Source organism: Hypanus sabinus, unplaced genomic scaffold (assembly GCF_030144855.1).
Source record: "Hypanus sabinus isolate sHypSab1 unplaced genomic scaffold, sHypSab1.hap1 scaffold_185, whole genome shotgun sequence".
In the NCBI taxonomy this organism is placed as follows: domain Eukaryota; kingdom Metazoa; phylum Chordata; class Chondrichthyes; order Myliobatiformes; family Dasyatidae; genus Hypanus; species Hypanus sabinus.
Genome location: NW_026779939.1, coordinates 40,601 through 112,689, shown reverse-complemented (window position 1 = coordinate 112,689; position 72,089 = coordinate 40,601). Strand labels below are relative to the sequence as shown.

Genomic DNA, 72,089 nt, shown 5'->3' with positions numbered 1-72,089 from the left:
CCAAAATGTAACACCTCACACTTATCAGCATTAAACTCCATCTGCCATCTTTCAACCCTCTCTTCTAACTGGCCTAAAACTCTCTACAAACTTTGAAAACCTACTTCATTATCCACAACGTCACATAACTTAGCATCACCTGGGTTCCTACTACTCCAATTTACCACCCCATCATCCAGATCATTAATGTATATAACATAAAACATTGGAGAGAATACAGATCCCTGAAGCACTCCACTAGACACCGGCCTCGACCTGACAAACAGTTATCCAGCACCTCTCTCTGGCATTTCCCATCCAGCCACTGGGGAGTCCATTTTACTCCTTCAATATTAATACCTGACGAACGAAACTTCCGAAATAACCTCCCGTGTGGAACTTGTCCATATAGACAACATCCACTGCTTTACTCTCGTCAAATTTCCTTGTAACCGCTACAAAACATTCAATAAGATTTGTCAAACGTGTCCTTCCATGCACAAATCCACGTTGGCTGTCCATATACAGACCCTGTCTATCCAGATAATTATATATACCATTTCTAAGAATACTTTCTATCTATTTACCCACTACTGACGTCAAACTTATAGCCCGGTAATTGCAAGCTTTACTCTAAGAACCCTTTTAAAACAATGGAACCACATGAGCAACACGCTGTTCCTCCGGTACTATCTCCGTTTCTATCGACATTTGAAATATTTCAGTCAGAACACCTTCTATTTCTACACTAACTTCTCTCAGAGTTCCAGGGATAATCCTGTCACGACTGGAGATTTATCCACTTTTATTTAATTTAAAATCGTCATAGTTTCCATTACTTCCCTACTTGTTTCCCTTACCTTACACAATTCAATTTCCTTCTACTTAGTTAATACCGAAGAAAATAAATTGTTCAAGATGCCCCCCTCCATCTCTTTTGGCTGCACACATAGCTGTCCACTCTGATTATCTTTATTTTCACCTTACATGCCAAATAATCCTCATATCTTCTTTTAGCTTTTCTAATTTATTTCGTAAGTTCCGTTTTACATTCTTTATATTCTCAAGCACCTCATTCACTCCATGCTGCCTATATTTATTATAGATCTCCCTGTTTGTCGGTTTGTCTCTTATTTATTTTTAAACCAGTTTCCAATATCCCGTGAGTACCAGGTGTCTCTCAAATCTGTAACTTTTTCTTTCAACCCGAGAGGAACATAAAGATTATGTACCCTCAAATGTTCACCTTCAAATGAACTCAATTTCTCTATTACATCATTCCGAGAAAGCAATTCGTCCCAATCTACTCCTTCAAATTCCATTCTCCTCGAAGTAAGTCCTTCACCAATCAAAACACTCAAACCTGGTCCAGTCTTATCCCTCTCCATTATTCTTTTGAATCTGACGGCATTGTGATCACTGGACCCGAAGGGCTCTCCAACATATGCCACCGGCACCTGACATAACCCTTTCCCGAACAAGAGATCCAATACTGCCCCTTCTCGAGTTGGTACCTCTATGTATTGCTGCCAAACACTATCCTGCACACGTTTTACAAACTCCAAACCGCGCAGCCCTTTAAGAATGGGCTTCCCAGTCTATGTGTGGGAACTTAAAATCTCCCACAATGGCAGCCTTGTGCTTACTGCAAATATCTGCTATCTCCTTACAAATCTGTTCCTCCAGTTCTCGCTCCCCATTTGGTGGTATATAATACATCCCTATAAGTGTTACTACACCATTCCTATTCCTCAATTCCACTCAGATAGTCTCCCTAGACGAGCTCTCTGATCTATCCTGCCAAAGCACCGCTGTAATATTTTCTCTGACAAGCAATACAACACCTCCCCCTCTTGCCACTACGATTCGATTAGACATGAAGCAACTAAATCCGGGAATATTTAGTTGCCTATCACATCCTCTTGAAACCATGTTTCACTAATAGCAAAAACATCATATTTCCGAGTATCAATCCATGCTCTAAGCCCGTGCACCTTTATAAAAATGCTCTTAGTATTAAAACAAATACATTTAAGAAATTCTCCACCTCTTACTCTCTGTTTATCCGTAATGATACAAACAACTTTAATATCTTATTTTTCTTCCCTCTCCCCCAAATCTTCGGACTGAGCGCTCCCCCTCTCTATCACCTGCCTATTCTCACTCACACGCTGTCTACAAGCTATTGTAAACTAGCCTCCTCTCTCCTAGTCTCTTCATTTTGATTCCAACCTCACAAGCCATTCTAGTTTACAGTCTCCACAGATGCCTTAGCAAATCTCTCCGCCAGGATATTGGTCGCCCTACGATTCAAGTGCATCCCATCCTTTTTGCACAAGTCACATCTACCCAATAAATGGTCCCGATGATCCAGAAAGTTGAATCCCAGCCTCATTTTCCAAACCCTCAGTCATGCATTTATCCTCCACCTCATTCCATTCCTACTCTCACTGCCCTGTGGCCCGGCAATACTCCGCAGATTACTACCTTTGCGGTCCTTCTTCTCAATTCCGATCCTTACAGCCTATATTCTCCTTTCAGGACCTCTTCGACTTTTCCCGCTGTGTCATTGGTACCAATATGTACCACGACCTCTGGCTGCTCACCCTCACACTTCTGGATATCTTGGACGCGATCAGGAAGATCCCGGACCCTGGCACCAGAGGGGCAAACTACCATCCGGGTCTCCTGATTGTGTCCACAGAATCGCCTGTCTGACCCCCTCACTGTCGACTCCCCTATCCAGTGGGGTCCTGTCTCGAACCTAAACCATCTCCTTCCCTCTCCTAAACGTGACCCACTTGTTTGCCTCCCGTAGCGCGGGTGTGACCACCTGCCTGTACCTCCTCTTTATCACCTCCTCACTCTCCCTGACCAGACGAAGGTCATCGAGCTGCAGCTCCAGTTTCCTAACACGGTCCCTGGCGCAGCTGTACACGTCCGGGAGACTAGGAGACTAAAGGACCGCACAGATCCGACAGCGAGAACAACAAGATGCCCTCTCACTCATAATTCGCTCTTTCCTCAAATAACAGGAAACATTGAAAACTAAACCTATCTTGCCCCGCCCGTTTCCGCCCAAGCAACTAGTCAGAATGCTCCCAGCGACCATTTGCTGGTCTTCAACGAAAAGCAAAATCTTCTCAAACTGCTGATGTTGTAATCCCGTCTGTAACGAGAGACCAAAGGATGACTGGGATGGTGATGAAGACAACTGCTCATCCTGAGACTCGTAACAAACAAGACGACACTAACGAAATCAAAGGTAAATTCAAAAGCGGGAAGACAAGAAATGGATCTCCTCCAATTGAGCAGAGAGTGCTCAGTACGAGGCCTTTAACTGTAGATATTCCATGAAGGTATATTAGAGGAAACACTTGTCAGTCTGAGGCCTGAAGGGAACGCGACAGCTAACCACACTCCGGGGAATGTCCGACTAGAAACTCGGATGCCTGCCGCTCTTCGGTCGGGAACGTGACACCTCCGTGTTTGCGTGAATGTGTTGGACTGAGGATAGATCCACTGAGACGCCGACATCATTGCTGTGAACCTCCTTTCAACCCTCTCCAGTGGAACCACATCGGACTGGATTATGAAAGAGGCGGAAAACTGCTGACGATACCGTAACTTAAAATTAAATCCTTGCTCTGGAAATGAATACTAACCTGGTATTTGCCTTCCGCACTACCGTCTTCTTAGAAAACCCAGACTGTTAATTGGCAAAGGTTTTCAGTGCCCTCCCAGGTAGACCATCAGGATCTGTTGCCCCGCGAGGGTTCACCCACCTGAAGGATGATACTTACATCGGCTTTCGAGACACAGAAGATAGGGGGGCGAGCAGAGCCGATCAATGTGCCAATCTCCAACGACTTGTTCAATTGCAACGTGACTTCCCAACGCGTGTACGTACTCAACCTGCACGTCTGCATCATGTACTCCCTCCTTTACACCCTCACCGTTTAACATCACCTTATCCCTCCACAAAAATTCTCCCTGTCTCCGTGACTCCCTCCATCCTCTGCACCACTCCCGGGTCTCGTAATTCTATCCATTCCCTTCACCCCTTCCCATCGTCATGATCCCCTTGCTCTTCTACACCCAGCCAGCCTCTGTCAAGACCAGCAGCCCCTGCACCCTTACTTGTCTTCCTTCCTCCCCTGCGAACCACGTCGTCGTCAACCCTCCCTCCGAGACGACCATCCTCGACACCGTCAGCCACGACTTCTCCTACATCCCGACCCGTTTCCGCCACGGCCATCTTCTTCTACAAACCCTGCCAACATCACCATTCCGACCCTACACTCTTTGCCGTCTCCGCTATCTCCCCATTCCCCGACTCCTCTAGCCGTCTCACTGACACGATTGATCCCTTGCAACCACCCATGGATTCGACAACCCTCTTCCTCCTCTACACGTCTCCCTCACTCTCTCTTTATCTGGAATTCTGGGGAGAAAGTGGGACAGGTGACGTCTAGTTACACCACCCAACCCGCTTCCATTCGATATCGATCTCTCTGTTCTGAGCCTATGTACTACTGTGTGTGCACAGGCCGATCGTTTGGTTCCACTACACTTCCTCCCAGTGACTGATATCTCACGACCACGGTTCGGAGTAATCTTCTCTTTACATCCGAAGCCGGGAATGATTGATAGGCCGTTGGGAACGATTCTCCTTTCTCTGTCTGACTACCGGCGGATGAAATGGACAGTGTGGAGAGAGATTCACTGTTCGTTGCTTCTATTTTCCAGAACAGACGATGGGGCCCAGCTTCATTGTTCTAACTGTGGTTCCAAGCATCTGGAAATATGTTCAAACGAAGAAGAGGAATAAGTGAGCCACAGAGAAGATACATAAACACCAGACCGAAGCTCCCTCTCCAAGATGCCATTTCATAATTCCGGGGACAGAGACACAGTGGAGATCCCTCCACATCGTCCCATCACACATTCACGGGGGTCAAACACAGATGGAATCTCCCTCACCACCGTCTCATCACACGCTCCCGGGATCAGACACAGAGTGAATCTCCCTCCACACCGTCCCATCACACTCCCGGGGTCAGACACAGAGTGAAGCTCCCTCCACACCGTCCCATCACTCACTTCCGGGATAAAACACAGAGTGAAGCTCCCTCCGCAGCGTCCAATCACACACTCCAAGGGTCAGACACAGAGTGAATCTCCCTCCACACCGTCCCATTACACACTCCCGGGGTCAGACACAGAGTGAATCTCCTTCCACACGGTCCCATCACTCACTCCCGGGATCAGACACAGAGTGAAACTCCGTCCGCAGCGTCCAATCGCACACTCCCGGGGTCAGAGTTAGAGAGGCACTCCTTAAATTAAGCTTGATTTTAATTCTTATTTATAACAATTTTACTTCACAGCATTTCGTTAACTGCACTGTCAGCGACCAGGGCAGTTCATACTGGATTGGAAAATGCAAAGACGGGTGAGATTTGGGATCATTCGTGTTTCTGCTGAGAGCCCAGGACAGGTGATTAGTTTGGGGACTGACACGGGTTCCGAAAATGGTCTGTGCAGTGGAATTAGTTTGGGGACTGACACGGGTTCCGAGAATGGACTGTGCAGTGGAATTAGTTTGGGGACTGACACGGGTTCCGAGAATGGACTGTGCAGTGGAGTTAGTTTGGGGACTGACACGAGTTCCGAGAATGGACTGTGCAGTGGAATTAGTTTGGGGACTGATAGCGGCTCGGAGAATGGACTGCGCAGTGGAATTAGTTTGGGGACTGAGACCGTGCTTGTGGGAAGTTTTTGGGAAACGGACACGGGGCTGCCGCGAGAGAGTTTACATTGAGATTAATGGGTGGAGACTCTGGTGCCTTTGTTGAGAGAGTGGAACAATGCGGTCAGTTTGACTGCAACATGTCTGTGGTGGGAGATCTGTAGATAGAGAATTTGGCATTGGGATTCGTTTAGGCATTGACAGAGGTCTGTGGGAAGGGAGTGGGAAGTAGGAGCAGTTTCGTCTCTGCCACAGGTCTGGAACTGGAAGGTTGGCAGTGGGATTATTTCCGGGACTGGCACGGGGTTGTTGGGGGTGAGTGGAAAGTGCGAGTATTTTGGTGACCGACACGGGGCCGTACGGAGAGAATGAGACAGTGTGTGTACTTTGGTCTGACACTGATCTGTGGAGTGATGGTGGGAAGTGAGAGTACTTTGAGGTAGAAAGCCGGCCTGTGGGGTGACTGAACTAGTGGGAGTATTTTGGAGACTGATATGGGTCCCTGGGAAGAGAGTGGCACTGTGGGTGCATTTCCGGTCCTGTGAGGATAAGCTGAGGTACTGGGATTAGTCGGTGGCGCAAAGGATGGGGCATGGTATTAACTTGGGGACTGACACACGGGTACAGGGAGACAGTGGGGCAGTGGAACTATTCTGGAGACTGACACCGGGCTGCCTGAGACAGTGGGGTAGTGGGAGATTTTGGGGTCTTCCACAGGTCAATGATGAGGGAGTGCGTCAGTGGTTTCGGGGACTGACACAGGGCTGTCAGCTGGAGTTGCGTTGCCCCTTTTGAACTTGTTTCCCCCTCCTTGGCAGGGACGTGGCCTCTAACGTCGTGTACAATATCAGCGCTGGAAAGTTCGAATGCGCTGAATGTAAATCCAGAGATGGCCATAGTTGCAATAATGATCAGCACCGTTTCATCTGTGAGAAGTCGGCACCCTTGTGCCCGGATTTTGCTGAAATGATCCTGTTTCTCTGTGAAGAGCCGCCGGGGTCGACTTATATCCAGGAACAACTCCCTCTTTCTCCCCCCATTTCTCTCTGCGACTCTCACTAACCCGTCCTCTCTTCCCTAACCCCTGCCGTATTCTCCTCTATTCTTCGATCTCTGTCTTACGAGCCATCTCGCCTTCTCTTTACCGTCGTCCCTCTAAACTCCCTCTCTCACCCGCCTCCCCTCCTATCTTCTCTATTGCAAGCTCGTTTTCCTTCCTCTCGCTTTCTTGCCCCCGCTCCCCGTTTCTTCACTTCACACTCTCTCCCGATTCTCTACTCTCTCTCGACCTCTATCTCCCTTACCTACTCGGTCATTTATCTAAATCTACTCCATCTCTCTTTTCTCTTCCCAGCTACTCTCCCCTCAATCATATAACCATATAACAATTACAGCATTGAAACAGGTAATCTCGGCCCATCTAGTCCGTGCTGAATTCTTGCTCTCACCTACTCCCACCTACCTGCACTCAGCTCACAACCCTGCATTCCTTTCCTGTCCATGTACCTAGTAATATTTTAAAAACAATATCGAAACTTACTCTTCCACTTCTACTGGAAGCACGTTTCACACAGCCACCACTCTTTGAGTAAAGTTCCCCTCGTGTCACCCCAAGATTTCTGCCCCCTAACACTCAACTCATTTCCTCTTTTTTGAATCTCCCCTACTCTCAATGGAAAAAGCCTACCACGTCAAATCTATCTATTCCCCTCATAATTTTAAATACGTCTATCAAGTACCCTCTCAACCTTCTACGCTCCAAAGAATACAGACCTAACCTGTTCAACGTTTCCATGCAACTTAGGTGTTGAAACCCAGGTAACATTTCCAGTAAAACTCCTCCGCACTCTCTATTTTCTTGACCGCTTTCCAATAATTCGGATACCTGAACAGTACCCAATACTCCAAATTTGGCCTCACCAATGCCTTGTACAATGTTAACATTACAGCTGTTACTTACCGTGGGTATCTTGTGCCTGTCACATGAGCATGATGTAATTGTTCTGATGGGATGATCTAACAGAATTGTGATGGTGGAGTCATGTAATTTTTTCGCCAGTGAGAGGTCTCGTGATAGTATTTTTGTCTACAGGGTAAAGTAGAACCTCTCCCTGTGACGCAGGTCAGTTCATGCTTGAATTTGTCAGTGAATCCGTCCTGCTGCGGATTCGATGTTATGACTCAGTTTTGTTTTAAAGTGAAGTTTTACTTTCTGCCTTAAGTCTCAAAGAGAATTGCCGGCAGTTTTGCTACAATACTGCCAGTTCAGTCCAGTCGGAGAGTAAAGATCTATCGAAGTTCCGGAAGCTGAACGATCGAGGAAAGTGGATGTCGGCGGTGAAACAGGTTCGACCTGATTTCACCTTCGTATAAGGAGTTAGTAACCTGTGTCCGAGATAGCTCCTGCTGAATCAGCAGAAAGAGTTGGATGCAGAGTTTTGCCAAGGAAAGGGCAGGGCATTAAAGCCGTTTTATTCCCTTCGCCGTGAATCCTTCGGGAAGGACATATTTCTACGAGGATCATCAGTAACATTGTGACGTCGGTGGGGAATTCGTTACTTCTTGGATAAACTCTCCGATCCCACCGTGTGAATCATTTGGACGTTTGCATTATTACTTCTAAGAATTGTTTTTGCATTAATGCTTTAAGATCTGTTCGAGCTGCCGAATAGTTGTTGACTTCTGATTAAGTTAGTCCTTGGTTTGCTTATGTTTGTTTTTGAGCAGTGTTTAATAAATGTTTTATTTGTTATAGAAAACCTGTCTCAATTCTGTATTCATTGTTGACGTGCCATAACACATTCCAAACCCTTTGCTCAGTGCTCCGATTTATGAAGGCCAGCATACCAAAATCTTTCTTCACCACCCTATCCACATGAGATTCCCCCTTCAGGGAACTATGCACCATTAACCCGAGATCACTCTGTTGTACTGCATACTTCAATGCTCTACCATTTTCCATGTACGTCCTGATTTAATTACCTGACTCTTCTCCTTCCCTCTGCAAACCGTGACCCACCTGTCTGCCTCCCGTGGCCCTGGTGTCACCACCGGCCGTTAACTCCTCTCTATCACCTCCTCACTCTCCCTGACCAGACGGAGGTCATCGAGCTGCAGCTCGAGTTCCCTAACACGGTCCCTTAGGAAATGCAGCCCGGCCCACCGGGCGCAGATATGGACGTCCGGGAGGCTAAGAGACTCCGGGACCTCCCACATCCGACAGCGAGAACCGCAAGCTGCCCTCAAACTCATAATTCCCCCTTTGCTCAAATAATAGGGAACAGTGAAAACTAAGCCGACCTTGGCTCGCCCGTTTCCGCCTAATCCCGTTCAGCCAAATCCCTTCAGCATTTAACTTTGCTCCCAGGTAACTCCTCTGTCCACAAGACGGCACTGCCCGCTATGTAAGGCTGTGTTCCATTTAAATCTTCCCCGCTTCACTGCCCAACGTCACACGCCTGCGCAGTACATCCTCTCTTAACTCCGAAGAGAAGAAAAACAAAACGGCTCCCGCAGTTCTCCCGCTCTGATTCTCAAATTTCCTTCTCCAAATTAAACCCGAATCAGTATTTCTGTCATTTGAAATATTCCCCGCTTCACCGCCCAACGTCACGCGCCTGCGCAATCCAGCCTCTCTGAAATTCGATGAGAAGAAAAACTCAAAATGCCTCCCGCAGGGCTCCCATTCTGATTCTCAGAACTCATTCTCCAAATTCGCCGTTTTTTATAATCATCTGGGACTTGTACAACCTGAAATTTGTTCGTCTGAAGGTCGGAAATGAGGAAAATGCAAAATATAATAAATGCCGCAAAAATGTGGACGTGGTACTCATGCATTCAAAAATATGTTGACGGAGGTGAAGAATGCGATCCTGAATCGTTGATATTTCAGATTCCGGTGCCTGTACTTCGATGGCAGTAATGAACAGGGAGCTTATCCCGGGGTAATGAACTCAGCGATGGATGGCCGCCTTCTCGAGCTATCGCATATTGAAGATGTCCTCGATGCTAGGAAAGGTTGTGCCCGTGATGGAGCTGGTTGAGTCCACATCCCTCTGCCACATCTGGCGACCTCGTGCGTTGCCGCCTCCACATCAGGCTCCCATGTAACAAGTCAGAATGCTCCCAGCGATCATTTGCGGGTCTTCAACGAAAGGCCAAATCTTCTCAAGCTCCTGTCGTTGTAATCCCGTCTGTAACGAGAGAGCTTAGGATGGCTGGGATGGTGATGAAGACAATTGCTCATCCTCAGACTCGTAACAAACAAGACGACACTAACGAAATCAATGGTAAATACACAAGCGGGAAGACAAGAAATGGATCTCGTGCGGTTGAGCAGAGAGTGCTCAGTACGAGGCCTTTAACTGTAGATAATCCATGAAGGTATATTAGAGGAAACACTTGTCAGTCTGAGGCCTGAAGGGAACGCGACAGCTAACCACACTCCGGGGAATGTCCGTGCCGAACCTTGGATGCCTGCCGCTCTTCGGTCGGAAACGTGACATCTTCGTGTATGCGTGAATGTGTTGGACCGAGGATCGATCCACTGAGACGCTGATATCATTGCCGTGAAACTCCTTTTAACCCTCTCCAGTGGAATCACATCTGGCTGGATTATGTAAGAGGCGGAAAACTGTTGACGATACAGTAACTTAAAATTCAATCCTTCCTCTGGAAATGAATACTAACCTAGTATTTGCCTTCCGCACTACCGTCTTCTTAGAAAACAGAGCCTGTTACTTGGCAAAGGTTTTCAGTGCCCTCCCAGGTACACCATCAAACCTGTTGCCCCGCGAGGGTTCACCCAACTAAAGGATGATTCTTATATCGGCTTTCGGGTCAGAGGTCACAGAAGAGAAGGGGGGCGAACAGAGCCGATCAATGTGCCCCTCTCCAACGTCTTGTTCTACTGCAACGTGACTTCCCAACTCGTGTACGTACTCAAACTGCACGTCTGCATCACGTACTCCCTCCTTTACACCCTCACCTTTTAACATCACCCTATCCCTCCACAAAAATACTCCCTGTCTCCGTGATTTCCTCCATTCTCTGCACCACTCCCCGGTCTAGTAATTCTATCCATTCCCTTCAGCCCTGCCCGTCTCCATGATCCCCTAGCTCTTCCACACCCAGCCAGTCTCTGTCAACAACAGCAGTCCTTGCACCCTTTCTTGTCTTCCTTCCTCCCCTGCTATCCACCTCGTCGTCATCCCTCCTTCCCAGACGACCATCCTCGTCACCGTCAGCCACTACTTCCCCTACAGCCCGAGCAGTTTCCGCCACCGCCATCTTCTTCTACACACCCTCCCTCCTCTACACGTCTCCCTCACTCTGTTTATATGGAATTCTGAGAAGGAAGTGGGAGAGGTGACGTCTGGTGTTACACCACGCAACCCCCTTCCACAGGATATACTACTATATGTGCACAGGCCGATCGTTTGGTTCGACAACACTTCCTCGCAGTGACTGATATCTCACGACCACGGTACAGAGTGATCTTCGCTTTGCATCCGAAGCCGTGAATGTGTGATAGGCTGTAGGGAACGATTCCCAACTGTCTGACTACCGGCGGATGTAATGGACAGTGTGGAGAGAGATTCACTGTATATTGCTTCTATTTTCCGGAACAGACGATGGGGCGAAGCGACATTCTAACTCTGTTTCCAAGCGTCTGGAAATAAGTTCAAAAGAGGAAAAGAAATATGTGAGCCACACAGAAGATACGTAAACTCCACACGATGACATTTCATAATTTCGGGGACAGATACACAGTGAAGCTTCCTCCACATCGTGACTCCTCACGGGGGTCAGACACAGAGAGAATCTCCCTCCGCACCGTCCCATCACGCACCCCCGGTGTCAGACACAGAGTGAATCTCCGGTCACAAAGTCCCATCACACAATCCTGGGGTCAGACACAGAGTGAATCTCCCGGACACCGTCCCATCACGCACTCCCGGGGTCAGATACAGAGTGAATCTCCCTCCACACCATCCCATCACACACTCACGGGGACCAATACAGAGTGAATCTCCAGCCACACCGTCCCATCACATACTCCCGGGGTCAGCCACAGAGTGAATCTCCCTCCACACCGTCCCATCACACAGTCCCAAGGTTAGACAGAGAGTGAATCTCCCGGACACCGTCCATCACGCACTCCCGGGGTCACATACAGAGTGTATCTCCCTCCACACCTTCCCATCACACACTCTCCCGGGGTCAGACACAGAGTGAATCTCCCTCCACACCGTCCCATCACACACTGCCGGGTTAAGACGCAGAGTGAATTTCCCTCAACACCGTCCCATCACACACTCCCGTGTTCAGACACAGAGCGAATCTCACTCCCCACCGTCCCATCACACAATCCCGGGGTCAGACACAGAGTAAATTTCCATCCACACCGTCCCATCACACACTCCCGGGGTCAGACACAGAGTGAATCTCCCTCCACACCGTCCCATCACAGACTCCCGGGGTCAGACACAGAGTAAATTTCCATCCACACCGTCCCATCACACACTCCCGGGGTCAGATACAGAGTGAATCTCCCTCCACACCGTCCCATCACACAATCGCGGGCTCCAATACACAGTGAATCTCCCTCCACACCGTCCCATCACACACTCCCGGGTTCAGATGCAGAGTGAATATCCCTCAACACCGTCCCATCACACAATCCCGGGATCAGACAAAGAATGAATCTACCTCCACACTGACCGATCACACACTCGCGGGGTCGAATACACAGTTAATCTCACTCCACACCGTCCCATCACACACTCCCGGGGGTTGGACACAGAGTGAATCTCCCTCCACACCGTCCCATCACACACTCACGGGGTCAGACGCATACCAGCTCCTTGCAAACCTTTGTTGCTTCGTTTGCTCAATTCCACCGGATATCGATGTACCGGTTCTCAGCTTCTGTACGTCTCTGTGAGGACAGGCCGGTTGTGTAGGTTAACAGCACTTGTTCCCAGTGATGGCAAACTCACCCCTCACCCACAGCCTTCCCTCCCCATCCCCTCCTTCGCTAGTTCAACCTCTGGTCTCACACACACTTATTATCTCCGAGAAAGACACACTGTTGGAGACGACAGGAACAGTGAAGTTCTGATGAATGATGAGAACAGAGAGGGGGTGAAGAGCAGTTTCGATCTGTTTCTGAAGCCTATACTGTGTTATCGGAATGTGAGTGGGCAGTTTAATTCCGTGTCTGTCAACGTGGCCGTCTGCTGGAACGGAGTGTACGGAGCTTCACTCTGTCTCTGACTTCGGGAGTATGTGATGCGATGGTGTGGAAGAAGACTCGCACTGTGTCTGACCCCGCGAGTGTGTGATGGGACCGTGTGTAGGGAGATTCACTCTGTGTCTGTCTCCGGAAGTGTGTTATTGGACGGTGTGGAGGGAGATTCACTCTGTGACTGACCCCGGGTGTGCATGATGAAACGGTTTGGACAGATTTTTACTCAGTGTTTGTATCTGTATATGTGTGTGTGTGTGTGCGTGTGTGTGTGTGTGTGTGTGTGTGTGTGTGTGTGTGTGTGTGTGTGTGTGTGTGTGTGTGTGTGTGTGTGTGTATGTGTGTGTGAGTGTGTGTGTGTGTGTGTGTGTGTGTGATGAGACGGAGTAGAGGGAAAGTGTGGCGGGAAATCGGATTTGAGTGGAATTTAGAGGGATTATATTTCTGAGTCTTCAAGGAGGAGAGTTTCAGGTGAGAGAGGCACAGAACTGTTTTTGATTTGTTTTCCGTTTATTTATTGGAGTCAATTGTCCAGTTCTGATTGTCTCACTGTAGGAAGGATGTGGAAGCACTGGAAATGGTACATAGTAGATTTACCTGGGTGCTACCTCGTTTAGAGTGTATTCATTATGATCAGAGATGAAGGGATTTGTGGCTTTATTCTTTGATTGGATGGAAGATGTCATGGTCCGGTCCGTTAACTCCGTGTTCCTGTTCACGGTCTGCTCCCTGGAAACCGGACTCCGTGTCTTATGGCAGTCCATTGTTTCAGTTGGGCTTAATTACAGGCACCGGATCCTCATGTTGGGGCTACAATAATAGTGGCCCGAGGTTCGAGTGTGGTTGCTGGTTCGACTCGTCGGTATGCTATCCTCGCCTTCTCTGGGGTATATCAAGCCTTTCTTGCAGTTACTCTACAGTGGGATCTTTCCCTTCATGTCCTTGCTCTTGTTGGGTAAGGCTGGCCGACCTTGCTGTTACTCTGAGGCTGGACTGTTCCCTTCCTTCTCTCTGAAGCCTGGCCTGAATCCCTGCCTGCAACCCATGCCTGCGTCCTCGTCTGAATAGCCGTCGTTCAGCCGCCGGAGTGAGACCGGATCCTTGTCATGCCGGGAGAAGGAACTATCTATCTTTAAGCTTGGAACTGTCCCTTTGTGTCCCTGTGTTTAGTGTCCGTGTGTGAGTCCCGGCCCTATGTCCTGTCCCGAAGGGGTGGTCCCAACTCTGTGTAAAGCTCCGGCCCTACATCCTGTTGCCAAGGAGTGGTTCTGGCGCAGTGTTTCGTGTGTGTGTCCCGGCCCTATGTCCTTTCCCCCAGGATGTGTTCCGGCTCTCTGCTCAGTGTTCCTGTGCTCAAGTGCATGGCTCCGAGGAGGTTCCAGTCCGTATCCCAGTCCTAGTCGTAGCCTAGGCCCTGAGTCCTGGTCTCGTCCAAGGCCAGTGACCGTGTCCAGTTACGCCTCTCCCTGCTTCTGCTTTGCTCTCCCTCGACCTAGGCTCTGCGTTCCTGCTCTCCCTCCCTCAAGACCAAGTCTGACTTTCCTGTCCTCGTCCTGCCTCCAGTCCACCTTTGACTTGCCACGTCCAGTTCTCGCCTGGATCCGGAGTCCAAGTCCGAATCAAGACCCAGATTTCGCGTGCCTGTCCAGTCTCTGTCTCGGAGACCCGGTTCATAGTTCGCAGCTCCCAGTTCCTCCTCCAGGTCCCACTTTCCTACTCCCGTCCTAGTCCATGTCCTGTCTCCTAGTCTTTTCCAGGGTGGTTTTTTCCCCACTTGGTACAGGCAGCAACCCGGAGGTGACTACCCTGGAGGTGCATCTTCGCAGCTTTCTGCCTCACTCCTTATATTCAGGACCTCCTCCCTTTATCGACCTGCGCCAGGGATGCCAACCTCCGGTGCTTGTGCCAGAAGGGGCTCATTGGATGATTAGAAGTGGCACATTGCACCCCAGTGACAATAATAAAAAAGTAAGCCTACTCTTGCCAGAAGTATTAACCAAAAACCGATTTGTAGAAACGAAACAGGAATTCAAGACGCTTAGAACTAGAAATATGTTTTACTGGGAATAAATCTAAAACTTAGCAATTAATTTTAGCGATTTTATTATTTTGTGCACATCTTTTGGTGACTGTGATGTTATTTACATTTCGGAGTGCTGGAATATGTAAACAAGGATGTAACTTTAAGTCTCTGCAAGGCACTGGTGAGGCCTAACTCGAGGTGTTGTGGAGTTTCGGAACCCTGATCGAGGGAAGGATGAGCTTGCATCAGAGAGGTTTAATAGGAGTTTGAGAAGAATTATTCGAAGATTGAAAGTCCTGTCATGCGGAGAAACGTTCACGGCTCTGGACCTGTACTCACTGGAATTCAGAGAATAACGGGTGCATAAATGGCACCCTCTCTATTCTGAGATGTATCTTCTGGTCGTTCACTCTCCAACCGGCAGGAAAATCCTTCCCATCTCCTCTTGAGCAAAGCCTTTTCACCACTCGAGACGTTTCGATGAAGTCACCTTTTTTTTATTAAACTCCTGTGCTTCTACCACAGGGGCATCAAACGCTCTTGAAGGAATCATTTCTGTGAAGCAGCTTTGAAAGCTCTTCAGCTTCAACACACCCTCTGCAAGATTAGGGGCCCGCAATTGTTCACAATGCTCCACCGGAGGCCTCACCATTGTTTTGTAAATGCACAATGTTACATCCTTGTGTTATACTCTCATCCCCTTGAAATACTTGCCACCTTTGCATTTACCTTCCACAGCGTGTAAATTGACCTTTAAGTTATCCCATTCAGCCCTAGTTGTTTTATGTTCACGTCATTTAGAATATAGCCTACATCCTGACTACTTCCCCAAATTCGCCTGTCTTCATTTCGTCTGCAATCTTCGCAAAAAGCGCTGTGAGTTCCAACTTCCATATGATTGACAGACAAGGTAAGAAGTGCTGGTCCCAACATAGACTACATGTGCAAAGTGATCAGTCATATATAACAATTGCAGCACGGAAACAGGCCATAACGGCTGTTCTCGTCCGTGCCGAACGCTTACTCCCATCCAGTCCCACCGACCTGCACTCAACCCATAACCCTCCATTCCTTTCCTGTCCTTAAACCTATCAAATTTTATTTTTTTAATGACAATATGGAAACTGTCTCTACCACTTCTTCTGGAAGCTCGTTCCACACAGCTACCACTCTCTGAGTAAAGAAATTTCCCTTCGTGTTACCCTTAAACTTTTGCGTCCTAACTCTCTTCGCATATCCTCTTGGATGAATCTCCACTACTCTCAATGGTAAAAGCCTAGCCACGTCGTCTATCTATACCCTCATAATTTTAAATACCTCTATCAAGACCCCCTTGAACCGCCTACGCTCTGAAGTATAAAGACCTGCTTGTTCAAACTTTCCCTGTAAATTACCCAGGTAAAATTCTAGTAAATAATCTCTCTACTTTCTCTATTTTGTTGACATCTTTCCTATAATTCTTTGACGAGAACTGTACACAATTCTCCAAATTTGGGCTCACCAATGCCTTGTACAATTTTAACATTACATCCCAACTCCTATACTCAGTGCTCTGATTTATAAAGGCCAGCATACCAAAATCTTTCTTCACCACCCTATCCACATGATTTTCTGCCTTCAGGGAACCATGCACCATTATTCCTAGATCACTCTGTACTACTGCATTCCTCAATGCCTTACCATTTACCATGTATGTCCTATTTGGATTATTCCTATCAAAGTGTAGCATCTCACACTTATCAGCCTTAAACTCCATCTGCCATCTTCAACACTTCTAACTGGCCTAAATCTCTCTGCAAGCTTTGAAAACCGTCTCCACTATCCACAGCGCCACCTAACTTAGTATTATCTGCATACTTACTAATCCAATTTACCACCCCAACATCCAGATCATTAATGTATATGACAAACAACAGTGGACCCAGTACAGATGCATGAGGCACACCACTAGTCACCGGCCTCCAACCCGACTAACAGTTATCCACCACTACACTCTGGCATTTCCCTTCCAGACACTGTTGAATCCATTTTACTTCATCAATGATAATACCTAAAGATTGAACATTCCTAACTAACCTTCCTTGTGGACCCTTGTCCAGGGCCATACTGAAGTCCATATAGATAACATCCACTGTTTTACCCTTGTCTACATTCCCAGTAACCTCTTCAATAAGATTTGTCAAATGTGACCTTCCACGCACAAATCCGTGTTAAGGCCTGCGGGGACAACCTCAGCATGCAGGGATGAGAATTTAGAACGTATGTTCGGAGGGATTTCTTCTGCCATGAGGGTTGATTGGAGGAATTCCTTGCGGCAGGCGGCGGTGGAAACCAAGTCAATATGTATATGCAACACATCGGTAGATCGACGTAAACGCTTCTGCTGAGGGAATTCAGCAGCTGCGGACTAAAAAAAAAGCTAAAACAAAAAGGAGGAAATCTCATGATTACAGCCTCAGCCATGTGAAATTGGCTTAAGGTAAAGAAGATTAGAGAGTTAAATGCGTGGGTCAAGGATTGGTGAGGGAGAACTGGGTTTGAATTCATTGGAAATCGGCAACAGGAGGGAGCTGTTCAAATGGGACGAGATGCATCTGAACCGGGATGGGACCTGGATCACAGCGAGACGCAGAACGACGGTTTCTGTTCAGCGGACTGGCGGAGTAAGGATAAAGTAAAAGTGAGAAGTGTGGATAAAGATCCAGTAAAATCAAAAGATAAAAAAGAGAAAAGTAAGAGAGTAGTGAAGGGAAACGAAGAAAATTCAAGTGTAAAGAGAGAACGATGACATGATTTTAAAAGCACAATGAGTGTAAAATCACGTTATCTGAATGCCCTTAGTTTTCAAAATAAGGTCAGTGAACTTGCGGCCCAAATCAGTACAAAGTGGAGTGATTTAGCGGCCATTATAGAGACGTGGTTGCAAAGTGGAGAGGATTGGGAATTCAATATCCAAGGATATCAGGGAATACGAAAGGATGAGCAGGAATGTCAAGGAGGTGGTGTAGCGCTCTTGATTGAGGTTGAGGTCAGGGAGATAGTGGGGGACGATATGGGATCTATGGAGCAGAACGTGGAATCCATCAGCGTGGAGATAGCACATTCACTGAAACACGAAGAAGGCGTCACGTTCCCGACGGAACAGCGGCAGACATCCAGGATTCGGCGCGTCCATTCCCCGGAGTGTGATGAGCGGTCACCTTCTCTTTAAGGCTCAGAGTGTTAATTATTGCCCGTCAACAACCCTCCCCTCCATCGAGGACATGGTCAAGTAGGAATGCCTCGGGAAGACCGTATCCATCAGCGAGGACCCTCTCCCGCCGGGAAATGCCCTGTGCTCATCGGTACCATCGGGGAGGGGTTACAGGCGCCTGGAAACTCAACAATTTACAAGCAGTTGCCTCCTCTCCGCCATTAGAGTGCAAACACTCCCTGAACACTTTAACACTTCTTCGGTATTCACCTTCATTGCAGTATTTATTAATTCTCCCAATTTACATTAATTTTACATCTTTGCACCGTACCGGGGTCACGTTGAAGTTGTACAAGGCGTCGGTGAGGCCGCGCTTGGAGGGCGGTTTCCGGTTCTGGGCACCCTCCTGTAGGAAAGATGCCACTGAGCTGGAAAGAGTGTGGAGGGAGATTTATGAGGATGTCGCCGGGTCTCGAGGGTCTGAGTTACGGACAGAATGCAAGCAGGAAGGATGTGTCTACATTTCTTGGAGCATGGGTATGAAGCCAAGAGGGGCTCAGAGAGGGTAAATGTGCACAGCCTTTTCCCCTGGGTTGGGGAATTGAGAGCCAGAGTTTACGGAATTGAGGTGAGAGCGTGTGGAGAGAACGGAGAGAGGAAAGGCAGAAAATGGGGTCCGAGGGGGAGAGAGCAAGGGCAGAAGCGGAATGAGCTGGGGAGAAGGGCAAAGAGAGGTGTAGAAAGGGAGATTAAACGGGGGGATCGGGGCGGGAAGGGTGAAAATTGGTCTAGATGGGGAAAGGGAGAGTAGAGAATGCGAGTAGAGGAGGAGACTGGGGTAGGAAGGAGGGGAAGAGAGGGTGGGAATAAGTAAAAAGATGGGAGTTTGAGAGTGGGGTAGATTGAATGGGGAGAAGAGGGATGCATTCATTTGATTTAAGTCTTCCCTACGGGGTGTTGACAGAGACCTCGGATCTCTTCAGGAATATCCCAGCATAAATGTGCCGACTTCTCGCAGATGAATCTGTGTTTATTTTTGCAATTGGTGCTCCAGTCCGTGTTGCATTTACTGCAGCTCGGCCATCCATAGGACTTGTACAGAAGATTAGAGTCCACCTTCCTGTCAAAGGGGGTTAGACAATTTCAACAGAGACAAAACAGAATCCAGCAGGCATCCGGAGATCGTCGGAAATAACTAATCCACTGATCTGCGCTCGCCCCCCAGCCCCGGATCCACGGCCGTACGAATCCCACTACACCGCTCTCCCCGACAATCCCGAGTCAGTTCCCAAATCAATCCCACTGCACCACCCTCTCCCGACAACCCTGGGTCAGTCAACAGACTAATCACACTGCACCACCCTCTCCCGACAACCCTGGGTCAGATCCCAAATCAATCCCACTGCACCACCCTCTCCCGACAAACCTGGGTCAGTCAACAGACTAATCACACTGCACCACCCTCTCCCGACAACCCTGGGTCAGTCAACAGACTAATCCCACTGCACCACCCTCTCCCGACAACCCTGGGTCAGTCAACAGTCTAATCACACTGCACCACCCTCTCCCGACAACCCTGGGTCAGTCAACAGACTAATCCCACTGACCCACACCACACACAGCCCGCTGTCATTCTCCAAATCAATCCCACTAACCCACCCTCTCCCGACAACCCTGGGTCAGTCAACAGACTAATCCCACTGCACCACCTTCTCCCGACAACCCTGGGTCAGTCAACAGTCTAATCACACTGCACCAGCCTCTCCCGACAACCCTTGGTCAGTCAACAGTCTAATCACACTGCACCACCCTCTCCCGACAGCCCTGGTCAGTCAACAGACTAATCCCACTGACCCACAAGCCACAGCGCCCGCTGTCATTCTGCAAATTTATCCCACTGACCCACCCTCTCCCCACGGCCTCGTGTCACTCTCACACCACCGACCTGTAACAGTCCAAACCTCACCCGTCTCTGCATTTTCCAATCCAGTAAGTTTTGTATCCATTGCCGGTAGAGGAGGAAACAAAATCCTGTGAAATGAAATCCCTTCGATTAATGTGCCCTGGGAAATGTTTCACTGCTAATGTAATGGTTTCTCTGTAGCAGCAGTGTGCTTGTGTTATGACGAGAGATAACGGGGGCTTTGGACTGTATGGCGTCCCATGATGGGAGGGGTTTTCTTTCCTGTGAGCCCGAAAGCGAGGGACTCGCGGGCTTTTGTTTGGCAGAAGATGGAGAGAGAAGATGCCAGATCGGGGTAATCGTAGACTGCAGGCCTGAGCGGGAGTCGACCACGCCCGGGGGAAATCGATGGAAAACGGACGGACGGGAAAACAGTCAGCTCCAAGGAGCGCATTAGACTGTTTCATTAAAATGGTAAAATTGTTTTCCAGACAAACCCTGCAGTTAAATGAAGAATCATAAAGTTCAATTGTTTAATTGCAAATGGTGTACTGCTCGTTATTTCATGGGATTGATTTATAACCGGGCCAGACGTCCACACAAAAAAGCTTTTCTCGGTTTGGCCGGGCCGGAGGCAGTATCGCCCTCACACACCAGACGAAGCATGCTGGTAGAACCCAACGGTTACATTTAGCGTCTCTCCTTTCCTGACCACGGGAAAATGTGAAGAGACGACACAGGGATGGAATCCCCAGTGTCAGATCCCAGGAATGGGTGATGGGACAGGTTTGTGGGAGTTTCACTCTGTGCCTGATCCAGGGAGTGTCTGACGGGACTGCGTGGAGGGACTTCATTCTGTCACAGTCAAAAACTTCCATAATTGTACCGTGCAGAGCATTCTGAAAGCCTGCCTGACTGTTTGGTATGTTCGGTGGGGGGGGGCGGGGGGCTGCTGCACAGGACCGAAAGAAGCTCCGGAAGGTTGTAAATCTAGCCAGCTCCATATTGGGCGCTTGCCTACAAAAGGACATCTTCAGGGAGCGGAGTCTCGGAAAGACAGCGACCATTATTGAAGACCTCCAGCACCAATGGCTTGCCCTTTACTCACTGTTCCGATCAGGTAGGAGATACAGAAGCCTGAAGGCACACACTAAGTGATTCAGGAACAGCTTCTTCCCCTCTGCCATCCGATTCCGGAACGGACTGGAAACTTTGTACACTACCTCACTTCTTATAACGTAGACTATTTCTGTGTTTTTTTACAAAATCTATTCAATGCTTGTGTTTGATTTACTTGTTTATTTCTATTATGTTTTATTTTATTTATTGTTATTTTCTCTCTTTCTGCTAAGTTATGTGTGGCATTGAATTGCTGATGCTAAGCTAACAAATCTCACGTCACGTGCTGGTGATAATAAAACTGATTCTGCTTCAGATTCTGGCGGGAGTTCCGCTCTCTGTCTATCGCGGGGGTGTGTGATGGGACGGTGGGGGAAGATTCAAACTGTGTTAGGCCCCGGAAATCACATACCTCTTCCTGGATTGAATTCATTTTGAGGAGCCTTGCATCAAAGATTGAGCAATGTTCCTTCGCTCCATCGTAAGATTCCTTCAGGATGGATAGGAAATAACAGCGACCTTCATTTTCGATCCATCCCTGAGGACACGCTGGCACTGCAAATCAGGAACAAACAACAGTGAATCTCCCACCATTACTCCCATTGCAACGACTGGGATCAGAAAAAGTCAACCTTCGTCCACAACGTCCCATCCCGCATTCAGACAGCAGGTGTCGCTGCTTTCACAGCTTCCTATCACGCATTCACAGAGTGAATCTCCCTCCGCACCATCCCCTCACACACTCCCGGGGTCAGACACAGAGTGAACCTCCTTCCACACCTTCCCATCACACACTCCCTGGGTCAGACACAGAGTGAATCTCCCTGCAGCCCGTCCCATCACACATTCCCGTTGTCAGACACAGAGTAAATATCCCTCCACACCGTCTCATCACACACTACCGGGGTCAGACACAGAGTGAATTTCCCTCCACACCGTCCCATCACACATTCCAGAGATCAGACATGCATTGAAACTACCTCGGCACCGTCCCGTCAGTTATAGAGTGAAGATCCCTGCAGGCCATTCAAACACACACTTCCTGATAGGTCAGACACATATTTAGGTTCCGCACACAATGTCCCGTCACACACTCTCGGGGACAAACGAAGAATGAAGCTCTTGTATCACGGTCGCATCATCCTCTCCCGGTGTCAGACACAGAGTAATGCTCCTATCACATTGTCCCTTCACACAGCACCCTAACCCTAATCCACACTCTCATACACTCCTTGGGTCAAACACCGAGTGAACCTTCCTCCACACTACCCCAATACAACCTCCCGTGGTCAGATAGGAAATTAAACACTCTCTGCTTCATCCCGCCGCACACTCCCGTGGTCAACTATAGTATGGTGCTTCTTCTACCCGGAGACATCACAGGGGTCAGTAAACGCGAGAAATTCCTTCCGCACCCTCCTATCACAGAGATATCTGACGCAGAGCGGAACACCATTCAGGCCCGCCTTCCCGGTGACAGACAAACACATAACGCCCCCGACGCTCACCAAAGGCATTCACCCACCCTCCCTCCTTCCCGCAGTAGGTCCTCGTCACATACATCTGTATCGAACACAGAGTCCTATCAGACACACACGGGGTGATACACAGATTTATTCTCCCTGCACACCGTCCGATCAGAGACGAACACGGCCAGACTCAGGCTGAAAATCTGAAGGTCACTGGTTCGAGCTGAGGCAGCGTGTTGTGTCCTTGAGCAAGGGACTTAACCACACATTGCACTGCGATGACACCGGTGCCAAGCTGCATGGGTCCTAGTGCCCTTCCCTTGGACAACATCGGTGGCGTGGAGAGGGGAAGGCTTGCAGCTTGGTCAACTGCCGGTCTCCCACACAAACCTGCCCAGGCCTGCGCCCTGGAAACCTTCCCAGGCGCAAGTCCATGGTCTCACTAGAACAACGGGTGCCTATAAACTGAAATTTAAAAAAAAAACATATAGTGTCCTGCTTTATATTATTGGCCAGTTTGCCATCATATTCCAGTTATATTCCAGCTTGTTTTATTATTTCACAGCCTTTCTAGTTGCCTTTTGTTTGATTTTAAAAGCTTTCAAGTCATCCAATTCCAACTCACTTTTGCCATTTTACATGAGCTTTCCTTGGCTTAACTGCAATCCTTAATTTCCGTTGTCAGCCACGGATGTCTACTCTTATCTTGTGAGAACCTCTTCTTCGTTGGGGCCTATGTATCCTGTTCATTGTGTAAAATTACCAAAAATTTAGTCCGTATGCCCGACTGCATCTGAAGTGTTATACCGGCTGCTGATGTGGATGACCACTGCACTGGCTCCTGAACCGCTTTCCCCTTCCCGGCTGTCACCCAGTTTCCTGTGTCCTCCACCTTGGATGTAACCGCCTCTCTGTGTACGGCACCGTTTATTAACACGCTTGATCTCTTGCCAAAGAAGCGCCGCTTTATCCATTATACTCCAAATATTAAAACTTAACACCTTCTGTCCTGTGTTTGTTCTTTTCGATGGTGTCCACAATTTACCAAGCATCTCAGACGATTGACTGTAATTTCCTTCCTCAACAGCAAATGCTCAGTAATCACTATCGGAGAGTTAATCTCCCTCAACACTGTCCCATCACAAACAACAGGGGTTACACATAGAGTGAAGTTCACTCCACACGGTCCCATCACACACTCCCGGGGTCAGACACATGGGTAAAGCTCCCACTACACTTTCACATCAGACACTCCCGTGGTCAGACACAGAGTGAATCTTCCTCCACACCGTCCCATCTCACACACCCGGGGTCACACACAGATTGAATTTCCCTCCGGACCGTCCCATCACGCACTCCCAGGGTCAAGACACAGAGTGAATCTCCCTCCACTCCGTCCCATCACACACTCCCGGGGTCAGACACAGAGTCAATCCCCCTCCTCACCGTCCAAACACACACTCCCGGGGTTAGACACAGAAAGAATCTCACTCCACACATTCCCATCACACACTCCCGGGGTCAGACAAAGTGTATCGCCCATCTCACCTTCCTATCACACACTCCCGGGATCAGACACAGAGTGAATCCGCCTCCACACTGTCCCATCACGCACTCCCGGGGTCAGATACAGAGTACATCTCCCTCCACACCGTCCCATCAAACACTCCCGGGGTCAGACACAGATTGAATCTCCCGCCATATCTTCCCATCTCACATTCCGCGGGTCAGACACACAGTGAACATCCCACCTCACAGTCCCATCGCACACTCCCGGGCTCAGAAACGGAGTGAATCTCCCACCACACCGTCACATGACACACTCCCGGGGTCAGACACAGAGTCAATCCCCCTCCGCACCGTCCCATCACAAACTCCCGGTGTCAGACAGAGAGTGAATCTCACTCCACACAGACCCATCTCACACACCCGGGGTCACACACAGATTGAATTTCCCTCCGCACCGTCCCATCACGCACTCCCAGGGTCAAGACACAGAGTGAATCTCCCTCCACTCCGTCCCTTCACACACTCCCGGGGTCAGACACAGAGTCAATCCCCCTCCTCACCGTCCAAACACACACTCCCGGGGTTAGACACAGAAAGAATCTCACTCCACACATTCCCATCACACACTCCCGGGGTCAGACAAAGTGTATCGCCCATCTCACCTTCCTATCACACACTCCCGGGATCAGACACAGAGTGAATCCGCCTCCACACTGTCCCATCACGCACTCCCGGGGTCAGATACAGAGTACATCTCCCTCCACACCGTCCCATGACACACTCCCGGGGTCAGACACAGAGTGAATCTCCCTCCACACCGTCCCATCTCACAAAGTCTCGTCACGCACTGCCTGTGAATCTCTTCCGCAATGGCCTCATCACGCATTCCAGCATTCAGACGTGTCGTGAAATTTCCTGCACGCCGTCCAGTCACACTCCTCCGGTGGCAGTTTCTCCGTGTTTCTCCATAGAACCATAAAACTATAGAACACTACAGCATAGCACAGGCACTTCAGCCCTCCATGTTGTGCTGACCCATATAACACTTACAAATGTACTAAACCCACACTACCCAATAACCCTCCATTTTTCTTTCATCCATGTGCCTGTCAAAGAGGCTCTTAAATACCCCTAATGTTTTAGCCTCCACCACCATCCCTGGCAGGTCATTGCAGGCAATCACAACTCTCTGTGTACAAAAAAAATTACCCCTGGTATCTCCCCTAATCTTCTCTTCCTTAATTTTGTACCAATGACTCTGGTGTTTTTTTCTATTGGTTCCCTGGGAAACAGGTACAGACCACCGATCCTATCTATGCCTCTCATAGTCTTCTAGACCTCTATCAAGGTCATTCTTCTACGCTCCAAAGAGAAAAGTCCCAGCTCTGCTAACCTTGTTTCATATGACTTGTTCTCCAATCAGGCAACATCCTGGTAAATCTCCTCTGCACCCTGTCCATAGCTTCCACATCTTTCCTATCATGACGTGCCCATAATTGAACACAATACTCTAAGTGGGGTCTCACCGGAGATTTGTAGAGCTGTAACATGTCTTCTCTACTCTTGAACTCAATCCCCCTGTTAATGAAGTCTAGCATCCCATAGGTCTTCTTAATTACCCTATCAACCTGCGCAGCGACCTTGAGGGATGTATGGATTTGAACACCAAGTTCCCTTTGTTCACCCACGCTCTTATGTAACTGACCATTAATCCAGTACTCAGTCTTCTGGCTTGTCCTTCCAAAATACATCACCTCGCACTTGTCCGGATTGAACTCCATCTGCCATTTTTATGCCCAACTCTGCAGCCTGTCTATATCTTCTTGTAACCTTCGACAACATACAGCTCCATCCAAAGCTCCTCCAATCTTCGTGTCATCCACGAAGTTACTCAACCCTCTTTCCATCTCTACTTCCAGGTCATTTATAAAATTCACGAACAGCAGGGGTCCAAGGACAGATCCCTGCGGCACTCCACTAATAACCGACCTCCAGGAAGAATACTTTCCTTTCACAACTACACTCTGCTTTCTTCTCATTGTTTTTTAATCCAAACACCTTCCACAACGTCTCATCAGACACTCCCGGGATCAGAAACTGTGTGAAACCCCTTCTGCAACGTCCCATAACTCACTCCCAGATTCAGGCACAGAGTAAAGCCCCAGCTGCACCGTCCCTTCACACACTCCCAGATTCAGACTGAAACTCTCTCTCTCCACGGTGCTACAACACACTTCAGAGGTTAGACATGAGGTGAATCTCACTGGGCACTCTCCCAACATACACAGACACAGAGTGAAGCTGGATCCATACGGTCCCATCAGAGATTTACGGAGTCAGACATAGAATAAAATTGTAATGCTACGTCTCACAATCCCGAGGTCAGACCCAGAGTGAATCCACCTCTACAACATCCCGCCACACTCTCGTGGGTTCAGTGACAGAATACAACTTCTTCCAGACAGACGCGTCACACACTCACCGGGTCAAACACAGAGTTAATCACCCTCCATACCATCTCTTCACACACTCCCGATGTCAAGCACAGAGTGACGCTTCCTCTCTCCATGCCTGCCCTGTGATGAGGAGCGGGTGAAAGAGGGAATGATGCCTCACCTCTTCTGTTGGTCAACAATTCACAGATTCGAGCCTTGGTTTCGTTGGCAGATCTGTACTTCGTTTCCATCTCCGAGATCACTGTGCATTCGGTTTAATCGGACAGATTAGAGTTGAGGGCAGAGAAATTCTTGAGACAGGTTGTCTGGGAGAGATTCAGGTGGGAATTCTCGGATATCTTGGATTGAAGGGTTGAGTTTAACTCCTGGTAATTTCTGTCGGATGTGATCTGAGACTGACGAATCTGTGACACTGCGAGAGATGGTGAAGGATGTTTAGCCTTTTCAGTGACACGTGAGTCAGCGTCACGTTACCGAACGAGTCTCCGAGAATGCCGTGTCAGTGGCACGATGAAGGGTGTCACAGTGAAGGATGTGCTGGTGGCACAGTGAGAGGATTCGGCACCATTTTGAGGGTCGTGTCTGTGGCACGCTGAGGGGTATATTAATGTCCCGGTGAAGATTTTGTTGATTTTCCAATGGGGGTCTGCGTCAGTATCGTGCGGGGCATGTTCGAGTTGCTCTGAGGAAGGAGTCGGTGTCACTGTGATAGGAGTTTAGGTGCACTGTCGAGAGTTGAGGCGGTTCATAATGAAGTGTTTCTCGATGTCACTGCGAGGGAAATCGCAGAGTGAGGGGCTTGGGATGTCACTGTGATAGGTGTTATGGGCACTGTCGAGAGTTGAGGCGGTTCATAATGAAGTGTTTCTCGATGTCACTGCCAGGGAAATCGCAGAGTGAGGGGCTTGGGGTGTAACTGTGGTTAGAGTACCTGTGACATGGTTTGGGGTGCACTGGTCGCACAGAGAGGGATGTGTCTGTGTCACGGTGAGCGGCATGTCATGGCTACGGTAGGTGTGACAGTATCACGCCAAGGTGTGCGTCGATGTCACTGAGGTTTCGCTGTGAATTTCGGAGCCGGTATCACGATCAGGTGTCTGCCTGTGTCAGGGTGAGGTGAAGGTAATTGCGTCAGTGAGCGGTGCATCTGTGTTATGTTGAGGGGCGCAATCGTCTCGGTGAGGGGTGTTCCAGTGACGTGTGAGTCTTTGTCACGGTGCGGAGCTGGACGGGTCAGGGGGAGATGCGTGTTGGTGTCACAGAGACTGGTGTCTCAGTGTCACTGTTCAGGGCGTGTCGATGTCACTGTGGTGCTGTACAATAACAATTTATTTACATTTGGAGCCCGTTCGGCTCACCTTGGGTCGAGAGCCCGTCAACAATCACGGTAATGGCGGAAGTAACTAGGCAGAGTTGGCAGATCCTACGGTGCGATCTATTCCCCATGCTCTCTTTCAGTGTGTTGGTGAATGCAGCCGTGTCGCCCACTGGGACTCTCTTCCACCCACCAGCCGCGGTCTCTCCTTCCACCACCAACACCCCTCCCTCTCTCAATCTCAGTTACATGGAGCCTCATCGCTGAGATTCCAAATAGCTTGACTTCCCAGGGCTGACCAACGTCTCTCTGATTCCAGAAACTTAGTCACGTCTCCCGAATGTCATCGTTTAAGTTGAAACTGTGGGTGTTTGACTGAGCCCTCAGGGGAGGCTTATCCATAATATGGTAATACATGGGATGCATGGGGAATTGGCTGAATGGATTCAGAGATTTACAGTCATGTTTCATTCCACTTTGTTATTTTACGGTCTGACTCCAACCGGAGTCCGTTCGACTCACCATGGATCGACAGCCCGACCACGGTCACGAAGAGGACGGTGGTAACCAGGCAGTGTAGCCACTTCTTTCGGTCCGGTCCATTTCCGATGTTCTCGTTCGGCTTCTGTTTATGCGGACCTGTGGAGAGATCATTCAAATAAACAGAAGGAGAGGAAAGGGTATTGTCTGAGGGGAGCGATGGGCGGGAAAATGTGAGACAATGGGGGAGAGAAAACGAGAAGAGAAAGGACCTAGGAAATGTCCGCGTGAGAAGAGGAAGCGATGTTCGTTGTGAATGGGGAGTGGGATGTGTGAGAGAGACTGAGAAAAAGTGGGGAAGAGACGGGAAATGACGAGAGTAAAAAAGTGGGAGAGAGTGGGGAAGAGACAATGGAGCGAGAGAGAGGGGTGCGAAAGAATGGAAAGAGAGTGTGTCACTGGTTTATTATTTTTCCTATCTGTATCATTGTTTGCCCGCTTTGTTCATTTTTCACGCATGAGATAAATGACGGTCTTGTGGGGATGAACATGTTGTGGAGATTTTCATGGACTCCATTGTGTTTCTTTGTTTTGTGGCTGCTGACAAGGAGAAGGGCAGCAGGGACACGTGATGGTTAGCGCAGGGGTTTACTGTAGCAGCGACACGGGTTCAGTTCCCACCGCTGCTTGCAAGGAGTTTCCAATACTCCCCATGAGCCAGTGGATTTTCGCCGGGCGATTTGTGTTCCTCCCATAGTACAAAGACATATCGGTTTTACTGTTAATTGTTTATTCTAAATTTATCTGTCATTCAAAGGAATAGTTCGGAGTATTGTTGGGCAAAGCGGTTTGAATGGCCGGAAGAGCCGATTCTGAACTTTCTCTATAATAAAAAAAAACAAAATAAATTTTGAGGAAGAAATGATAAAGGATGGTGGGAAATGGTCTACATATACAACCGGACCATCCGGCGTTTGTGGTGGGTATGACTGTCCGGGAAGAATGTAGAGCTGGAAGGCTGTAAAATCTCAGACGACACAAAAAATGGTGGTGTTGTGGACAGTGCGGAAGACCGCCAATAGATTCAGTAGGGTATGAGTCAGTTGTATCTAGGTGGAAAATGACAAACGGACTTTAGCTCAGGTGAGTGTGAGGTTTTTTCCTTTGGGGCGTTAAATGTGAAGGGACAGGAGACAGTTAACGACAGAATCCTTAACTGTCGACAGGGAAAGGGATCTCGGGTTGATCACGCGGTTCAATGGAGAGATAAAGATTTGACTGCAGACGGGCCTTTGACAAAGTATCTCTCATGAGAGATCCGTTCACAAGATTGTGATGATTGGGATTCTCAGTGTATTGAGAATTAAGTTTCCGTACTGGGTCCACAGAGCCCAGAGGCGGCGGCCGTCCGTGACTGGTGGTGTTACCCGCGGGACCTCGAATGACTGTGGACAAGACCTGTGGAAATCAGGCATTTAACTAGGCTTTGTGTGTTTCTAACATTCCGCAACGTAGACCAGCCAGTACAGCACAAGAACAGGCCATTCGGCCGGCAATGCTGTCCAGGATGTATTCCCTCTGGTGTTAGACATTTTACATTTGGGAATGATACCGTCTGTAATTCTTCTGATCTTGTGCTATCTCTGAGCATTTCGCATACCAAGGTACAACATTTGACGTTTCTCCGGGTTAAACACCATCTGCCATTCCTCCATCCCATATCAGAAACTGCCCATCCCACTGAATTGAATGCAGGTCCTCTAAGCGATCCTCAACACCCATCAGCCTATCATCTACAAACATACCAAACCACCCAGCGATATTCTCATCCAGATCGTTCATATATATAAAACCATAAAACAATCACTGCACGGAAACAGGCCATCTCGGCCCCTCTAGTCCGTGCCGAACGCTTACTCTCACCTTGTCCCACCAACCCGCACTCATCCTATATCCTTCCATTTATTTCCTATTCATGTACCTATCGATTTTTTAATAACAATATCAAACGTGCCTCCACCACTTCCACTGGAAGCTCGTTTCACACGGCTACCACTCTCTGTGCAAAAATTTCCCCTCTAATCTTTTGCTCCTTCACTCTCAACTCATGCCCTACTGTTTGAATCTCACCGCTCTCAATGAATAAATAAACATATCCCCTTCAACTCGATCAATCCCCCACATAAATTTAAATAGCTCTATCAAATCCCACCTCAAGCTTCTACGATCCAAAGAATAAAGGCATAACTTGTTCAAACCTTCTTTGTAACTTAGGTGCTGAAACCCAAGTAACATTCTTGTAAATCTCCCCTTTACTCTCTCTATTTTGTTGATATCTTTCAGAACTGTACACAATACGCCATATTTGGCCTTCAGCAATGCCTTGTACAATTTTAACTTTACATACCACTCCTATATCTGATTCAATGAACTGATTTATAAAGGCCAGCATACCAAAAGCTTTCTTCACCACCCTATGCACATGACATTCCACTTTCAGGACACTATGCACCATTATTCCTAGATTAATCTGTTCTACTGCATTCCTCAATGCCCTACCATTTATCATGTATGTCCTATTTTGATTAGTCCTACCAAAATGTGGTACCTCAAACCTATCAGGATTAAACTCCATCTTCCATCTTTCAGACCACATTTCTAACTGGCCCAAATCTCTCTGCAAGCTTTGAAAACCTACTTCATTATCCACAACGCCACCTATCTTAGTATCGTTCACATACTTTCTAATCTAATTTACGACGCCATTATCTAGATCATTAATGTACAGGACAAACCACATTGGAACCAGTACAGCTCCCTGAGGCACACCTCTAGTAACCGGCCTCCAAACTGACAAACAGTTATCCACCACTACTCTCTGGCATCTCCCATCCAGGCACAGTTGAATGCATTTTACTGTTTCAAAATTAATACCTAACGATTGAACCTTCCTAACTAACTTTCCGTGTGGAACATGGTCAGTTACTTACCATATAGACAGCATATAGACAGCATCCACTGCTTCACCATTGTCAACTTTCCTTGTAACCTCTTTAATAAATTCAATAAGATTTGTCAAACATGAACTTTCACGCGCAGATCCATGCTGACTGTTGGCTATCAGACTCTGTCTATAATTAGAAGTAATTCAGATATACATCACAGACAGGAGAGATCCCACCCACATCCACAGATACAGGTCACTTCATTGGAGTTGAACATGATTACTCAATCACAGAATGTAGAATAAAGAAAGTAGAATAATGTTGAAAGAATAAGTAAATTTAAGAAGGACAACAAAAATGTAGGGGCGTATAGCCCGATGGGAGTTCGGGGAGATGGGCCAAGCACAATAGGCAGCGATACAGAGAGAGAGGAGAAATGGGCTTGCAATTCTATATCTGAATGTACGAAGTGTCAGAAGTAAGGCGATTGAGCTTGAAGCCCAGGTGCGAATGGGTAACTATGTTGTTGTTGGGATAACGGAGACATGGCTGCATGGAGATTAGACCTGGGAAATGAATGTACAAGTGTATACGTGCTATCGTAGGGACAGAAATGTGAGCAAAGAGTGTGGGGTGGCCCTGTTGGTGAGGAATGAGAATCAGTCCTTTGCAAGGGGGTACACAGAGTCAGGAAAAGTAGAGTCTGTGTGGATAGAACTGAGGAACAGTAAGGGCAAAAGGATCCAAATGGGTGTTGTCTACAGGCCACCAAACAGTAGCATGGATATAGGGTGCAAGTTGAATAGGGAGTTAACATTGGCATGTAGCGAATGTAATATCGCAGTAGTTATGGGGGATTTCAACATGCCGGTAAACTGGGAGAATCAGGTTGGTGCTGGACCACAGGATACGGAGTTTGTAGAGTGCCTACGGGGTGCATTCTTGGAAAAGCTTGTACGAGAGCCGACCAGGGACAAGGCTATTCTGGATTTAGTGTTATGTAATGAACAGGATTTGATAAGCGATCTTGCAGTAAAGGAGCCATTAGGAGGTAGTGATCATAATACTATAAGTTTTATCTGCAATTTGAGAAGGATAAGTGCAGCTCGGAGGTGTCAGTGTTGCAGTTCCACAGGGGAACAATGGCGCCATGAGGGAGCAGCTGGCCAAAGTTGACTGGACGGATAGCCTAGCAGAAAAGACAGTGGAACAGCAATGGCAGGTGTTCTTGGGAATAATGCACAAGGTGCAAATCAGTTCATCACCCAGAGAAGGAAGGATTCAAAAGGGGAAAAGGGGCCACAGTTGTTGACAAAGGAAGTCAGAGATTGCATAGCATTAAATAAAAAGGATGTATGGCAGAGCTAAGTTGAGTGGGAGGACAGATAATTGGGAAGTTTTAAAGGAACAACAGAACTTAACTAAAAAGACAACACGATGAGAGAAAATGAGGTACGAACGCAAGCTAACCAGGAATATAACGGAGGATAACAAAATATTTTTTAGGTATGTGAAGAGAAAGAAGATAGTTAAGAACAATGTTGGGCCCTTGAAGAAAGGATTGGGTGGCTCTGGAAATTGCGGATGCATTGGTAAGCATTCTCCAATGTTCCTTAGATTCAGGATCAGTTCTTGAGGATTGGAGAATGGCTAATGTTATCCCACTTTTTAAGAAAGGAGGGAGGGAGAAAACAGAGATCTATCGACCTGTCAGCCTGACATCGGTGGTGGGAAAGATGCTAGAGTCCATTATTAAGGATGAAATAGTGGCATATCTAGATTTCAGTGACAGGATTGGGCCGACCCAGCATGGATTTACCAAGAGTAAATCATGCTTGACTAATCTGTTGGAGTTTTTCGGAGATGTAACCAAGAAGTTAGACGGGGCAGATCCAGTGGATGTAGTGTACCTCGATTTTCAGAAGGCTTTTGAGAAGGTCCCACAAATGAGATTGGTGGGTAAAATCAAAGCTCAGGGCATCGGGGGGAAGACATTGACATGGATAGAAAACTGTTTGGCAGATAGAAAGCAAAGGGTAGCGGTGAATGGGTGTTTCTCGGAAATGCAGGTGAGACTAGTGGGGTGCCACAGGGCTCGGTATTGGGACCAGAGCTGTTTATAATTTACGTCAACGATTTGGCTGAAGGCATTAAAAATAACATCAGCAAATTTTTTGATGATTCTAAGCTAGGTGGCAGTGTGACATGTGATGAGGGTGTTCGGAGAATTCAGGGTGACCTGGATAGGCTGGATGAGTGGGCAGATACTTGGCAGATGACGTTTAATGTGAATAAGTGTGAGGTTATCCACTTTGGGAGTAAGAACAGGAAGGCCGATTATTATCTGAACGGTGTATATTTAGGTAAGGAGGAGATCTTGGAGTCCTTGTAAATCAGTCACTGAAGGTGAAATAGCAAGTGCAGCAGGCAGTGAAGAAGGCTAATGGAATGATGTCCTTTATTATAAAGGGAATTTAGTACAAGAGCAAGGAAATCCTATTGCATTTTTACAGAGCCCTGGTGAGACCACAATTGGAGTATTCTGTACAGTTTTGGTCTCCAGGTTTAACGAAGGACATACTGGCTGTCGAGGAAGTGCAGCGTAGATTCATGAGGTTAATTCCTGGAATGTCTGGACTGTCTTACGCAGAGAGGTTAGAGAGACTGGGCTTTTATATGCTCGAATTAAGGAGATTGAGAGGGGTTCTGATTGAAACAAAGAAGATTATTAACAGATTGGACAATATAGAGGCAGGAAATATGTTCCGTATGGGGACAAGGCAGCAACCGGGTATTGATAGTAGATCATCAGCCATGATCTCAAAATGGCGGTGCAGGCTCGAAGGACCGAATGGTCTACTTCGGCACCTATTGTCTATTGTCTAAAGTATCACTATTACAGAGAGATAGTAGGGCAGGCAGGCTATAAGATTCAAAAGCCACGCAGAGGTGGATTTGAGGTCAAGAGTACATATAACCATATAACCATATAACAATCACAGCACGGAAACAGGCCATCTTGGCCCTCCTACTCCATGCCGAACCCTTAATCTCACCTAGTCCCACCTACCCGCACTAAGCCCATAACCCTCCACTCCTTTCCTGTCCATATACCTATCCAATTTTACCTTAAATGACACAACTGAACTGGCCTCTACTACTTCTACAGGAAGCTCATTCCACACAGCTATCACTCTTTGAGTAAAGAAATACCCCCTCGTGTTTCCCTTAAACTTCTGCCCCTTAACTCTCAAATCATGTCCTCTAGTTTGAATCTCCCCTACTCTCAATGGAAACAGCCTGTTCACGTCAACTCTATCTATCCCTCTCAAAATTTTAAATGCCTCGATCAAATCCCCCCTCAACCTTCTACGCTCCAATGAATAGAGACCTAAATTGTTCAACCTTTCTCTGTAACTTAATTGCTGAAACCCAGGTAACATCCTAGTAAATCGTCTCTGCACTCTCTCTAATTTATTGATATCTTTCCTATAATTCGGTGACCAGAACTGCACACAATATTCCAAATTTGGCCTTACCAATGCCTTGTACAACTTTAGCATTACATCCCAACTTCTGTACTCAATGCTTTGATTTATAAAGGCCAGCGTTCCAAAAGCCCTCTTCACCACCCTATCTACATGAGACTCCACTTTCAGGGAACTATGCACAATTATCCCTAGATCTCTCTGTTCCTCTGCATTCCTCAATGCCCTACCATTTACTCTGTATGTTCTATTTGGATTATTCCTGCCAAAATGTAGAACCTCACACGTCTCAGCATTAAACTCCATCTGTCAACGTTCAGCCCATTCTTCTAACCGGCATAAATCTCCCTGCAAGCTTTGAAAATCCACCTCATTATCCACAACACCTCCTACCTTAGTATCATCGGCATACTTACTAATCCAATTTACCACCCCATTATCCAGATCACTTATGTATATTACAAACAACATTGGGCCCAAAACAGAATATTGTGTACAGTTCTGGTCAGCGAATTATAGGAAAGATATCAATAAATTAGAGAGAGTGCAGGAACGATTTACTAGGATGTTGTCTGGGTTTCAGCACTTGTTACAGAGAAAGGTTGAACAAGTTAGGTGTTTATTCATTGGAGCTTCGAAGGTTAAGGCGGGATTTGATCGAGGTATTTAAAATTTTGAGAGGGATAGATAGATTTAGCGTGAATAGGCTGTTTCCATTGAGAGTAGGGGAGATTCAAACGAGAGGACATGATTTGAGAGTTAGGGCGCAGAAGTTTAAGGGAAACACGAGGTGGTATTTCTTTACTCAGAAAGTGATAGCTGTGTGGAATGAGCTTCCTGTAGAAGTAGTAGAGGCCAGTTCAGTTGTGTCATTAAAGGTAAAATTGGACAGGTATATGGACAGGAAAGGAGTGGAGGGTTCTGGGCTGAGTGCGGGTAGATGGGACAAGGTGAGATTAAGAGTTCGGCACGGACTAGGAGGGCCGAGATGGCCTGTTTCCGTGCTGTGATTGTTATATGGTTATATGGTGACCGTTCAATAGTCTGATTACTGTTGTGTAGAAGTAGTCCTTGAGCCTCCTGTTACATGCTGCCACATTTTCCCTCCGATGGGAGGGTGCAGAGGACAGAAAGTCCGGGGACCTTTGATGCCGCGGGATGCTTTATCAAAACTGCAGTATGTGTAGAAAGAGTACATGGAGGGGAAGGTGGTTTCGGAGCTGGGCTCAACTCTTTCCACAACGCTTTGCACATTCTTGCGGTCATTGGCGGAGCAGGGTTTATATTTTTTAGTGATGAACCAGGACGTTTCATGAGAACAGGGTGGTGGAGATGGTGAACAAGGAAACAAAATAAGACTTTCATTTTTTTTTTAACTTTGTAGACTACTCTTGGTAATAGTATGGGACTGAGGGGAATTTAATTGACTGATAAGTCCAGATTGATAGGCATAATGGATGCTTGACAAGTCCTGTAACCAGATCCAGATGGTAGATCACTCTGCAAGATGGGAGAAAGGAATTTAGAGAGAGACCGAGAAGGAATGGAGCGGTGAGACTGGGCGGGAGAGGGAATGATAGGGAGAGTAGAAGTGAGAAGGGGGAAGGAGATGATAGGTGGCGTGAGACCCAGGTAGATTTGCCGGCGGATTTAACTGGGGAGAAAAGACCAGGAATTGGTAGTAGATGCACCATACAGAGGCTTGAACAAGGCTATTAACAAGGGCTCAGATGGGAGACTGGTCTGAAGATGCTGTGGAACCCAAGGAGATCTCTGGGACCGATTTGATTGAGGAGGACTGATCAGGTCGAGGTGCTGGATGTAATGTACACAGATTTTAATAAGACCCCAGATGGCATACCTCTCTGGGAGATGGTGTGCGACGCGGGGAGGGATGGCTGATCCACTATACAATTGGCTCGGAGATAGGAGACACGGTTTAGTGTTGCAGTCCGTTTCTCAGACCGGAAGCCCGTCAATAGCGCTGTTCGTGGGTGGTCGGTGGTGGGACGATCGATCTTCGTCAATTATATCGACCATTTACAGCAGATCACACAGTACGCAGTAGGTGAGCTTGCAGACGACATTAACGTTGATGACGTTTTAAACAGTGAAGACAGATTTCTCGTACAGTGGGATCTTGATTCGCCGGGGAAGTCGGCCGAGCAGAAGCAGATGCAATTTAATTGAGCTTTCGTATTTCAGGAAGACAAACAGCAGGGTAGGACTTGCACGGTCAACGGGAGGAAACCTGTGAAAGTTTATAGAACGTAGGGCGAGAGGTACACTGCTCCCTGAAAGTGGAGTCACAGGTGGACAGGACCGTGGAGAGTGTTGTAGAACAGAGGGACCCAAGGGTTTAGGGTGCACGTTTCCCTGAAGCTGGAGTCACAGGTAGACAGGGGGGTGAAAAGAGCATCTGTCGCCCCGTCCTTCAACAGTCAGGGCAATAAGTACAGGAGTAGGGAGGTCAGGTTGGAATTGAAGAGCGAGGGTTAGGGACTGAGAGGGAAGTGGGAGAGCAGAGTAGGGTCCGAGGGGAGGTGAGAGAAAGCTGCAGTAACAGACAGGAAGGAGGGACAGAGAGGGAAGAGAGAGGGGGATAGAAAATGGGAGGGAGGAGAGAGAGAAGCGTAGAGACTGAAAGGGAGTGTAGGGTCCAAGACAGAGGAGAGAGAAATGGGTAGGGACAGAAAGGGAAGAGATAGCGAGAGTTAGCAACTGAGAGGGAAAGAGAGAGAGTTGGCACCAAGAGGGAGGACAGAGAAAGGGTAGGGACTGAGAGGGAGGAGAGAGAGGTTGGTAGAGACCGAGAGGAAGCGGGCAGAGAGGCTTTGAGAACGAGGGGGTGGAGAAAGGGAGGGTAGTATAGAACGAGAAGGAAGGGAGAGAGAGTGGTGGGGACCGAGAGGGAGGAGAGAGAGTGAGAGGTAGGGACAGAGGGAGGAGAGAGAGAGGTAGGGACTGAGAAGGAGGGAGAGGTGTAGAGACAGATGGAGGAGAGACAGAGTTGTAGGGACACAGTGAGAAAGAGGAGTAGGGCCTGAGAGGGAGGAGAGAGAGTTATGGACAGAAGGAAGACAGAGAGAAGAGTAGGGACTGAGAGGGAGGAGATTCAGAGGAATAGGGACTGAGAAGAATGGAGGGGATGGGGATAGGACAGAGTCATTTTTCTGTAGGCTTGAATAATCGAGGACCAAAACGCTCAGGAATAATGAGATAGCAGTAGATGATGCAACTGGGGACAAGAATGACAACATCTTGTTTACCCAGACAGTGGTCCGTCTGTGGGACGAGCTGCCAAAGGAAGCGGTCGAAGCAGATGCATTAGAACTTGAACACTTGTGCATAACACACGTGACCCCTTCAGAATGATGTCACTATTGTGAACTCTGACCTGTCTGCAACCACTAACATTTCCGCGGGTCCCGAAGCAATAGGAGGATCTCCATACGCTTCCGTAAGATGTTCGTCATTAGAAAGGTTGAACACTGAGTAGGTGGTGATCAGATCGGCTGAGAGATGAGAGAGAGAGAGAAATAAAAGGAGAAACCGGTAGAGAATGTACGTTGCCTATCGGCGGCGCCAACAGACAATTGCGAAGTGGGATTTCTCGTAGGTCTGCTGCGGTTATTTAACAAGGTGGCCTCGAGAGCTTTAGTCTATTGTACTTGGCCTGTTTGTGGCTATAACCAGGAATATTGAGAATCCATTCCTGCCCTCGTTCCAGCCATGTCTCTGTAATGGCCAGAACATCATAATACCATGTATGTACCTAAAGTCTCAATTCATCTCCTTCAGTACTGATTTCTTGCATTGATGTGCACGCAGTTTAGGCCTTCTACATTTTTACCTTTATACCCTTTATTCTGCTTCTCTTTCCTCAAAGCCTCTTTATATGTTAGATCTGTCATTACTCCATGCACTATACTTGCAGTTCTGGAATTACCGTTATCCTCCTCCACCTAACTATCGGCTCTAAAACTGTGGTTCCCCCCCCCTTCAAATCTAGTTTAATCCCCCCACCCCCGGAGCAGCTTTGCAGGTCTTCTGCCCGATTCGCAACACCACCTATCTCCGTATCATCTGTAACCGTACCAACACACCCTTCTGCATTGTCATCCAGATAAATTATATCGATCACAGACACGAGAGAGGTCCCACACACAACCATAGGTACAGATCACTTGATTGGAGTGGAACAGGGTAACATAATAACCGAATACAGAATGAAGTGTCACGGTTCCAGCGAAAATGCAGTGCAGGCAGGCAATTATGTGCAAGGGCCACGAAGGGGTATTTTGTGAGGTCAGGTATACATCGTATTGTAGTAGCGGACACTTCTATAGTCTGATAACAGTGGTGTAGAGGCTGTGCCTGAGCCTGGTGAGACATGCTTTCCAATCTTCCCTCCGATGGGAGGGTGCAGAGGAGAGATTATTCGGTGTGGGTGGAGGAAGTTCTCTGATGATGCTGGGTGCTTTATCGAAACTGTAGTATGTGTAGAAAGAGTTCATGGAGGGGAAGGTGGTTTCGGAGCTGTGCTCAGCTCTTTCCACAACGCTGCAGTTTCCAGCGATCATGGACGGAGCAGTGTTTATATTTTTAACGAGGGACGAGGATGTTTCCTGAGAACAATGTCGTAGACATGGTGAACAGGGAAGTCAATAAGACATTTAATCATTTTCCCTTTGGTAGACTACTGTCGAGAATGGTGTGGACCCGGAGGGGTTTGAAGGATTGATATGATCGGATTGATAGACATAATGGACGCTTGACAAGTCCCGTATCAAGATCCCAGATGGTAGATCAGTCTGGAAGATGGTGGAGGGGAATATAGAGAGGGACCGAGAAAGAATGGAGCAGTGAGACTGGGCGGGAGAGGGAAAGATAGGAGGAGCAGAAGAGGGAAGGGGGAAGAGCACACCTAACAAATTCCACCCCATCTAAACACCCTCACTCTAGGGGGATGTCAATCAATAATTGGGAAATTAAATTCTCCCATCACAACAACTCTGTTATTATTGCTCCTTTCCAGAATCTGTCTCCCTCTCTGCTCCTCGATGTCCCTGTTACTATTGGATGGTCTATAAAAAAAAAACTAGTAGCGTTATTGACCCCTTCCTATTTCTAACTTACAGAGTCTCCGTAGACAACTTCTCCATGGCGTCCACATTTCCACAGCCGTGACACTATCCCTGATTAACAGTGCCACGCTCCAACCTCTTTTTCCTTCCTCCCTGTCCCTTCTGGAACATCCAGAACCCGACACTTGAAGGTACATTCCTGACCCCGCGCCATCCAAGTTTCTGTAATCGCCACAAAATCATAGCTCCAAGTGCTGATCCACGCTCTAAGCTCATCCGCTTTATTTATGATACTCCTCGAATTAAAATGGACACATCTCAAACGATCGGACTGAGCGCGTCCCTTCTCTGTCACCTGCCTATCCTTCTTTTCGCACTGTCTCCAAGCTTTCTCTATTTGCAAGCCAACCATCGGTCTGAGTGTTCACCTTCTCTGTCACCTGCCTATCCTCCTTCTCGCATTAGATAATCCTACAAGAGGAGAGGCTGTACGTGTTCTAGTATTGGGAAATTAACCTGGTCAGATGTCAGTTCTCTCAGTGGGAGAGTATTTCGGAGATATTAATTACAATTCTATCTCCTTTACCGTAGCATTGGAGATGGATAGGCACAAACAAATTAGGGAAACTTTTAATTCGAGTAAGGGGAAATATCAAGCTATCATGCTAAGTACGTTCCATGGAGACATGGAAAGGATGATACGGTACAGGAGCCGTGGTGTGCAAAGGCTGTGGTAAATCACGTCAGAAGATTATAAGGCGAGTAAGAAGGAGTTTAAGAATGAAATTAGGAGAGCCAGAAGATGCCATGAGACGGCTTTGGCGGACAGGATTAAGGAAAACTCCAAGGCATTCTATAAGTATGTTGAGAGCAAGAGGATAAGAGGTGAGAGAATAGGACACATCAAGTGAGACGATGGAAAAGTGTGTATAGAACCGGAGGAAATAGCGGAGGTACTGAATGAATATTTGCTTCTGTATTTACTACGGAAAATGGTCTTTCAGACTGTACGGATGACTTGAAGTGAATTGAAAAGCTTAGGAAAGAGGATGTGCTGGAGCTTTGGGAAAGCATCAAGTTGGATAAGTCACCGGGACCGGACGGGATGTACCCCAGGCTACTGCGGGTAGGGAGGTAGGAGATTGCTGAACCCCTAGTAATGACCATTACATCATCAACGTGGACGGGAGAGGTTCCGGAGGATTGGAGGGTTGCGGATATTGTTCCTTTATTCATGAAATAGAAGTGAGATAGACTAGGAAATCATAGGCCAGTGAGTCTTACTTCAGTGGTTGTTAAGCTGACGGAGAAGATCCTGAGAGGCAGGATTTATGAACACGGAGAGGCATAAAATGATTAGGAATAGTTAGCATTACTTTGCCAAAGGTGGGTCGTGCCTCACGAGCCAGATTGAATTTTTTGAGGACGTGACTAAGCACATTGATGAAGTTAGAGCCGGAGATGTGGCATACATGGATTTCAGCAAGGCATTTGATAAGGCACCCCATGTAAGACTTACTGAAAAGGTAAGGAGTCATGGGACCCAACGGGATATTTCTTTGTTGATCAACCAGTGTCTTTCCCCAGAAGGCATAGGGTGCTCGTAGACGGGTCATATTCTGCATGGACGACGGACAACAGCGGTGTGCCTCAGGGAACTGTGCTGGGCCACCTACTCTTTGCGATTTTTATAAAAGTCCAGATGAGGAGGCTGAGGGACGGGGTTGTCAATTTGCTGATGACACAAAGTTTAGGGGTGTTGGGGATAGTGTGGAGGGCTGTCAGAGGTTACAGCGGAACATTGACAGGATGCAAAACTGGGCTGAGAATTTGCAGATGGATTACAAACCAGATAGGTATGAGATGGCTCATTTTGATAGGTCAAATATGATGGAAGAATATAGTATTAAGTAAGATTCTTGGCAGTGTGGAGGATCAGACATATCTTGGTATCCGAGGCCACAGGACTGTCAAAGCTGCTACGTAGATTGACTCTGTGGTTAAAATGGGTTCAGTGCATTGGGCTTCATCAATCGTGGACTTGAATTTAGGAGCCAAGAGATAATATCCCAGCTATACAGGATTCTGGTTAGACCCGACATGGAGTACTGTACTCAGCTCTGATCGCCTCACTATGGGAAGGATGTGGGCCATAGAAATGATGTAAAGGAGATTTACAAGGAAGTTTCCTGGATTGGGGAGCGTGCTTTGTTAGAATAGGTTGAGTGAAGTCGGCCTTTTTTCCTTGGAGCGACAGGGGATGAGAGGAGACCAGATAGAGGAGTATAAGGTGATGTGAGCCATTGATCGTGTGGAAAGTTAGAAGTTTGTTTGTTTGTTTGTTTTTTTTTTTCCGGGATGAAACGGATGACAGAAGAGTACACGGGTTTAAGGTGCTGGTGAGCAGCTGCAAAGAAAATGTCAGGGTTAAGTTTTTTTAAGTTATGTTAAGTTTTTTAAGTTAAGCAGAGAGTGGTGAGTGCGTGGAACAGGCCTCCGGGAATGGTGCTGGAGGATGATACGCTGGGGGCTTTTAAGAGTCTTTTGGATAGGTACTTGGAACTTAGAAAAATATAGGGTTATCCGTAAGCCTAGTAAGATTGGAACATGTTCAGCTCAACTTTGTGCTCTTGTTTTTCTATGTTCCTTTGTTTCTCACCACAAGAAGGACGTGGAAACCATAGACATAGTGTAGAGGAGATTTGCATGGATGTTGCCGGGATTGGAGAGAATGCCTTATGAGGATAGGTTGAGTGAACTTGGCCTTTTCACTTTGGAGCGACGGAGGATGAGAGGTGACCTGACAGAGGTGAGAGGCATTAATCGTATAGATCGTGTAGGCTTTTCCTCAGGACAGAAATGGTTAGCACAAGAGAGCATCGTATTAAGCTGCTGGGAAGTAGGGAGAAAGGAGATGTAAGGGGTGTTTTTTTACACAAAGAATGGTGAATGCGTAGAATGAGTTTAAAATGTACAATGACTTTAACAATTACAGTCACAAGATCCCAGCTGGTAGATCACCGGGAGATGGAAGAGAGGAAGGTAGGGAGAAATGTAGAAAAATTTTACTGATGAAAGAGAGAGGGAGGGAGGGGGAAGTAGGGAGTGTGGAAGATGGAAGAGGGTGAGAGATATTAGAATGATTGAGATCCGGAGAGAGTTGTCGGGCTAATTTGATTCGGAAGGACTGATCAAGTACGGGGAGTAGATGTAATCTACCTAGACATTAACAAGGTCTCAGATGTTACACTGCTCTGGAAGATGATGGTACAGGAGTCGGGAGGTCACGTGGCAGATGTAAAGTGACGCTGGTCTTGTTCAGTGTCGGTCGCCCTGATTTAGGAAAGGCCACTGTGCTGGAAGGTTTACTAGGATGTTGGACTCGGGGGAGTGAGGCATGGAGAGTGGTCGGACAGTTCGGAACTTCATTCCTTGGAGCGCAGGGGCGACCTTACAGAGTTGTATAAAACAACGAGGGGCGCAGGGAGGGTGAACGAGCACAGACATTCCTCAGGTGCGGGCTATAGGGAAACAGAGGGCACTGGATTGAGGTGAAGGCGTGGAGGGAAACAGATGAGGGAGGGAGGGTCTGTTAGATTTGAAGGAGATAGACACGGACGAGAGAGGGTGAAAGAGGAAGGGAAGGGGAGGGAATATGAGAGGAGAGAGAGACGGACAGTGGGGCGGATGGGGAAAACTGGGGAGAAGGGGAGAAATAAGGTCATAGGTGGCGAAAGATTTGTAGGAGAGTGGGAGAGTCGGGAACCGAGTAGAGGACGAGATTCCGGTAGGAGAGGGGCAGAGACAGTGGTGTGGGTAGGGTGTGATGATAAGGGAGTGTGTGTCGAGCAAACAGAAGGTGCAGGACGATGATGTTGCCGGACTGAGGGATTAACTTAGGGATAGAGGTGGGGCAGGTTGGGACTTTATTCCTTGGAGTGTAGGAGTGACCTTAGAGAGACGCATGAAACCAAGGGCGGTGAGTGCATACAGATATTTTCTGTAGACTTGGAGAATCGATGACCAGAACGCACGTCTAAAGTGAGGGGGGAAAGGGATGTAATTGGTGAGAAGACTAGCAACCATTAAAATTACCCACATTGTGGTCAACTTATTGAACGAGCTGACATGTGAGGTGGTCGAGGCATATGAATTAGAAACTTGGACATTTGGGAATATGACACGTAACCCATCCATAATGACGTCATCACTGTGAACTCTGACCTGGTAGTGTGGTGGATGGAAGACCGCCGGGTCCCGAGGAAATGGGAGGATCTTCATCCTCATCGATGCGAGTTTCCTCTTTCCGAAAGTTCAGCTCTGAGTAGATGGAGTTCAGTCCGGCTGGGAGAGAGAGTCGGACAGGCAGATTAGGAAGAGATTGAGAGCGGCAGAGAATAGAGGAGGGTGTCGGGAATAGAGAGAAGAGAGGGAGGCAAGTGAGGGAGAGAGAAGAGGTGTGAATATTAGAGTGAGGGAGAAGGATCGAGAGATGAGAGACACAGGGTGCAGCAGAGGATAGCGATCGACAGAGTGAGTGAGGTAGCGACAAGGGCGAAGGGCCGGAAGATGTAAGAGAAAGAATGGGGAGGGAGAACGAGGTGAGAGAGGCGGAGACAGAGGGGGAGGGACAGGGGAGAGGGTCTAGAACAGTGATAGGAAGAGGTGTGAGAGAGCGAAAGAAAGGGGGGTTGCAAAAAGTGAGTGAGAGGAAGAAAAAGGTGGGAGAGGGATGGGAAAGAGAAGAGTATTTTAGAGAAAGAGAGAGAGAAGAGCGAGAGGAGAGAGCGTCTGGAAAAGCAAGACAGCCGTGAATAAAGAGGAGGAGAGGGCGTGAAGGGAGCTGGGGGTAAATTTAAGGACGGAGCGAGGTTGGAAGACAGGAGGGGCTGACGGGGAGGAATGAGAAGGAACAGAGAGAGAGAGAAAGTGCGCGAGGGGGAGACAGAGAGTGGTAGAGACGGAGACTGTGATAGAGGAGAGACGGGAGGGAGAAGGGGCTATGAGAGAGGGCGAAGGGAACAGGACAGTGGGAGCCAGTGGAGAAAAAGAGGAGAGAGAGGACGGGAGAGAGGAATAGCGGAAAAGGTGTGAGGAGGTGAGGGAGAGGAGAGAAGGGGACAGAGGGAAAATAGAGTGGGGTTAAGAAAAGTGGGAGAGAGTTTAATCATTTATACCGCGCTCCTTCCGCACCGTCTCTCCAACTGTGTCCCCCCTCACGTCACCGACACGGCGCCCACTCATCTCCGCAACCCCAACGCACAGCGCTCGCTCCTCACCACCCCTTCCTCCACACGGCACATCCCATGCTAATTCTCCTCACCGACCCTTCTCACAGCACACTCTCCTCAAACAATCCCACGGCGCTCCCTCTATACCGCTCCTCACAGGGCGCTCAATCCTCACGGCACCCTCCCCACCGTTTCTCCAATAATGTTCACCGCGCCCCCTATTGTCCCCTATTGTCTCTCCCACGTGTTCCCTCCGTCTTATGCTCAAACAGGAAATCATTAGGGTAGCTGTGCTTTTGTCCTGTCAACTCTGGACAGGATGGGACATATCAGCTAAAGAGTGCCAAACCAACAAAGATGAAACTGACCTCGATCTTTCCGGACCCCGGGCACCGAGATGGTCTTGAAATTAACTTCCGCGTACGATACATCATGTTCAGCTGGGGACGGAACAGCGAGGTTCAGAGACAGGATGAGGCTTCCCTTACACCATCCCATCACACACTCCCGGGGGTCAGAAACAGAGTGACTTCCCCTCCACACCGTCCCATCACACACTCCAGGGGTCAGACACAGAGTGAAGCTCCCTCCACTCCGTCCCGTCACACACTCCCGGGGTCAGACACAGAGTGAAGCTCCCTCCACTCCGTCCCGTCACACACTCCCGGGGTCAGACACAGAGTGAATCTCCCTCCACTCCATCCCATCACACACTACCGGGGTCAGACACAAAGTGAAGCTCCCTCCACTCCGTGCCATCACGCACAACCGGGGTCAGATACAGTGTGAAGCTCTCTTCACCCGTCGCACCACTCACTGCTGTAGTCAGACACAGTGTGAACCTCCCTCCGATCACACACACCGGGGATAAGCTGGAGAATAGAGCTGTCCCCTGTCTCTCTGCCCCACTCACCTCGGGTAGGAGACCTTGAGTTCTTTTTTCCCAACTTCACATTCATGTAACTCTCGCTCCGGTCCATCCTGCCGAGGATTCTCTGCGTCTCTGAGCTCAGGCTGGGGAAACAACCGTTGTCAGAGGAAGCCTGTGCTTTTGACCGGTACCAACCAACGCCGGATGAACAGCAGATGAATCGAGGTACCGTGAGCAGGGGGAGGAATTGCGGGGTGCAGAGAGATTCAGGGTGTTTCAGATGGTGGTCGTGAGAAATGAGAGTGGTTGGGGGAAGAGTAATGAGAGTGAGGAGAAAGTGGGGAGGATTCATGTTCGGCTGGAGAAAGAGAGATGGGTGACAATGGACAGACAGGGGTGAAGGGGGCGAGAGAAAGTAGTGTGTAGGGAGACCAGAGAGGAAGGAGTGATGGAGATGGATAAAATGAGCGCAGAGGGGGAGACTTGGAAAAATAAATGCGGGACAGTTGAAGACTGACTGGGGAGAGAGATTCGGTGAACGGACGTAAGAGAGTGAGGTCAGTTTGGAACAAGTCAGCGGAGAGGAGGAGAGGGAGGATGGAGATCGGGGTGGAGATGGGAGAGGGATCCTGGGAGGACTGAAGGAATGTGGAATCGAAGTAGGAACAGAGAAAGACGATTTGGTGGAGGTGAGTTGAGACGGAGTGCAGGAATGAGGAAGGAGGGATCGACCGTGGGATTTTGTCACTCATACAGAGCCTCAATTATCCAGGAAAGATGCACACCAGCTGGTTCTTGTTCTAAGCATTAGACGTTCCCAACCTCCCTCCGAGTGAGGTGAACAATTCACCTCGAAACCCGTTCCCTCCACAGGCTTTCCTCACTTTCTTCGTCCAGTGGCGCACTCTCTCTCTCCCCCTCCTTATTCTCTGGCATTTTCGGTCTCTTCCTCTCGTTCTCCTTCGACAAGCTTCCCCCACTCTCCCCTTTTCATTCTCCCCATTCCTTCCCACCATGCTCTCTCTCTTTCTATTCAGTTTCCTTCCCCTCTTCAACCTTTGCTCTTTTCTCTACCTTTTCTAGCCAACCTTTGTCCCACTGTCTCCTCTTCCCCATTATCTTATGCTACTTTCTCCCCCATCTGCCCCTCTCTTTTTCTTCTCTCCACGTGCAACACTCCTGTCGCCCTGACACGCATATATGCTTACACACCCACAGATGCTTTCTGTATTCCCCCGTCCCTTCGGCCGATCTCCCCCGTCCCGTCTCCACCCTTCCTCCCATCCAGTCTCCGAGCTTCCCGTTCACTCACACCACATCTTCATCCTTCCTCTGCCTTTCGTTTTCTTCAATCACTCTCTTCCTTCTCCCACCCTCGCCTGGCACTGGCTCTTTCTGTCCCACTCACCTCCCACCTCTACGATTTCCCTATCTCACACCTTCCCTCTCCACTTCCTCTCTCCTCTACACCTTCTTTCTTAACCGAACTTAACCGCTTTATTTCCTCCTCTTCCCATATATTTGCTCATCCACCTCACTTATTCCTTCACTTCTCCCTCCTTGGATCGCATGCTTTCTTACTTTCTCAATAATCCTGCCAGGGATACCTTATCAAATACCTTGCTAAAATTCATATACACCGCATCTAATGCTCTTCCTTCATCAATGTGTTTATTCACATCCTCAAAAAAAATGATTAGAATCGTACGGCACGGCCTGCCCTCGAAAAAACAATGCTGAATATTCCCAACCATGTTAAACCTCTCCAAATGTGTATAAATCCTGCCTCTCAGGATCATCTCCATCCACTTTCTAACCACTGAGGCAAGGCTCATAGGTCTATAATTTCCTGAGCTATTACTAACACTTTTTTTGAATAAAACAGCAACATCCACAGCCTCCAAATCCTCCGGACCCTTTCCCGTCCCCATTAGTGATGCAAGGATCATCGCCAGAGGCTCAGCAATCTCCTGCCCCGCCTCCAACGGTAGCCTGTGGTACATCGCATCCGGTCCCGGTGACTTATCCAACTTGTTGCTTTCCAAACGCTGCAGCTCATCCGTTTTATTAATACCAACATGCTTAAGCATTCCAGTCTGCTGCAAGTCGTCACTACTATCACCAAGATCCGTTTCCATAGTGAATACTGAAGCAAAATATTCATGATGTACCTCTGCTATTTCTTCCGGTTACATTGCACTTTCCCACTGTCACACTTGATAGGTCCTATTCTTTACATCTTATCCGCCTACTGTTTACATACTTGTAGAAAGCCCTGGGGTTTTCCTTAACCATGCCCGCCAAGAATTTCTCATTGCACTTTGTGGCTCTCCTAATTTCCTTCTTAAGCTCGTTCCTGTCAGCTTTATAAGCTTCTAGATCTCTAACATTACCTATCTCTCTCAACCTTTTGTAAGCTTTTCTTTTCTTCTTGACTAGATTTATTACAGCCTTTGTACACACGGTTCCTGTACCCTACCATAGCATCCCTCAGTTATTGGAATGTACCTATTCAGAACTCCACCCATATGCCCCCTGAACATTTGCCGCATTTCCTCAGTACTTTTCCCAGAGAAAATCAGGTTCCAGTTGAAGATTTCATTCTCCTGCCTGATAGTTTCATCATTCCCCTTACACCAATTAAACGCTTTTCTAACTTGTCTGTTCCTATCTCTCTGCAATGTATTATAAAAGTGATAGAATTATGTTCACTATCTACAAAAAGCTTTCCCAGTGAGCGACCTGACACCTGACCAGGTTCACTTCCCAATACCGAATGAAGTACAGCCTCTCCTGTTATAGGCTTATCCACAAATTGTGTCAAGAAACCTTCCTGAACACACCTAACAAATTCCACCACATCTAAACCCCTTGCGCTAGAGAGATGGAATATTTAATCTCCCATCACGACAACTTTGTTATTATTACACCTTTCCATGATCTGTTTCGCTATCTTCACCTCGATATCCCTGTTACTACTGGACAGCCTATGCATAAGCACCCGGTAAAGTTATTGACTCCTTCCTGTTCCTAATCTACACTCACAGAGACACCGTAGAAAAATCCTCCATGGCGTCCACCTTTTTCTGCAGTTGTGCACTATCTTTGATCAACAGTGCCACGCCCGCAGCTCTTTTACCTCCATCCCTGTCCTTTCTGACACATCTAAAAACCTGCAGTTGAAGTAACCATTCTTCTCCCTGAGCCACCCAAGTCTCGGTAACGGCAACCACATCATATCTCCAAACAAGATATTGATCACAATCTTATATTCTTTACCGTCGCATTGGAGAGGGATAGGAACAGATACGTTAGCGAAGCGTTTAATTGGAGAATTGGAAAATATGAGGGTATCAGGCAGGACGTTGAAAGCATAAATTGGTGATAGACAATAGACAACAGGTGGAGGAATAGGCTATTCGACCCCCTTCGATCTAACACCTCCATTCACTGTGATCATGGAGCAATTATTGATTATTTGTTCTCAGAAATGCACGAAAGAAATGTGCCAAATGTTCAGGGGATATATGCTTGCAGTTCTGCACAGGTTCGTTCCCATGAGAAAGGGAAAGGATGGTAGGGTACAGAAACAGTGGCGTACAAAGGTTGTTTTAAATCTAATCAAGAATAAAAAAAAAGTTTTTTTTTGAACGGAAGGTTAAAAAGACTAGTTAATGACGGAGAACTAAAAAGGTTATAAAGCTAGCAGGAGGGAGCTTCAGAAAGAAATAAGGAGAGCCAGAATGGGCCATAAGAAGGCCTTGCAGGGCAGGATTAAGCCAAACTGCAGAGCGCACTGGACTTGAGAGAATACGACGAATCAAGTGTAACAGTAGAAAAGTGTGTATGCAACCGGAGAAGACAGCAGGGCTACATAACGGATACTTTGCTTCAGTATTCACTTGGATACAGAATTCTGGTGATTGTAATGGTGACTTGGAGCGGACTGAAAAGCTTGAGCATGTACAGATTAATAAAGACGATGTGCTGGAGCTTTTAATAAGCATCAAGTTGCATAAGTCATCGGGAATGGACGACCAGGCCACTGTGCGATCCGAGGGAGGAGATTGCTGAACAGCTGCCGATGTTGTTTGTATCAGCAAACGGGACGGGAGACGTTCCGGATGATAGGAGGGTTGCGGATGTTGTTTCTTACAGAACATAGAATAGTACAGCACATTACAGGCCCTTCGGCCCACAATATTGTGCCGACCCTCAAATCCTGCCTCCCATATAACCCCCCACCTTAAATTCCTCTATATACCAGTCTAGTAGTCTCTTAAACTTCAGTAGTGTTTCTGCCTCCATCACTGACTCAGGCAGTGCATTCCACGCACCAACCACTCTCTGTTCAAGAAAGGCAGTAGTGATGTCCCAGGAAATTATTGACAAATGAGTCTCTCTTCAGCGGTTGGTAAGTTGATGGGGAAGACCCTGAGAGGGAAGATATATCAACATTTGAAGAGGCATAATATAATTAGTAACAGTCAGCATGGATTTGGGAAAGGCAGGCCGTGACTGAACAAATTGATGAAGGCAGCGAAGTAAATGTATATTGATTTCACGGAGCATTTGATAATGTACCCCATGTAAGGAGACGCGGACCACCGTGACTTTGATTTGTGGATCCAGAACTGGCTTGCCGACAGAAGAGAAAGAGAGGTTGTAGACCGGTCGTGTTCTACATGGAGGCCAGGGAGCAGTGGCGTTTATCAGGGATCTGTTCTTGGAACCCTACACTTCGTGATTTTATAAATGACCTGGACGAGGTTGTGGAGGTGGGGGGTTCGTAAATTTGCGGAGGATACAAAAGTCAGTGTGTATGAGGTCTGCCAGAGCGGGTGGCGGAACAGTCATAGGATGCAAAACTGGGCTGAAAATTTTTAGATGGGGTTCAAACCAGATAAGTGTGAAGTTGTTCTTTTTGGTAGGTCAAAAATGACGGCATAATATAGTATTGATGGTAAGACTCTTGGCAGTGCGGTTGATCAGAGAGGTTTTGGGTTCAAGTCCATAGGACTCTCAACGCTACGGCGCAGGTTGTCTCTGTGGTTAGGAAAGCATACGGTGCATTGGACTTCATCAACCTTAAGATTAAGTTTAGGAGATGAGAGGAAATTTGGCAGCTATATAGGACCCTGCTCAGACCCCACTTGGAGTACTGTGCTGAGTTCTGGAATCCTCACTACAAGAATGACGTGGAAACGATAGAAATGGCGCAGAGGAGATTTACAAGGATGTTGCCTGGATTGGGGAGCATGCCTTATGAGAATAGGTGGAGTGATCATGGCCATATTTCCTTGGAGCGACAGAAGATGTCAGATGACCTGATAAGGAGTATAAGATGATGAGAGGCTTTGATCGTGTAGATAGTCAGAGGCTTTTTCCCAGGGCTGAAATGGATAGCACAAGAGTGCACAGTTTTAAGGTAGTGTGTACTGAGGAGTATTTTATTTTTGTCCGGAGTGTGTGGTGAGTGTACAGAATGGGCTGCTGGCTACAGCGGTGGAGGCCGATACGATAAGGATGGCACATGGAGTTCGGAAAAATAGAGGGTTATGAGTAACCCTTCATAATTACGAAGATAATATTATTTTCGTACAACCTCTGTGAGCCGAGACTCCTGTATTGTGTTGCAGGCATTCAATGTTTCTACGTTTCTATGACCGCTGGACGGAGCGGACTTAGGAGAGTGGGTCTTAGGGTCGGCAATGCTCGGAAGAGGTTGACGGGAACAAATGGACGACACTGTGAGCTCCACCGTTAGCACATTAGTCTGTTTCATGAGAATGTGCCCCCTTTTTATGTTGGTTTACAAGTCATATAGACTAATTATAAAGCTTAATCGTTTACGCTCATGTTGTATACTGTTTGTAAACATCGTGCAGCATCCTCCCAAACGGGATTTCGTAAGTTTCTCGGGCCGGGGGCTACCATCACTCGGATGAAGCCGGGAGCCGAACCGTTGATTACATTCCCACGAATTGTTATTTTGTTTTCTGCCCTTTCTTTAGCTTTTACAAGAGCTTTGAGTTCCCTTTTCGGCCAGAATTGAATACTTCCTGAGTACTGAGAATTTTTTTCATGTTTTTAAGACACATGTCCTGCACCTTCCTCATTTTTTTCTCAGAAATGAAAGCCACTGCCGCTCTGCTGACATCCCTTGCAGTTAAGCTGGAGAAATAACAGATAAAGTTCAACCCTGACAAATACACAGAGATAGCACATATAGCCAGTATGTGGATAAGACGAGGGCAGGTTGTTTTGAGGATGTAGACAGGCTAGAGAAGGACATACAGAGGGCAAAGAAAAGGCAGATGTACTGCTGTGTTGGAACCTGTATTTTTTTGTCTATTTGTGCCCAAGTTTCCTGATTGGTCAGTCAGGTCTTACAGGAATGCGGGGAGAAAGCAGGGGATTGAGGTTGAGAAGTAAATTGGATCAGCCGCGATGAAATGTTGGAACAGATTCAGTGGGTCAAATGGTCTGATTCTGCTTCTAAATTTTACATTTTAATGTAAGTTGCTTTATTTTATTGTAGGAAAACTAAATGTTGTTGCCAGGTTTGTCTATCTGAAGATTGAGGTCAGGAAGTTCACAGGATACGATGCAGACACTGCCTTGCTTGTGGGAGATAACAAAAGCGATCAACATTTCATGCTGAGAATGCGGTATTGTTAACCTCTGTCTAACACTGTCTTGGTAAATGAGGAACTGACTGTAGATGTGCAGTTCACATCCTGTGCACCGTCTGCATGCATTCGTAGACTGTCTGATATCTAACAAGTGCTCCTTGAAGTCCATCACTATATTTGGCTGTTGGCAATTTCTCAAAATTCGCTGCAGAAATTTAAGAAATATCCTGAAATTGGCAGAGTCGTAAAGCAACGATATCACCGATGTCTGTGTCTTTATTTCTGTTCGGTCCCGTGATTAGTTATTTTACAGTCTGTGGGCAAGCCAGTTCTGGATCCACAAAGCAATGACCCCTTGGATAACATGCATCCTTTCTTTCTTAATAAGCCTTGCATGGGGTACCTTATCAAATGCCTTGCAGAAATCCTTTAACACTAATTCTACTGTTCTTCCTTCATCAAAGTATTTAATCACATCCTCAAAAAAATTCAATCAGGCTCGTAAGGCACAACCTGCCCTTGACAAAGTTATGCTGTCTGTTGCTAAACATATTATATCTCCCCAAATGTGCATAAGTCCTGGCTCTTACGATCTTCTCCATCAACTTACATACCACTGAGGTAGGAATCCCTGGTCTATAATTTCCTGGGATACATCTATTCCTTTCCTTGAATAACGGAAAAAATATCCGCAACCCACCAGTCCACCGGAACCTCGCCCGTCCCCATTGAGGATGCAAGGATAATCGCCAAAGTCTCAGCAACTTACTCCCTTAATTCCCAGAGTAGCCTTGGGTACATCTCATCCGGTCCCGGCGACTTATCCAAATGATGCATTGCAAAATATCCAGCACATCCTATTTTCTAATATCTACGTGCTCAAGCTTTTCAGTCTGCTGCAAGTCATCACAACAATCACCAAGTTTATTTTCCATAGAGAGATCTCACTGAGATCTAACACCTGACTGGGTTAATTTTCCAATAACAAATCACGAAGCTTCTCGTCTTGCAGGCATGTCTACATATTGTATCAAGAATCCTTCCTTAACACACCTAACAGACTCCAATCCATTTAAAACTCTTGCTCCAGGGAGATGCCCATCGATATTTGGGGAATTAATATCTCCCATGCGCGACTACACTGTTATTATCATAACTTTCCAAGATATGCTTCACTATCTGCTCCTCCGTATTCCAGCTTCTATTGAGCGGCCTATATATATAAAAAAAACACCCGGTAATGTTATTGACCCTTTCCTGTTCCCAATATTCACCCTAAGAGTCTCCGTTGATAATTCCTCCGTGGAGTCCACCTTTTTTGCAGCGGTGTCGCTATCGATGATCAACAGTGCCACGCCCATAGCTCTTTTGCACCCCTCCCTGTCCTTTCTGAAACATCTAAAAGTCGGCACTATTCATTCCTGTCTCTGAGCCATCCAAGTCTCTGTAATGGCCACCAAATCATATCTCCAGAAGATTACTCTGGAAGATTGAACGGGGCACGACTGCGCAAGCGCGTGAACGTCTGCCCGTGAGGCAGCGGGAGTGTTTAAAATCGAGCAGTTTAACGGAGCGGGCGACGTAGTGGAGGGAGACAGAGTAGGAATGTTTTGGCTCCAGAGCCTTCGGCAAGCTGATGCTGAAGACTAGCTTGTTTCCAGTGAGGTAAGGCCGGGTAATCTCGTTTAATTAACCTAATTATTTTAGGAGTAGGTAATGGAGGCAGCAATTAGGGCAGTCCAGTGCACCGTTAGCAGTATGTGGGAAGTCCGGGCGAGGACAAATGTGCCTGATGACCACACCTGCAAAAGGTGCATCCAGCTGCAGCTCCTGACAAACCGAGTTAGGAAACTGGAGCTGGAGCTGGATAAACTTCAGATCATTCGGGAGGCAGAGGGAGCAATAAACAGGAGTTACAGGGAGACATTAACCCCTAAATGTCAGGAGGCAGGTAGCTGGGTGACTGTGAGCGGAGGGAAGGGGAATAGACAGAATGAGTAGAGCATCCCTGCGGCCGTTCGGACATAAAATGAGCATACCGTTTTGGATACTGTTGGTGGGGACGTACCCTCATGGAGTAAAGCAGGATCTGCCCAAGGTGTCCCTACATACCAGGTGCAATCATTAATGGACACGTCTCTAGCACTGAGACTTTATCCTTAGCTCAGAAGGGAAGGAGTGAACAGAGGAGAGCAGTAGTGATAGGGGATTCGATGGTTGGGGAGAGAGATAGGAGGTTCTGTGGGAGAGATCGAGAATCTCGGATGGTCTGTTGTCTCCCTGGTGCCTGCGTCGGCGATATCACGGTTCGAGTTCTCAGTATTCTCAAGAGGGAGTGTTAGCAGCCTGATGTCCTGGTCCATGTAGGGACAAATGAAGTGGATAGTAAGAACGAGGAGATCCTGCAAACAGTATTTATGTAGTTAGGTGCAAATTTGAAAGGCAGGACCTCCAGGGTTGCAATCTCAGGATTGTTACCCGTGCCACGTGTTAGTAAGGCCAGAAACAGGAAGATAATGCAGCTAAATACGTGGCTAAGGAGTTTGTGCAGGAAGGATAGCTTCATGTTTCTGGACAATCGAGCCTTGTTCCAGGGAAGGTGGGAATTGTACCGACGGGACGGGTTGCACCCTAAATGGTGGGGGACTAACATCCTTGCGGGAAGGTTTGCTAGTGCTGCACCGGGGGGTTAAAACTAGATTTGCAGAGGGAGGGGAACAGATAGGGATAAATGACGTGGACAGGAAGAAGGAGGAGGTCCGGCAAAGGGAGCTTAGGGGGTCAGGTGGAAAGTTGAAGGACAGGACCTCCAGCGTTACAGTCTCAGGATTGCTTCCCGTGCCACGTGCTAGAGATGCCAGAAATTGGTTGATAATACAGATAAATCCGTGGCTAAGGAGTTTGTGCGCGAAAGATGGCTTTATGTTTCTGGACAATTGGGCCTTGTCCCAGGGAACAAACGACTTGAACTGACGGGACGGTTTGCACCTGAACTGGTGGGGGAAGGTTTTCGAGTGCTGCACCGGGGGGGGGGTTTAAACCAGATTTGCACGGGGAGGGGAACCAGAACGTCAGAGCAGATTGTGAGGTGGAGAAGGATAAAGGTCATGCGAGAGCTGCAAGTACAGTGCTTGGAGTAAAGCCAGATTTAGCATTTGAGGAAAGAGAAACAGAATAAAGGTTGTAAAGGTAGTTAGGTAGAAGTGCGTGTACGACAATGCAAGAGACTTCATGAACTGACGTGATGACAAATTTCCCTTACAATTTCTCAGTTCTATTCATACTGTCTGTACTTCTCCGGACTCTATGTCATTCCTCACAAGGGACTGAATTTCATTCCTCACCAGCAGAGCCACCCCACCCCCTCTGCCCACCTGTCTGTCCTTTTGATACGACGTATACGCTTGATTATTCATTTCCCAGTGAAAAGTGGCAGAAGCGTTCACCTCGGAGAAGTGTGAAGTGGTACTATGGATGGACAATCTCCAAGGCAGAGTACAGAGTAGGTGGCAGGAGACTTGATAGTCGGGAGGAGTAAAGGTACCTGGGGGTACGACTCCACAGATCCCTGAATGTTGCCTCACAGATAGATAGGGTAGACTAGAAAGCCTTTGCGGCGTTAGTTTTCATAAGTCGAGGGACAGAGTTTTAGAGTCGCGATGTAAAGGTGCAGCTCTATTAAAGCCTGGTTAGGCCGAACTTGGAGTACTGTGTCCAGTCTCGTCGCTTCACTATAGAACATAGAACATAGAATAGTACAATGCTGTGCCGACCATCAATTCCTGCCTCCCATATAACCTCCCCCCACTTTAAATTCTTCCATCTCCCTCATATACCTGTCTAGAACTCTTAAACTTCACTAGTATACCTGCCTCCAACACTGACAACACCAACACGGTTGCTGCGTGGAATGCACTTTGCAGTGCATTCCACGCAGCAACCGCTCTCTGAGTGAAAAAAAACTTCCTCTAATATCCCCCTTGAACTTCCCTCCCGTGACCTTAAAGCCATGTCCTCTTGTACTTAGCAGTGGTGCCCTGGGGAAGAGGTGCTGGCTTTCCACTTTGTCCATTTATCTTAATATCTTGTACACCTCGATCATGTCTCCTTTCATCCTCCTTCCCTCCAAAGAGTAAAGACTTAGCTCCGTTAATCTCTGATCATAATTCATACTCTCTAAACCAGGCAGCGTCCTGGTGAATTCCCTCTGCACCCTTCCCAATGCTTCCACATCCTTCCTATACTGAATCGACCAGAACTGGACACAGTACTCCAAGTGTGGCCTAACGAGAGTTTTATTGAGCTGCGTCATTACATCGCGTCTCTTAAACTCCATCCCTCGACTTATGAAAGCTAACACCCCACAAGCTTTCTTAACTACTCTATCTAACTGTGAGGCAAATTTCAGGGATCTGTAGACATGTACCCCCAGATCCCTCAGCTCCTCCGCTCTACCAAGTATCCCGCCATTTATTTTAAACTCTGCCTTGGAGTTTGTCCTTCCAAAGTGTACCACCTCACACTTCTCCGGGTTGAAGTCTGTCTGCCACTTTTCAGTCCATGCCTGCATTCTGGTGAAATTTAAGAGACTACTAACAGTTAAATGTTAGTATTTAAGATGGGGGGTATGTGGGGGCATTGTTTAAGGGTCGGCACAGCATTGTGGACCTCAGCGCCTGAAATGTGCTGTCGTATTCTATGTTCTATGTTGAAATATTGCCATACATTTCTTATTCCTCATTTCCACCCATAAAGGCTCACACAGACGAATTGTCTTGCCAGTTCTGACTGTCCACTGCGGTATTTTTTTTCTCTCAGCCGAGTAACGTCAACCCTCTTCCTTTAATTAATTCCTCTTTCTCACGACTAAAAATAGGGAAGCCCGAAATATCCTGCTGTCCTGCTTGTTCCTCCTACACTCAATTCTCAATAATGTCTGCAATATCATTTTCACTGTATTGATTCATTCCCTGAGCTCAACCGCCTTTTTTAAAAGCTTCTCGCAATGAAATCTACGCAGCTCAGTGCACCAGTGGCATTATGCATAAACTCTTGATATCTGACTATTTCTGCCGTCTTAACAACCTCTGTCTCCATATCGACTCTGATCTGCTCTGAGCTCTGAATCCCATCCCACTGCAACTCAAGTTCAGCAACTCTCCCAAAAATCTGATGCACAGTACTGACAAACCTTCTCGCTTGGATATCAGTTTCCCTCCAGTTCAGGTGTAAACTGTCTTCCATCTCTTCTATACAGACTCCACTTTACTTGGAAAAAATACGATGATTCCAAATTTTGGACCCACCCACTTACACCACGTGCTAAACCGTATGGTCGTCCTATATCTGAACACACTGGGACGAGTGGTGGTCCTGTCCTTTAATTTAATAGCTAAATCCCTGACCTCACTTTGCAAAACCACCTTCCCGTACATATTGATTTCATTTGTACATATATGCAGCTCACTCACTCACCTAAGCATGATAGAGAAGGAATGGTGTGCTGCAAAATGAGGAAGGAAGTGGAGGAGAGTGGGGCCACAGAAAGGGTGTTCAGATTACAGCCGTTGGAGCAGAGCATGTCAGTTACCATTTTCCTGCTCCCTATCTTTGCTTGGAGTCAGCTTAAAAGCCGAAATCCACTGACCCATGACTAGAAATCAGAGACGGAGCTAGAATCCCTCCATGCAATCCCATCGCACATTCCTGGAAACATACACTGAGTAACACTCCCTGCACAACGATCCATCATACAGAGCCGGTGTCAGACACAGAGTGCAGCTTCCTCCACATTGTCCAAACACACACTCCGGGGTCATACACTGAGTGAAGCTCCGTCCACACCGCCCCAGCACACTCTTCCTCGGTCCGATAGCCAGCGAATCTCCCTCAGGATTATCCCATCTCACTCTCGGAGTCAGACATGTGAAGTACCTTCCGCAACATCGCAGCACACTCCACTAGAATGAAAAAAAGTACGAAACCCTCTCCCTCCTCCGTCTCCCCACTCACCAATACCCAGCCTTTCGGCTTTCCAGCAGTCTTGAACTGTGTGTGTCTCTCGGAGATGGTGTGTGTGTGTGTTTGTGTGTGTGAGCGGATTGAGTGCTGCCGTTAGAGGAAGGAAGGGGAGGAGAGAGGAGGCCAGGGAAAGGGTGGTGAGAATGCAAACACTGATGCAAGTGGTGTGGAAGCACATGACCAGCCTGAGCATGCAGAGTTGTGGAGAGTTTCAGATCCTGGTGATCGATATCCGTTGAAAAGGGCGGGAGATGAAACACCACCCATTATCTCTCCCTCATACTGCGCCCAATTACCTGTGACACAGAGTGGGAGGAGAGTGGAGGGACGACGTAGATGGGGAACATTTCGCACATGGAGTGTATCACCGAGATGGGGTAGGGACGTGTGGGTACGTACGGGATGATGGAGACGGCGAAGTGTGCAGAAAGTGGTTTGGGTCACAGAGACGGGGTTGCTTGGAACTGAGTGATGGATGACGGAGACGGGAGTGGTGTATTGCAGACAATGTGTGACGGTGAAGGAAAGTAGTGTAGGGGAGAATGTTTGACAGGGTTGGAGAGGGATTTTGCAGAGGGAGGGTTTTATGCATACGGAGTGAAGTGTTTTCGATTGATTTGGAATTACATTACAGGTGCATCCCCAATGACCCTGAATTCATCCAGATCCATTTCGAACTCCTCAACGCGGAGTGTTAGAAGCTTCAGCTGGATACACATAAGACCATAAGACACAAGAGCAGAGGTCGGCAATTCGGCCCTTCGTGTCTGTTCCACTATTTTATCATCAGCTGATCCATTCACCCATTTAGTCCCATTTCCCCCGCCTTCTCACCAAAACTTTTGATGCTCTGGCTACTCAGATACTAATCAATCTCTGCCTTAAATACACCTAATGACTTGGCCTCCACTGCCGCCCGTGACATCAAATTCCAGAGATTCAACACCCTCTGGCGAAAACAAAAAGATCTTCGCATCTCTGTTCTGAATGGGCGCCCTTCAATCCTGAAATCATTCCCTCTCGTAATAGACTCCCCCGCCATGGGAAACAACTTGGCCACATCCATTCTGTCCATGCCTTTCAACATTCGAAATGTTTCTATGAGGACCCCCAATTCTTCTAAATTCCAAGGTGTACCGTCCAGGAGCGGTCAAACGTTCCTCGTATGTTACCCTCGTATTCACAGATTCATTCTAGTGAAATTTCTCTGAACCCACTCCAACGTCAGCACATCCTTTCTTAAATAAGGCTAAAACTGCCCACAGCACTCCAACTGAGTTCTTACCAGTGCCTTATAGAGCTTCAACATCACAGCCCTGCTCCTATAATCTATTCCTCTAGAAGTAGACAACAGGTGCAGGAGTAGGCCATTGGTCTTTTCGAGCCAGCACCGCCATTCAATGTGATCAGGGCTGAACATCCACAATCAATACCCTGTTCCTGCCTTCTCCCAATATCCCGTGACGGCGCTATCTTTCTGAGCTCTATCTGACTCTTTCTTGAAAGCATACAGAGAATTGGCCTCCACTGCCTTCTGAGGCAAAACATTACACAGAGCCGCAACTCACTGGGTTATATTTTTTCCTGAACTCCGTCCTAAATGGGCTACATGGGCGTGTCCAATCCCTAAATAATCATATATGTTTCAATCAAATCCAGTCCCATCCTTCTAAATTCCAATGTATACAAATCCAGTACTCCAATCTTTCAACACCTGAGAGTCCCGCAATCCCGGGAATCAACCTTGTGAACCTATGCTGCACTCCCTCAATAGCAATAATGTACTTCCTCAAATTTGGAGACCAAAACTGAACACAATACTCTAGATGTTGTCGCACGAGGGCCCTGTGCAACTGCAGAAAGACCTCCTTGCTCCTATACTCAACTCTCCTTGTTATGAAGGCCATCATGCCATCAGCTTTGCTCACTACCTGCTGTACCTGCATGCTTACTTTCAGTGTCTGATAAACAAGAACACCTAGATCTCATTGTCCTTCCCCTTTTCCTAACTTGACACCATTCGTATAGCAATTTGCCTTCCTGTTCTTGTCACCAAAGTATATAACCTCACATATATCCACCTTAAACTGCATCTGCCATGCATTTGTCCACTCACCCAACCTGTCCAAATCACCCTGCATTCTCCTAACACCCTCCTTATATTTCACACTGCCACCCAGCTTTGTGTCATGTGCAAATTTACTAATGTTACTTTTAATCCCTTCATTTGAATCATTAATGTATATTGAACATAGCTGCGCTCCCAGCACTGAGCCTTGAGGTACCCCACTAGTCACTGGCTGAAAATGACCCGTTGATCCTTACCCTTTCTTCCCTGTCAGCCAATAATTTTCTATCCATGTCTGTACTCTACCCTCAATACAATGTGCTCTAATTTTGCCCAATAATCTCCTGCGTGGGACATTATCAGAGGCGTACTGAAAGTCCAGGTACACGACATCCACTGACTCCCCTTGTCCATTTTAATAGATAGATCCTCATATACTTCCAGAAGATTAGTCCTGCGGAGTCAGACAATAGATGTAATCCCCACCACACCGACCCAACACGCATAGCCCAGATCACAGACTGAGTAATCCTATTCTCTCTCTCTCTCTCTCTCTCTCTCTCTCTCTCTCTCTCTCTCTCTCTCTCTCTCTCTCTCTCTCTCTCTCTCTCTCTCTCACTCTCTCTCTCTCTCTCTCTCTCTCTCTCTCTCTCTCTCTCTCTCTCTCTCTCTCTCTCTCTCTCTCTCTCTCTCTTTCTCTCTCTCTCTCTCTCCCCTTGAGAGTAGGAGTGGGGGATGGGAAATTTTACCTCACCTTTCCTGCTGGTCAACGATTGCAGAATAAGTTGCTTTCGGGGATAGAGCTGCTGCGGTTGAGGATGTACGCATTCCTCAAATAGGTGGTCTGGCAGAGGTCCCGAAGGGAATTCGCGGTTGTCCTGGATTCAAGGGTCGAATACAACTGAAGGACTTTTATTCGATATTGGCTCCGGGTCCTGTTCATCTCCTGATATTGTTCCACAAGATTCAACTGTTCTCGTTCGGAAGAAATCAGGGAGAGGCGAAACACTGTCAAGAAAAAAAGAGAAATTTACAAAAGTGTCAGAAGGCTAGGTAATATCTAAAAGATTATAAGGCTAGCTGGAAGGATCTTAAGAGGTAAATTAGAAGAGCCAGAAGGGGCCATCTGAAGCCTTGGTGCGCAAGATAAACGAAAACCCCAAGACTTTCTACAAGTACCTGAGGAGCAGGAGGATAAGAGGTGAACGAATAGGACGTATCAAGTGAGACAGTGGAAAGGTGTGCATGGAACCGCAGGAAATAGCGGAGATACTTAGTGAATGCTTCAGTATTCACTATGGAATGATCTCGGTGATAGTAGTGATGACTTGCAGCAGACTGATGAGCTTGAGCATGTAGATATTAAGAAAGAGGTTGTACTGGAGCTTTTGAAAAATTCCAGTTGGATAAGTCCCCGGTACCGGATGAGATGTACCCCAGCTACAATGCGAGGCGAGGGAGGAGACTGCTGAGCCTCTGGCGATGATCTTTGCATCGTCAATGGAGACGGGATAGGTTCGAGAGGATTGGAGAGTTGCGAATAGTGTTCCTTTATTCAAGAAAGTGAGCAGAGATAGCCCAGGAATTTATAAACCAGTGAGTCCTATCTCAGTGGTTGGTATGTTGAGTGAGAATATCCTGAGATGCAAGATTTATGAACATTTGGAGAGGTATGATATGATTAGAAATAGTCAAGGGAAAGTTGTGCCGGACGAGCCTGACTGAATTTTATGAGGATGTGACAAAACCAGTTGCTGAAGGAAGAGCAGTAGATGTAGTGTGTATGGATTTCAGCAAGGCATTTGATAAGGTACTCACGCATGGCTTATTGAGGAGGTAAAGTGGCGTGGGATACAAAGGGCGATTGCCTTGTGGATCCAGAACTGGCTTGCCCACGAAAGGCAAAGAGATGGTGTGTACGGGTCATATTCTGCATGGGGGTCGTTGACCAGTGTGGTGCCTGATGGAACTGTTCTGGGACCCTTACTGTTCGTGATCTTTGTAAATGACCTAGATAAAGAAGTGGAAGGATGGGTTCGGGAGTTGATGATGACACAAATGTTGGTGGTGTGTGGATAGTGTAGAGGGCTATCACACGTTACAACGGGTCATTGATTGGATATAAAACTGGTCTGAGAAGTAGCAGATGGAGTTCAACCCAGACACTTGTGAAGTGGTTCTGTTTGGTAGCTCAATAATCTGGCAGTACTAATGGTAATACTCTTGGCACTGTGCTGCATCAGAGAGACTTTGGGGTCCGAGTCCATAGGACGCTCAAAGCAGCTGCGCAGGTTGACTCTGTGGTTAAGAAGGCGTCCGGTGTATTTGCCTTCATCAGTCGTGGAATACAAATTAGAGTCAAGAGGTAATGTGGCAGCTATATATGACCCTGACCAGGCCCCACCTGCAGTACTATGCTCAGGTCCTGACGCCTCACTACGGGAAGGATGTGGAAAACATTGAAAGGGTGCAGAGAATATTTACAGGTATGTTGCCTGGATTGGGGAGCATGACTTATGATAATAGGTGGGGCTTTCCCCCACACCCACGGCTGAAATGGCTGCCACAAGAGGACACAGGTTGCCGGAGCTGTTGAGTAGGTACAGAGGAGATGTCAGGGGTATATTTTTTACTCAGGAGTGGTGAGGGCGTGAAAATGTTGACTGCAGCAGTGGTGGACGCGGATACAACAGGGTATTTTAATAGACTTTTAGATGGGCACATGCAGCTTAGTGAAGGGCTGTAGGTAAGCCTAGTAGTTTCTAAGGCAGGGACATGAACGACACAGATCTGTGGGACGAACAGCCTGTATTGTGCTGTAAGTTTTCTATGATTCTATGAAAACTACGCCACATAGAACATGGGTCCCTGGAAAATACCATCCAGGTCTCTAGTTCTCTCCACAGAGCCTCCGTTTGTTACTCATATTAACGAAACCCCTGTCACGACAGCTCGCCTCTGGTCTCTCTCACATTCCCTTCTGAGCCACAGAACATTAAACAGAGCCACCAAACTGCTGTCAGCAACTACCACCCCCCCCCCCCACACACACACACACACACACACACACACACACACACACACACACACACACACAGTAAGGGGGGGGGGTGGAGGGGGCGGAGGCCGGAATGGGAAAATATTGCTGGTGATATAGCGGACACTAGAGGGAGTGATGTCCACGCAGAGCTGTGGAGAGATTCAGAACCCACAGGTCAATATCCGGTGGAAAGGAGAAGGTGTGACAACTGGCACCAATATTCCCCTTCCTCATCACACATCCCTCAGATCACAGAGGCGGAGTGCTGCTGCGGAGTGTGGTGCAGATATACTGAGGGGGGTAATGGAGGTATGGGAAGACGGAAATGGAGAGGGGTATAGGGGAGGACGGGGTGACGCATGCGAAGAAAAGTATGGGGGAGGGAATTCGGTTTGGAGACATGGATTTTTTTAAGGGAGGGAAGAGTGAAGGGGACGGGAAGGGTCCCTCTATTCACATTGTGTATTCCCCTGCCTTGTACACCAAAATCCATCTCTCCTTCAACAGTTCCCACTATTCACAGTACAGGTCGTTCCCGGCTACAACGAAGTAAACACCGTTTGGGCTCCAGGATACCAAGAGCATATTTGCCAGAAAACATCTTCTCCAAATCTATACATTCCAGATACTTTCTGATCCAAGGTAAACTTCGCCTTGTTCCAATTTAGAATCTAAAATTGAGGAACGTCCAATCGTTTCCGATAATTATTTGAAACTAATTACTTTCTCATCACTAGATACAATGTGTACCCTGGCAGAAAACTCTGACACCTGCCTTGTCTCATGCCGCAGTAGCAGATCAGATATTTCTCAGGTATGTGTTGGGGAAAGTGTGGCGGGCTGTCAGACGTTACAGCGGGACATTCAGATGATGCAAAAATGGGCTGAGAAGTGACAAATGGTGTTCATCCGAGATAACTGTAACGTGTTTCATTTTGGTAGGTCAAATATGATGACAGAATAAAGTCTTAATGGTCAGACTCTTGGTAGTGTGGAGGATGAGAGAGATCCTGGGTCCGAGTCCATAGGAAGCTCAAAGCAACAGCGCAGGTGGACTCTGTGCTTAAGAAGACATACGATGTATTAGACTTCATCAATCCTGGGATTGAATTTAGGAGCAGAGAGGTAATGTTGCAGCCTTATGGGACCCTGGTCAGACCCCGCTTGGAGGACTTTGCTCAGTTCTGGTCGCCTCACTATAGGAAATATATAGGAAGTTTACTGGACTGGTGAACATGTCTTATGAAAACAGATTGAGGGAACTTGGCCTTTTCAACTCGGAGCGACGGAGGATCAGATGTCACTTGATAGAGGTGTATAAGATGATGAGAGGCATTGATAGTGTGGATAATCAGAGACTTTTTCCCAGGGCTGAAATGGTTGCCACAAGAGGATACAGGGTTAAGGTGGTGGGGACTAGGTACACAGAAGATGTCAGGGGTAAGTATTATACGCAGAGAGTGGTGAGTGTGTGGAATGGGCTGCCGGCAACGGATACAATAGGCTCTTTTAAGAGACTTTTGTACAGTTACATGGATCTTAGAAAAATAGAGGGCTGTGTGTAAGCCTAGTAATTTTAAAGGTAGGGACATGTTGAGCGCAAATTTGTGTGCCGAAGAGCCTGCATTGTGCTGTAAGTTTTCTATGTTTCTATATTTCCACCCACAAAGCCCACAGGGGATGCAGAGTCAGTATGAATAGAACTGAGAAATTTTAAGGGTAGAAAAACTCTAATACAAGTTATCTCCAGGCATGCAAACAGTAGTCTGGATGTAGGCTGTAAGTTGAACGAAGAGTTAAAATTGGCATGTCGCAAAGGGAATGATACAGTTGTCATGGGGGTTTTCAACATGCAGGTAGACTGTGAGAATCAGGATGGTACTGGACCCCAAGAAAGGGAGTTTGTGGAGTGCCTCCGAGATGGATTCTTAGAACGGCTTATCCTGGAGCCTACCAGGGAGAAGGCAATTCTAGACTTAGTGTTGTGCAATGAACGGGATTTGATCAGGGACCTCGAGGGAAAGGAGCCATTAGGAGGTAGTGACCACAATATGATATGTTTTAACCTACAGTTTGAGAAGAAGAAGGGAGAATCGGATGTGTCAGTATTACTGATGAACAAAGTGAAATATGCAGCTATGAGGGAGGCGCTGGCCAAAGGTCAATGGAACAATATCCTAGCAGGGAAAACAGTGGGAAAACAATGGAAAAACATTCTGGGAATAATTCAGAAGGTGCAGGATCGGTTCATTCCAAACAGGAATAAAGATCCTTTAGGGGAGTTTTTCGGCGGCCGTCGCTGACGAGGGAAGTAAAGACAGTATAAAAATAAAAGAGAAGAATTATAACACAGCACTGATGAGCGGGAAGACGGAGGACTGGGAAGCTTTTAAAGAACAACAGAAAATAACAAAAAAGACAATGCTCGTTGAACAAAAATGAGGCACGAAGGCAAACTAGCCATGAATATGAAGGAAGATAGTAAAAGCTTCTTTAGGTATGTGAAAAGAAAAAAAAAACTCACAGTTAAGATCATAATTGTGCAATTGAAGTCACAAACGGGTGAATTTATTATGGGGAAGAAGGAAATAGCAGATGAGTTGATCATTTACTTTCGATCTGTCTTCACTAGGGAAGACACAAACAATCTTCCAGATGTAATAGAGACCAAAAAAACTACGGTAATGGATGAACTGAAGGAAATTTATACTAGGCAAGAAACGGTGTTGGATAGACTTTTGGGTCTGAAGGCTGATAAGTCCCCGAGAGCTGATGGTCTTCATCCCAGGGTACTTAAGGAGGTGGCTCTAGAAATCGTGGACGCATTGGTAATCATTTTCCAATGTTCTATAGATTCAGTATCAGTTCCTGCGGATTGGTGGCTAAAGTTGTCCCACTTTTCAAGAAAGGAGGGAGAGAGAAAAGAGGGAATTATAGACAGGTTAGCCTGACGTCAGTGGTGGGAAAGATGCTGCAGTCAAGTATAAAAGAGGAAATTACAACACGTTTGGATGGCAGTAGAAGGATGAATCCGAGTCAGCATGAATTTGCGAAGGGAAAATTATGCTTGACTAATCTTCTGGAGTTTTCTGAGGATGTAACTATGAAAATAGACAAGGGAGAGCCAGTGAATGTAATGTACCTGGACTTTCAGAAAACTTTTGATAACGTCCCATATAGGAGGTAATTTGGCAAAAGTAAATCACATGGTATTGTGGGCAGAGTACTGACATGGATTGAAAATTGGCTGGCTGACAGGAAACAAAGAGTAGCGATTAATGGGTCCCATTAGGAATTGCAGGCTTTGACCAGTGGGATACCGCAATGTTCGGTGCTGGGACCGCAGCTGTTTACAATATACATTAATGATTTAGGTAAAGGGATTGAAAGTAACATTAGCAAATTTGCCAATGACACAAAGCTGGGTGGTAGTGTGAAATGCCAGCACGATGTTATGAGAATGCAGGGTGACTTGGACAGGCTAGGTGAGTGGGCGAATGTATGGCAGATCCAGTTTAATGTGGATAAATGTGAGGTTATCCACTTAGGTGGCCAGAACAGGAAGGCTGATTACTATCTAAATGGAGCCAAGTTAGGAAAAGGGGAAGTACATCGAGATCTAGGTGTTCTTGTACATCAGGCAATGAAAGCAAGCATGCAGGTTCAGCAGGCTGTGAAACATTTTAATGAAATGCTGGACTTTATAACAAGGAGAGTTGAGTATAGGAGCAAGGAGGTCTTTCTGCAGTTGCACAGGGCCCTGGTGAGACCCCATGTGGAGTACTGTGTGCAGTTTTGGTCTCCAAACTTGAGGAAAGACATTCTTGCTATTGAGGGAGTGCAGCGTAGGTTCACAAGATTAATTCCCGGAATGGCGGAACTGTCATAAGTTAAATGATTGGTGTGACTGGGCTTGTATACACTGGAATTTAAAATGATGAGAGGGGATGTGATTGAAACATATAAGATTTTTAAGGGCTTGGACAGGCTGGAGGCAGGAAGCATGTTCTTGCTGATGGGTGAATCCAGAACTAGAGGCCACTTTTGAAGAATAGGGGCAGGCCATTTAGAACAGAGATGCGGAAAAAACTTTTTCACACAGAGAGTGGTGGATATGTGGAATGCTCTGCCCCAGATAGGCAGTGGAGGCGAAGTTTCTTGATGCTTTCAAGAGAGGTTAGATAGAGCTCTTATAAATAGCGGGGTCAAGGTATCGGGGAGAGGACATTAACGGGGTACTGATTGTGTATGATCAGCCATGATCACAGTATATGGCGGTGCTGGCTAGCAGGGCCGGATGGCCGACTCCTGCACCTGCTGTCTATGGTCTATATGTGTAAACTTCTATCTCTTCAGTAGACATCCCAAGTTCATTGGAATAAACACAATGAATTTTGAGGCCCTCCCACCTGCACCGTAGCTTGAGCCACCTGTTAAACTGTATGGTCTTCCTGTGTCCGGGCACACTGGGACGGGTGGTGGTCCAGCCTTTGAATTTAATAGCTAATTCCCTGACCTCACTATGCAAAGACACCTTCTCATACATACTGATTTCATTAGTACATATATGGACCAGGACGTCGAGCTGCTCACTCACCCACTAAAGAATCATAGAATCTTTCTGCAATAGCAGTTGAGCCTCTTTCTATTGACTTAAGTCAACTACATTATTTCAAGGTGTTAGGAGAGGGGTCATTGAACATTCCCATTGAAATCCTCTCAATTCACTTCTGACCCTGTCGGGTTATCCACCCTCAAAATTTTTAATCAATTTCGCTGCAACTGTACGTTACCATCAGTTCAGTTTTGGGTCCCATTCATAAAACCCATCAATTTCTTCCCTCCACACTCGATTCAGTTTTTAGACAATGGGGTTTGAACCTCCTTAAGCGCATGAAGGATTTGTGCACTGAACATATATTCAATAGTTCTGATAACCTGTGCAGTAAATATGGCCTTCCGTATCATCATTTTTTTCAATACCTGCATATTTTCCACTTTGAAAAGGAAAAAAATCCCTCTTTTCCTGATGTACCATCTGCTATGTCGTGGGACAAACTCACTCTTAGCTTTAATAATAAAGGGCTGATCTCTGTACTATACTCGCAGCTGATGTCTTTGGGAGTTCAAGAAATAAACAAAACTAAGACCAGCTGGGAGGAAGACCTTGGTGTGGATCCGGCTGAGGAATATTGGGCAAAAGCAGTGAATAGGGTTCATTCCTCGTCATCATGTGCTGGACTCGGATTCATACAATTTAAAGTTTTAGATGGTTCATTTAAGTAAAGCCATGCGTGCTGACATATATCCTGGGACAAATGCTGGCTGTGACAGGAGTTCCTTCTCTTCGGCTGGTTTCGTGCATGTATTTTGGTCTTGCCCTCGGCTTGATGGCTACTGGGCACTGTTTTTTTAAAATTATTAGTGAGGTTTTGGTGGTGACACTCAAACCTTGCCCGCTTATAGCTGTATTTTTGAGGCAGATGAAGTTTTGGGTTTAAATGCAAACCAGTCGGATATCATTTCACTTACATTGCTTTTGGCCCGTAGGAGGATCTTGCTGTTCTGGAAATCTGTCACTCCTCCATCTGCTGCTGCTTGGTTAGAGGACGCAATGTTTTATTCTGAAATTAGAGAAGGTTAAATTCACTCTGAGGGCGTCTGTGAGAAAGTTCTATTCGAAATGAGGGTCTCACTTGTCATATTCTGGGAGTCTTAAGGAATTCCCTACTAGTTGAGGACATTTGATTGCACTTGGGAAGTTGCTTCCCTTTTAACACTCATATGGTTTACCTCACAGGGTGGTTGATGAATTGTAATATGAGTGTATTCTGGATCATCCGAGATGTTGTAGATGTGTGTGGCGCTGCGTATTGAAGTAGTGTGGGGGGATGGCTGTGAAATGTCCGTACTTGTATTTGTGAAGGGTTGCATTGAAAATACATTAGCTGTCATTGTATGTTCGGGGAGGGCGGGTGAGGGGAGGTTTGTTTAGGGGTAAGATATAAAAGCAAAATGGAGGAAAATGCAATCAATTATTATTCTGTACAATGACCTTTCTTCAATAAAATATATATTACAAATAAAAAAGAATCATAGAGAAGGAATGGTGTGCTGTGAAAAGAGGAAGGAAGGGGAGGAGAGTGAGGCCAGAGAAAGGGTGTTCAGTTTGCAGCCGTTGGAGCAGAACGTGTCAGGCACCATTTTCTGGCTGCATATCTCTGAATGGAGTCTGTCTAAAGGCCGAAATCCACTGACCCATGGCCAGGAGTCACAGACAGAGTGAGAATCCGTCCATAAAATCCGATAACACACACCTGGAAACATACACTGAGTAACGCATCCTCCGCAACGATCCATCACACACCCCCGGGATCATACACAGAGTGTAACTCCCTCCATATTGTTTCAACACGCACTCCGGAGTCACACACCGAGTGAGGCTTCGTCCACACGGACCAAACGCACAGTTCCTGGGTCGGATAACAAGCTAAACTCACTAAGTATTATCTCATCACACTCCCGGGGTCAGACATGTACCTCCCGCACCGTCGTAGCAAACCCTACCGGAGTCAGCAAAAGTACGTAACCCACTCCCTCCTCCGTTCACCCCACTCACCAATACACAGACTTTCAGCTTTCCAGTATCTGGAACTGTGTGTGTCTCTCGGAGATGGTGTGTGTGTGTGTCTGTGTGCGGACTCTGTGCTGCCGTTAGAGGAAGGAAGGGGAGGAGAGAGGAGGCCAGGGAAAGGGTGTTGAGTTTGCACACACTGATGCAAGTGGTGTGGATTCACATGACCTGCCTGTGCATGCAGAGTTGTGGAGAGATTCAGATGCTGGTGATCGATAACCGGTGGAACGGGCGGGTGGTGTAATACGGACAGAGAGAAATATACTAAATGTATCAGGGATGGGGTAAGAAGGGGAGGGGCATTAGCGGAAGTTGGAGAAGTCAATTTTCATGCCATCAGTTTGGAAGCCGGTATTTACCGGCTGGGTAGCCTCCAAACTGATGGCATGAACATTGAATTCTCTAACTTCCATTAATGCCCCGTCCTCCCCTTCTTACCCCATCCCTGACAAATTTAATTGTTTGTGTTTTACTCTCTCTCTGCCCATCACGCTTTGCCTGTTCTCCATCTTCCTCTGGTTCTCCCCTCCCTCTTTCTTTCTCCCCGGGCTTCCAGTCCCATGATTCCTTCCCTTCTCCATCTCTGTATCACTTTCGCCAATCAGATTTCCAGCTCTTAGCTACGTCCCACCCCCTCTGGTCTTCTCCTATCATTTCGCATTTCTCCTCCCCCCAATTACTTTCAAGTCTCTTCCTATCTTTCCTTTCAGTTAGTCCTGACGAAGGTTCTCGGCCCGAAACGTTGACAATGCTTCTCCTTTTATATGCTGCCTGCCCTGCTGTTTTCCACCAGCACTTCGTGTGTGTTGTGCAGGAGAGGATGTGGGTCACGAAACGGGGTTGCTTGTAGTCGAGGGATGGGTGACGGAGACCGGAGTGGTGTAATGCAATCTGTGTGACGGTGACTGGGAATCGTGTAGGAGGAGGGCGACGGAATTGGGGTGTGCTCTTGGAGAGGGAGGGTGTTATTCATACGGGGAGGACTGTATTCGAGTTACAGTGCAGGGCCTGACTCTGTGTTGGTATCGTTCAGTGGTGAGATCGCGCTGTGGTGCACAGCCTGTCAGTGTGTCAGTGTCACGATGAGGGGCGTGTTCATATTAGATAAGGGTTGTGGCAATGACACCGAAGAACATTCAGTGTCCCATTGAAGAACATCTCCGTCTCACAGTGAGGGTTGTGTGTCTCGTTCACAGATTATACAAACGGTACTGTCCCACTTGCAATCAATTCTCACTAATATCTGTCGTGTTAGGCTTAGACGCGTTGACCCCTGACCTGAGCGCATCTGCCCTTCAAACAATACTTCCTGCATTGAAAAGTACGCAGCACAGAACATGAGTCCCAGCAGGATCAAGCTTTTGCTTCTTGACTTTTTCAAAAGTCTTAGCAACATCTGTCCCAAAAAATCATCTATCTGTAATGGCGTTCTTGTTTAGATATCCCTACAACTCCAGTTTATACCACCACTCTCCCCTTTTAATGGCAAACCTTACCGCTGGGATATTAGTTCGATTCAAGCCCAGGTGTAAATTCAGAGAGTTGTTCATGAGAGAGGAAATGAAGGAGCTGAGCAAGGTGGGGGCGATGCGACGCGGTCTCCAAGCAGCAGTATGTGCTGC

General features: G+C 47.3%; 1 protein-coding gene and 1 long non-coding RNA gene across 2 annotated transcripts; both read right to left on the bottom strand.

The window, feature by feature from the left end:
* Positions 1–18,959: 18,959 nt before the first annotated feature.
* On the bottom strand, positions 18,960–45,586 carry LOC132387430 (C-type lectin domain family 9 member A-like). The gene is made up of 7 exons (XM_059959786.1): positions 45,567–45,586; positions 44,192–44,311; positions 28,490–28,606; positions 26,813–27,064; positions 21,631–21,773; positions 20,163–20,227; positions 18,960–19,316 (listed from the first exon to the last, which is right to left on the bottom strand). Exons 4-7 carry the CDS (start codon positions 26,880–26,882, stop codon positions 19,133–19,135), a joined length of 462 nt encoding a protein of 153 aa, XP_059815769.1. The 5' UTR covers positions 26,883–27,064; positions 28,490–28,606; positions 44,192–44,311; positions 45,567–45,586; the 3' UTR covers positions 18,960–19,132.
* A 521-nt stretch (positions 45,587–46,107) lies between these two features.
* Positions 46,108–70,530, bottom strand: LOC132387429 (uncharacterized). The gene is made up of 4 exons (XR_009509892.1): positions 70,453–70,530; positions 69,366–69,457; positions 61,548–61,801; positions 46,108–46,212 (listed from the first exon to the last, which is right to left on the bottom strand). It is a non-coding gene; the product is annotated as an uncharacterized LOC132387429 (long non-coding RNA).
* Between the last annotated feature and the right edge of the window lie 1,559 nt (positions 70,531–72,089).

Bases quoted from the DNA above. Each gene is read 5' to 3' on its own strand.
- LOC132387430 (XM_059959786.1), bottom strand. From the start codon at position 26,882: ATGGAAACGAAGTACAGATCTGCCAACGAAACCAAGGCTCGAATCTGT. The intron at 21,774-26,812 runs GTGAGGCATCAT...CCTGATTTGCAG, and splicing joins ATTGTTGACCAACAGAAGAG to TGCCAGCGTGTCCTCAGGGA. The intron at 19,317-20,162 runs GTGAGGTTTGGA...CCCCTTTGACAG, and splicing joins ATTGGAAAATGCAGAGACGG to GAAGGTGGACTCTAATCTTC.